We start from the raw sequence: 65358 nt of genomic DNA, 5'->3' as shown, positions 1-65358 counted from the left end.
GGCCGCGCCCCCGGGGAGCGCGAGGGCTTTCCCGCCCCTTTGCCGAGGGCTTTCGCGGGTGGGGGGGAGAAAAAAGAAGGAAAAAGTCTCCAAAACTCCGTCACCCCACATCCCTCACACACTGCGATACGAGTGTATAACTAGCATAACTGTTGTTCCGCAGGCAGGCAGGTTTGCCCTCCTCCCCCGCCCCCCAAATTATTGTTGTTTTACGCCCCTTCCCCCCTCTTCTAAAGCAAAACTTGCTATCTGGGCAGGCAGCTGCAACTCGGCAGGAGGCAGCTCCCGGCTGTGCGCTTGTTGCGCCTCACAGACATGACTGAGAATTTTGCGTTGATTTGAGGCCAGGACCTTTGTTGCGTCAATATAAAATCAGAGCGTCTGGAAATGCTTTGCTTGAGACATACGCAAAGACATATATGCCCCTCGTGTTTGCCAGGACTGTTTAGTTCGGATGACAGAAAAAGCCATCAGTGTTCTTGTCCGAAAAGAAAGATAAAAGCAGGCACACACACAAAATCAGAATCCTTCCCCCTGCCCCCCCCCAAACCCAAGCATGTCCCAAAGGTCTATTTTAATGTGTGGCTATTTGGACAACAGTTTGTAATATACCCTCAAATTAATATTGATTAGTGTCTTTGTAAATTAGCAAGTATCATATTGATGTGCTTCCTATGTGAACTATGAACATCTTGTTTAATAGATGCTTTATTTCACCACTGATACAATATATAACCATATTGTTATAAAACAAGCACCTTATAAAAGAGGTCAAACTGTTTGAACTTCCCTGTGGAAGAGATTTTTTAAAAACAAAATACGAAAGAGCACTTCTTTAAGATGTCAGGTTACCTTAATTTTCTTTTTCCTTTCCTTTCCTTTCCTTTCCTTTCCTTTCCTTTCCTTTCCTTTCCTTTCCTTTCCTTTCCTTTTCCTTTTCCTTTTCCTTTTCCTTTTCCTTTTCCTTTTCCTTTTCCTTTTTTCTTTTCCCTTCCCTTCCCTTTTCCCTTTTCCCTTTTCCCTTTTCCCTTTTCTTTTCCCTTTTCTTTTCTTTTCTTTCAAATGATCCAACATTTCAAAACTTAGTTTTTTAAAAATCTTCCTGTAAACAAAGTTTTCCAAATCCTACTGTAAACAGTCTGAAAGTAATGAAAATAAGTTCTTTGCTGAAATGGAGCAGGATTCAGAAAGTAAACTACATAATGTACCCTGTACATTCATGAATTTACGGTTTGCTAATCTGATGGCCTGATTCTTATCTCCCACAGCCTTTGCATCAGTATGGTGGCATGCAAATCAATGGCATTACTCTTGAATTGCAAAGATAAAAATGATATGTCTGTGTTAAAACCACCCTCAAATCTTCAGGGTTACCAGATTTGGTAGACTAATCTGTTTTGAGGAAATAMACAAATTTCTCTATAAATAAACAAAAAAGCTTGTACATCTAAGAGTATCTAAATTGTAGTTTCATTCTGTGGGACAGATCCTCTATCTTCATTTTAATGCAATTGTTCTCTCCTGCCCTGTGCTGTCCACAGTTTGGGTCAGATTCAAAGCCTATTTTGAACCCCTTACTGTTTGAGTCAAGCCATTTAGACTAGTCTTTGCTAGTTTTGTCCTTCCTTCCTTCCATCCTTCCTTCTTCATCCTTTCTTTTTCTTTTTCTTTTTCTTTTTCTTTTTCTTTTTCTTTATCTTTATCTTTATCTTTATCTTTATCTTTTCCTTTTCCTTTTCCTTTTCCTTTTTCTTTTTCTTTTCCTTTTTCTTTTCCTTTTTCTTTTTCTTTCTTTTCTTTCTCTCTGTCTCTCTCTCTGTCTCTTCTCTTTCTCCAGCTAGACATTTTCAATGGTTTTAACTCTCTGTTAAATTCTTCTGCTAAGCAGTTGCCAGCTTTCTCTATCAAGGAATCTTGATAGTGCAGTCCAGCAAGGTGAGGATACTGGTGAGGACAAAAGAAGAGGGCATGCAGTYTCTTGCTGGACAGGCATTCAATTGCCACTCCATTTCTTCTGTGTTTCCTGCTGGGTGTAGGGGCTGAGGAGCAGAAGTTTTTTACATGTGGCTGTACAGAGCATTGCCTTAGATAGGTGGAATCACGATTATCCATTTCATAAAATTAGAAATTGGAGAATGGATCTCATGTTAATACATTTGAAAGTAAACTGGTGATGCTAAAATTATTGTACTCTGTAGTTTTTCTTGACACTTTAGAAACTTATGAGGTCTGCTACATGATGCTGTCTTTGTCAGGAAGGGTGAAAACATTGTAAACAAAACCCTAGTGCCATCATGCAACACACCCGTGTCTTCCAAGGATCACACTGTCAGCTAGATTTTAAGAGCTTCAGGCAAATAGGTTAGCGAAGTCACAGCTTTTCAGCCTGTAAGGTAAGATCTTAATTTTAATGGTAGTTCTTTGCAGCTTTTGCTGTTGAATGTTTGCTGAGGCTAATCACAGGGGAGATAAAATGAAACAGGTCATTAAACAGGACAACAGTGGGTGGCTTAAGGAGCAAGAGACTTGTTCTCTGTTTATATAAGCCGTCTTTTGCCTTCGATAAAAGGTGGTGCTTATCACCACCTGCTCTAAAAGTCAATATGGAAAGGAACAGCAAAACAAAAAACAAATTTGTTTACAGGTATGCTGTGTTTTAGGGATGAAACATACAAGCCCAGTTTATTTATACCATCAATTTTAATAGTAAAATATCTCTTTATAATAAAGTCTCCAGGATGTCTTAGAGGTCAAACAGTAGTTAGAATATGGTCCTGCAAAATAGGAATCTCACTGAAGCTGTATCCAAACGGGAGCATGTATAGTCAGGCCCTTCTTCGGTTGGAGTGCTGTCCAAGATGAATATGACTCACTGTTGTAGTAACTGTTGGCCCAACCCAGACATTGCTCAGAGCTCCCAGTTCACTGAGGGGGCTTTAAATCAGGTGGATCTGGACCCTGGATCATATAAAAAGCTTAGCCATACTGGGCCAAGTGCTCAGATGATATCATCATTGGTTCTCCTATACACAAATTACGCTGGAAGAATATCTTGGGAAGTAGCCAGAAGTACCTAGGTGCACACAGGTTTTTTATTTCCTTAATCTCTTGACAGTGGCAGACAGATTTGTGCAGTACAGTAAAAGTTTGGTTGATATTTAACCTGGAGTTACATCATACCAGACTCTGGATGAGTAGGGATTGAAAAAATAAAAGTTTGATGGAGGACAGCCAGTTCTGTCGAGTTTATATTTCATGATGTAACAAAATAGCCTTTTTAATGAGGAAACTATTTCTGATAATAAAGCACTTTTTTCCTATATGTTAGAAAATTGCAACACCATATATAATGAGAAGAAAGTCTTTGCATTGTTTATACCAAGCAGCTTTAGACTGTGGCCTCTGACGAGTGCACTCGAACAGATGAGGTTTTAATAATCTAGGTCCCGAATGAATCCCACAGTCTCACCGAAGTAAATAGGCCTTGCATAAATAATTGCTGTAAATGGACTTTCCCTTGGAAGCAAGGGCTACAGAAGTGGGAACTTAGTCCTCTCTTCAAAGGTTGCAGGAATATTAAAAGAGTTCCAGATACACGAGAACACAGGGTGTGGTAGGCAGGAGTCCAGCCTTACCTGCTTTCAAGTAGTTACCTCACAAATGCCGATATTCTTTGTCATAAGCTTCGAGGAAGCAATCATATTTGTTTATTCAAACCAACACCCAGAGGAGGGTGAGGCACCTGGAGCTGGATATTCATTGGCCATGTTTTGGTGTCACGTTGCGTGACTTCTGCTCGGGCAGGCTAATGCTAAACTTCTGAGGTAGGTCCACCAGAAGGAATGAAGATACTCTAGAATGGAGGAAATACTACACATGAGCAAGGTCAGGTAGACAAAAAGAGGTCATTAATAGTCATCACCAAGGCGACTGTTACTCATATCCAACAACAAAATAAAACCTGATGCTTGCTTATGGGGTGGGAGAAGGATTGTTATTCAAATTTTGGGTCACATCAATGTCACAACTTTTATTGGGGCAGGAAAAGGTGTGTAAGTAGTTCAGCCCAAAACAGGCTTTCCCTCAGTTTAAGATATATCCAGGTATAGGTATATATATGTATATATACATGTACATAAAAAAACTGTGAAAGTTTTAAATGTCCATCAAAAGGCACCTTGCACTCACAATTGTCATCTCAGGAGCAGCAGTAATGCATTTCTCTGCACTGGTGCATTTTTCTGCAATGCACCAGTGCAATGCATTTGTCTGCGCCCAAAGGCCTGAGAAGATGGGAACATAAACACCAAGGTGGAGTTTCAGTGAGAAACAGTGTTTTCTTCTAAAGTGGTTGCTCCACTTTCCTGAGCTCCTTGTCATGGGTTAGAAGAAGAGAGAGGAGGAAAAAAAAAAAAAGACATTGGGCAACACAGATTGGTGTTTTGTTGGCTTTGTGTAGTGGGAGAAGGGAGACTACTGCACTGGCCATTTGGCAGCTTTCTCCAAGAATCAGATGAATCAGAAGTGAAGGCACACCGAGAAGGCCCAGTTCTGCAGTGTGATCATGGCAATTGGTACTAATGCACCACACTGGCTTCAGAGGTATTATTCGTTGCACAGAGGGAACCCAGAAACATACATAATGTATTATTATCTTTTCCTTGCTGCTCTGCCCACATACATACATGATTTCATTACCCATAAGCCATTGGGAAAGATTGGAGATACCAGCTGTATAGTCCAGCTTTTGCCTTAAAAATACATTGAACCATGAACTTCACCTACGGGGTCAAGATTAATATAAATGCCTTAAAGGTTATCTATCTGAGCATTACAGTGGTAACTATACTGATTTATATAAGCCTCTAAGCAACACTTAAGTCCATTTGTAGAATTTGGGGCAACACCCAGGAGTATACAGCTGTCCCAGCAACCTCCAAATGCAGAGGTTTAACCTTTTACACAATTGCAAGCTACATAACATTTTTCTGCAGAAGCATCGGTCACTGTACTATGGCTTTAAATCTACTGACAATACTTTTTGTGGTCTCCTTAGCAAAACAAACCTAATGAAGAAACAGTCCAAAGATTCCCCAGGGTTCATGAACCACAGATTGAAAAACTACTGCAATAAGCTGTGTTCCCACTGTATCAACAGAAGAGTCCTTTGGCGGGCATGCAATTCATTATTTGTACCAGTTTTACAAATAAAATAAACATCACAACGCTAGTCAATGCAGCAGTCTAAATTAAAGCTTTTATTTTTTTCCTGGAACAATGCAAAACAAATCAAAGCAAAACAAAACAAAACTCACTCTGGGATTGTGCCAAAAATCTCATATGGATACATCAGGCCCAAGCATTGGGCATTACATCACTTTACATCTAGAGCAGAAAGCAAACTAAATTTCTAGGAGCAGTTGGGTCTGACACATAAGGAAACAGTGGAATAACAACATCCTATGAATCATGCTCATCCTTTGCTGTTTTGACATGTTACAGGAGGAAATGTGAGAACTGCCTAGGGGAATTTCTAGCTTCTTCAGTCCTCTTCCCTTCTAATATCAGAGAGGCATCATAACACAAAGCTTTAGTATAGGGATTGCTTTTGCTGTGAAATTGAACGTTACCATTTTATTGCAATGCCATTTCGAGACACCATCACTTTGGAACCATTTTCATTTTTACTTCTTGCTGAGTTGGACACACGCACAAGCACCAATAGTTTTATATTGTTAAAAATCCCAGCCTGTGGGGTGTGTTGAGAGAATGGCATACAGGGTCCACAGCAGAGCCAGCAGGTGAAACAAATCTAACACACAAGCTGGAGAAAATCTGTAACAGCAGTTTTCATTTTGGGCCATACTAAGAGAGAAATGTTACCTGAAGATCTCCCTTTTTCCTAAAGATGCAAAAACCCAGCAGAAAAACCTGGGTGCATCAGCATAGCCCAAACAGTCTCAAAATACTGAATTAGCATTCAGAAGACCTTAGTTAAGTGTTCAGGCCTTGTGAGACCTTCAGAAAAAGCACTTCAGATCTGTGTGCACTTTATCTACATCTGTAAAGTGAATTAAACAGGGCCTCACAATTATAAACTTTTCAAATAAAATAGTGAAAGTTAAGGACATAAATAAAACCTCCATAGGAAAGAAGTGTTTCAAGCAAGCTTTATTCTAGTTATCACAGTTCTTGTTTATAATAAAGAATAATAAAGAATCTGTCAGAGATTATCATGACTTCCAAAACATAATGGAACTTTTCTGCTTCTGTCCAAAAATGGAAGGCAGCAATTCCTTGCATGTTACTGAAAACTGAGCCATCTTTGGGAATCCCAGAACCCCAAGGTCTTTCCTCACATATCCTCATGTATCCTCACCAAAAGCATTAAGTATTTCTCATCCAGGTATACAGCAAGAGATTTTCTTCTTCTTTTTTTTTCTTTTTTTTTAAATATATGTGTATGACATGAGTGCAACTTTTAAAACATGAAGCTGAATTTCCAGTGTTTACCACTTCTAGTAAGTTATACTGAAGTGATAAATTCCATCAATTTCTCAGAAATTTTCTTAGCAACATGCAAAGCRGAGAAATAGCCGAGGTGGCTGGCAGTAGACTAAGATAATCTCAGAAACCATACACTTTTTCATGTAATGCTTATTCTAAAACTCAAAACAGACAAAGCAAAAAAGGTATTGGGAGATCTTGCCCTGAGCACTTAGCACTTATGCTACTTATGTTACCCTTCTACCTCTCTTAGTCCTTTTCTTGATTCCCCTCTTGACAGAGATGCATCAGCAACCCTGCACATCCATAAGCAGTCTTGGCCACATTTGAGTCTTGGCCACATGCAGTTCTGTGCTTTAACATATTGCAAAGAATAGCTGCTTAGCTTTAACTTCAGTTTCTACTTTATCTACTTTATCATGGTCCACGAAACAGTACAATCACATCTGTTTCTAGTATATGAGAAATATTTCTATATAATGAGACTTGGCAAGGTAGGTCATAGGATAAACATATTCTTGCAAATGAATCCTTCAAGCTGTGTACTGGTGTTTCTGTTACTCACCATTTCCAAGACTAAAACACTTGACAAAATATTAGACCCTAACAGCATATGACAAAAATATTCAAACCACCCATACTGTATAACTGGAACTCAGTGACTTTACATCTTATTTCAAGTCTGTAGAGAAAACATACATTTTCTTCTATGACAACTGCAGTTAAAGGGCAGTAACTAGACAGCATGAGTTTTCAGTTAAGATTTAACCTAGCTACTTCTTATTTTGCTACTGAAAATCGTATCTTCCTTCACACAGCATGCACCACTCCAGTAGTGATYCCAGAAATCAAGCACTCAGAAGTCTGAAAAGCATGGTGAGAATTCATATAATTCTGCTCTTACTGTATATTCTCAATATCATCATTAATTATGTGATTATTTTCACCTACATCTAACCTGTTCCCATTCAATTACTTCTTGCCTCAGCCTCATTTCTGTCATAAATATCTTTAAGTTCCTGCCCACTTCTCAGCTTTCCCATTCCAGTCTTACTCTTCCTGTCCTGTTAGTCCTAAACTCACTGCTGAATATCTAATCCTCCTGCATACCAGGTCCAAGGCCAAGTCCAATAATACCCCATTTTTCCTTCTTCTTCCTCTTGCAGTTGCAACCCAGCCAGCTGTTGTCTTCCCCATTATACCTCCCAACTATTAAGCACCATTATAGAAGATCAGGGACCCCTTCTTCATTTTCCGTCTTGTCTTTTCTTTTTTCTCCAGCTCCTTGTCAGATCAGTTTCCAGAACTTTTTTTCTTTAGAATCTCCTTCACTTTTCTTCTGATAACATTTTTTCCCTTTCGTTTCCACCCACCTGCTTCCCATCCACTCAGTCTCTCCCAGTTCTTAATCCACACCAGACTTCCAGGTTTTTGCTCCTTCTGCAGCATACAGTGCATTTTTGTTTCCACACTTCCTGAAGGTCTGCATGATGAGCTAAGTGAAAATGAAGGAGAGAGTAATTTTCTGCTTTCAAAACTGACAACTGACATTTGGGCCAACTGAAAGCAAGAGTCAGGGCTATCCCACCAGTCAGACACTGACCCATTCGCCACATAATGGTGAATGCACCTTCAATTGCACATAACTGCAAGGAGATAGGAAAAGCCCATCTACTCAGTCATGGGGCATGCTTACATGAGGGAGCATAGGTCACTGAGGATTTTAGGTGTTTAGGGTTGGAGAAAACCTGCTGAGAATGCATGAGCTACCCTTTCCAACAGCAGTCAGGTTTACAAGATTTGTGGAGATATTGTGCGCAAGTTAACTGGAAAGCACAGAGTTRCTAAAAGATGAGAAATGAGGGGAAAAATTAATGCACCTTTCCCAGACTTAAAAAAAAATGGACTCTTTTTTTCTTCTCCTTCCCCCAATTTCTTCTGCCTGGTGAAAAGTGTTGGATTGTTTCTTATATCTTTAGACTGAGTTCCGCACTTCTCTTCTCCCTCTTCCCCACCAGACAAGGAGAAAAAAAGTGCCTTCCTTTATCTCATTTCAGTAGTGGCCATGAAAATCTTCCCTTTTACTGGAAAACAAACTACACAAACTTGCCTGAGGCTGCTGCAGGTGGCATGTGCTGAGCAGGCCAAAAGAGCATTTCAGTGCCATGATCCACTCTCCCTAGCCAGCGTAGAAGACCCATCATACTACCTCCTTGCAGCGTGACTCCGCTTTTAGTGATCCCAATATTATTCCAGGTCTCTGCCTTGCTCCTGGAAATTGCCAGACCATCTAGTGAGCTCCTCATTTTAGTGCTGTGAAACAGTTTGGAGTTTGTAATAGATTTACAGAAACAAAAATCCWACTGTGGCTTTAGAATTCATGGTTTGGCCCTGGAAAGTATTAAGAAAAAGACTTAAATTATGCCTCTGAGATATAGATGATTACTGACACGTTTCCAGTTGATTCGGTCAGTCTTATTAAGTATCAGCCATTTTAACCAAATTTAAGTGTTTGCAGATTGATGTGTATGTTGCAGATAATGTGCAGATATTTGTCCAAGATGGATGGGGGTGAAAAGGAAGGGCTGTATTTTAAGAAAGGGACATCACTGTTATTAGGCACAGGACTGGATCACAGACAATGTGAAGCTACTCAGGRCTTCCCAAATTGCTAAAAGGGTCTCATATGTTCACTGAATTGCTCCTAGAAGGACAGCCATTATTATACCTGTGTGAGATGCCAAAAGACTGGAGTCAGGTTCAAGTAGAGGCCAGTCAGAAACAACTTAACAGGTAAGCTATAAATGCCACACCCTACTTTCCACCTGAAATGGGAGCATCTGTTCATATTATATTGAAATGAAGCATCTTTGCTTGGAAAATGGTAGCAGAATGGTTAAATCCTGCCCAGAGCAAGAGATGAAAAGAGAAAGCATGGGAAACAAGATCATTAATGCAAAGAATGACCACAATAATAACACATACAGTTGTGCTGGTCCAACCAATAAAGACAGTAATGTATGATTCTCTTTATTAGACTGACTCATAAGGACATAAAGAACACATGACTTGCAAAGCTATTCAATTTTTGGTTCAGCTTGGCTGGACAGAGTAGACTATGTGGCTTTGAAAGCCAGTTGTGATGTTTTACTCTGGCACCATAAAGATATCCAGCATTCTTGAAACTTTTGTATGACATGAAGCTGAGTAATGTGAAAGTGCATATTTTCAGTTCCAGCTAAAGCTCAGGGAACAAACTGCTCATTCCTATTTTTGTTGTCCCAGCAGAATAGGTGTATGGTATTCACAGGTTTGTCACATTAAGAAGCAGAAGGTGGGATTGTTCTTGCTCCATAATATCACCAGCATTGTGCTCATTTCTAGATTTCAAACTAAGAAGATTCAAGCTGGCTACTTTTCTGACAATTGAAGCTGGCCAAATATTCAAGGGAAAAATGTCTCCCCATGCCTCCATTCAAAAAAAAAAAAAAAAAATTCACAACTATACCGGACAAAACTTTATCACCAGAGCTTACATGGTCTCAGCCATTAAGGCATATTATTCCCAGCCTATATCAGTTCAACAGAGAGGCTCAGTTTCTAAAGAAAACAATTTCTCTTTGGTTGTTTTTATATGCAGGTACTGTTGAGGTCCACACAGCAAGATTCCTCTTTGCACAGAAAATCTTAGTGCAGAGAAACCAAGAGGATGCAATTTGCCACCCAAATGCTTATTATGACTGTCTAAAATACTTACAGCATTGTTTTCCATCATGCAAACATCYAGGCAACAATCTGTTGAGATTAAACCCCAAACAGACCAGTTCACCGTTGAGTTAGCGTCTCCTCATTCCCTTGCCTCTCCCCTTTACCCCAGGAAACTGCTGATCACTTGCAGTACTACTTTCTTCTCCTGGCTCAGACCTCCCTCCCTAATGCCTAACTGTGGTTCCGTAGGTCTCCATATTTTTGGCTGTTTTTCTGCCTTCAGAACCTCTTATTGCTCTTTCAGGGCCTCTTCTCCTAGATAATACCTGAAGAGCTTAAGAGTTTGCTCCATTTCATGTTTTATTTCATTTACAATGAGTATTAGTGTATTTTTGGCCATCAGCAAGAAACAGTTTTGCAGGTCAAATCTGCAAGAAAAATGTTCTTGTGTCCATCCACTGTTGGGGTGGGGTGGGAGTGGGGGGCAGGGCAGGGGAAGACTCACAAGGGGCAAAATGCTTTTCACGGTACCAGAATTTGTACAGCTTTTAAAGGTGTGTTTACTTTCTTGTCTGTCTCCATAAATTTAAATGCAAGTACAAAAGATTCCCCCCACCCCTTACATTAGAAATACAAGTGAGTGAAGCTTTTTCATTTTTGAGACACGGGATGGATTCTTCTTTGATTAAATCCTCTGGATTCTGATATTATTTAAATTCACTTCAGCGAATATTAGTATTGGCCAGTAAGCTAAAATAGTCTTTTGGTTTTGCAGGATTTCATAATTTGTATTAACCTGTGTGGCTGGCTGCTATACAATTCTACATTCTCTCGGACTTTCAAGATGGTAGTAAAAGCCTTCTGTCTTCTGAACTAGGAAAGCAGTAATCTAACTGAGAGCACATTACTAGCTCTTCTGCCAGCTCTGAGTTTTGCAAAGAAGTAAGTCCTTCAGGGTGCCCCAGCCAGATTACAGCAATCCAAACCTCCCAGCATGATTCCCAGACAAGGCACAAATCTTCTGGCCTGTCCTTGCAAAGATACTATGGTCATTATTCAAAGTATAATGTTTTTCATCCTCCCCAGGCGGACAGTGGTAGGTCAGGAAGTGCATGCAAAGGAGGTCATGGGTGCTGTCCTACTTTTTATCTTGCTGTTGAAAGATCCACTTTTAACATTTTATTAAAGAGGATCCTCGTGCAACCTCTCCCCTTCTTTCTTTGCTCACCACTTGATGTCAGCTAATCTTTGTTTACTAGATAAAGTGGGCAAAAATGAGATGTTTGTTCACTACAGTAGCAGCTATGCAGACAGGCTTAAGACCTGTCACAAACACAATAAGGTCTACATTTAGCCTTGCAGTGATAGAAGACATAGCATTACAAGATAAATGTCAGTAAAAGTGATGCTGAAGGCTGATCCTATTTATTATAGGAGGTGAACAGTGTTATCAAAGCTGCCAGGTGTAGAAGACTCATTTATTACAGACAGCTTCAATATGTTTGAAAGGAATAAAATAAAGCAAACCCATTCAGTTATTGCCAGGAATGCCTCCACACCATCCCCCAAGACAATTATTTTAAGTGCTGGAAGGAGAGGAAATACCTCATTATTTTAAGTGGCTTGAATTGCCTTCCATCCCTCCCAGTTCTATTGGGAAAATATTAAACATGGAACAAACATAGTGGAATCGATACTTTTCCTGTTGTCAGCTTTTAAGAGTACCTTTGCTAACATTTATGAACAGGGATCAAGGGGAACCACATCACTAGGCTGACTTATTTCCTGCCTCCCTAGGTAAAGAACACCAAAACTCTGGCACATTCCTAACTTGGTTACACACAATTTTCAGCTGAATATTTTCACTTTATACCCTTGTTAAGAGTATACAAACTAACAGCACACACCAGTGCCCACTGAAGTCAACCAAAATACTCTTCTTTGTCAGTGGAACTCTTTGGTTTGGTGCGACATGCAGATTTATTGCAACTGTATTAAATATGCATTGCACATCCAGCTTCATTTCAAGCCTTAGCTCAGTGGCTGTGTGCCAGCATCCAACCACAAAGTTCAGCCAGCCTCAACTGTAGATCTGTCCCAATGGCCCCATCACCCTAGTGTTGCCTGTTGGTCTGAAACTCAGGCTTTGATTGATTCCTAGACCCAAGAGTCAGTCCTAATCCTGCCTTAGCTATTTGTTTTGTACCCAGGACTGACAGCCTTATTTGCCCTGAACCCAAACCCACCCAAGATGTAGATTTATCCTGTGGAGTTCTACAGCTGCCAACCCAAATTCTGCTAATCTAAATTCTGGTTGTCAAGTCGGCAGATCAGTCCTTACTGGTTTGAACCCTAATCTCATAATAAACCAGTGACTCCTGGCAGTCCCTATGGCCTCTCTCCTTTTAATACTTTCTTTAATATCGGTTTGATCTAATATTCTCCTCTTATACAGCCAAGCCTAACCCAGACTAGCAAGCCTTTGCCAGACATTATCCATAACCAAGTGTACACTTTCCTATGTAAATTTCTTTACCTCAGCTAGTGACACTTGCATGACCTAGACCTAGAATTGTCTAATTAACACAAGCCATGTAGCAACAAACTGGGCAGCTCCTACAAAATCTAAATGTAACTCCAGCTGATCCCCTCCTGCTGGCTTGAATTCTAGTCCAAGGCCTGGCCCAGATATATAAGAAGCCCAATAGCTCCTGACAGCAGCAGTCCCCTAGCACGGACTGTAGCATAAGTCATGTCTGATGTTTCCTGGCCATAATTAAACTTGCTTGCCTCAGGAAAAGAGTAAGATCATAGCCTGAGTGGGTGACTAAGCCTAAGGATCAGGTTTAGGTTCGGTTTCAGGGTAGGGCTAATTGCAGCCCACTGATTGTAAGCACTGCAGATCTAAATTTTGCAAGGTGGCCCTGGATGGGTCCATGATAGTCCTAAATACAGTCTGACATCTGCCAGAACAATCCTCAAGCCTACCTTTAATTCCTTTTTTCATTAACCCTAAACACCACTCTCGGTGATCTAGTGTTTCCTGGCACTAGCCTTCCCCTAGCTGATCAGTGTGCTCTCTCTTACGCTTGGTCTTCTGGCAGCATCGGTCCATCAACATGATGTCTGAAAGCACCAGTTTTAAACAGCTATAGTTGAAGGATGTGCCAGCCCAAATTCTAGCCCTTGAGTTAAGAGTTTGTTTAAATTCTCTTTCAGCTTCATGAAAAGGGATCCAGAATGAGGTAATGAATGAGCTAATCAGTCTGGAGCACAGAGGTGTCCAGGAACATCTCTATGAGCTGTCTGTACATACAGAAAGACTTTTCACTCAGGCATTCCTCATTTCATGATAAATTCATTCAAAAATCTGAAACATTACTGAAGAATCCCTTCACTTAAAAATATATATAGTGTTTTCAAGTCAATAGTCATCTAAGTATTTGGTTTGCTGGACCACAAAGTGTTATTCTGAAGCTCTATTTTATTTTTAAAACACAGTCTTCTGCCTACAAATTCTTTTTGCTGAAGTAAGTATAAGTCCAGAAGGAAATACAATACTTCATTGACTGGTTTTATGGGGTCAAAGATATCCTTTCAGACCCTTGTACTTATGAAGGAAGTAAGGCTGCAGTCAAAATGCAGTCATAATCTCTCCCTTTCCCTAACATCTTGGTTTCACTCCTCAGGCATCAAAGGAGTCATCTATATACACACAGTGTATAATGTACCTGTCTGTCAGGGACTATCAGTAGGGTATCCCCAACATAGGTTTAAGTGAAAATTGAAACATCTGGTTGTAGACAATAAAAATTTCCCATTTTCTCTTCCAGACTGTGCATACTTAGGCCAGCAACATGAATTCCTTTATTTAAGAGCTATTGGACTCTGCTTGCTTCTGTGGGGTGGAAACACAAGGTTAAGTTAATTGAGAAACCAGAACTTGTGCCTAGAAGTGCCTGAGCACAGGAGCTGAAGTCAAACTGCTTGTTAAAAGTGGCACGTAAAATACGCTACAGAGAGGCTTGGAGAGCTGGAATGAAGAAAGGACAGGCTCAAAGTATTGGCCTTTACAAAACGGAATATGTAATATAAATAAAACAAAGCCGTTCCCCGGGCATCAGAGAGTGCGAATTTGGAGCGAGTTCACATCCCGCAGTAATGCTCCGAAATATTGCCATCTTGTGGCAAGCCGGGGACAAGGCGTCGGCGCTGGCCCTGGTCTTGGGCCCCTTCAGCACCAGCAGGAGGCCAGGAGGCACCACCGCTTGGGTGCTGGTAAATCAAAAGCCCCAACCCAAAACGTAGCCGGGGCAGCAAGAGCTACTCTAACTGCGAAGTCCAGTTTCTAGTGAAGATCGTAAACAGACAGTGTCAGACCGTTTTTCTTCTGACGTTTTAGAAGAGGCTATTTTCTGAAGGAAAGGACTACCAGGAGAGGCTGTTACAGTTTGGGTTTGGAGCTTTTGGGAAACTTGTTCATGCAAAACACATAGCAGTCAAACAATAAACAAGTCTCTTTGCTGTCCTAAAATGAAGGCTGTGTTAGAGTTATAGAAAAATAGCTACTTGAACAGAAAGGCAGGTATAGGAGTGGAGGTACAGCTGTGTAAATACAGGCAAATGTTTCCATGATGGAATACTCATTCTTCTTTTTTAAACTTTTTCCCCAAACTTGATTAAAGCAAGCAGAAATAATTTGACATTTAGCTATCCTTTTTGCTCATTCCCTCCCCTCCTCGATCTTTTTTTTTTTTTAGCAAGCAATCAATTATCCTATTTAAATGGAATTTTTCAAGTTAAAATATACCTGTAGATAAAAATATTTTTTTCCAAAAGACAAAATTTTCCATCAAATAAGTGAAGTTCATCCATGTCAACAGGGCCTGTTTTCAGCAAGGCATGATGCCAGCCATCACAATGCCTTTGAAAACTCATATTGTGAACAGACGTTATATACAAAAATGAATTTATCCTTGAATGAATCACCAACAGCTACTGTCTTCCTCTCTCCCTTGCTCGTTGAGTGCTCCTGAGCTGTTCAACTCTACAAGGGTTTATTGAGGCATAGCCAGTATCTCGTCATAACTTTCCAAACTATAGGCTGATGTCATAACTGAAGAGCAAACTCACCTCTTAACTGTGGTCTGATATATTAGCCTCAGTGCTACCGGGCTACATCTGATATGACAGTTGAGCGAGGAGGCAGAGCAAGAGGGATCTTGTCACATCAAGGAAGACAAATCACTGGGACACCAAACAATCTTGGTGCACTCACATAATTCGAGCAAATATCAGCGGAAAATTTTGTTGTGAGCCTTGATTTTCCTTGTCATTAGGGAATCAGGCAGCCTCAGCAGGGAGTGCCTGCTTGTTTTACTGGGGCTGCTGCTCCGGGGGGACTCCAGGATGCAAATGCAACCCATGAAAATGACACAGGATATGACCTTGAGATGTCAAGCTTCATGATATTCACGCTAGATATCCCCCAGGATTACCTAGAACAGTGTTTGAACTTTGCTTTCCGTGCCAYCACCATTCATTGACCCGCATTTTATCTTCCCATCTTCCGTAACCAAGAGGACAGGCTTTATAGTTCTTACCATTTCACTAACATCTAAAGGGTAAGAGTCATAATTAACATTTATGGCTATTTGCCTCTGGTTCAGAAACAGTTACTGAGGTCATTTTGTGCAGAAACAGTGCTTAGTGTCTATGATAAAACTAAAATGTGAAATACTCTAGTCTTCACCCCTAAATCTTCACTCCCTTAAAAGACATTTTTAAGAACCCATTAAAGATAGTTCTAACAGGCCTCAGACTGATGGCAGAACATGTGGAAAAGGTTTTTGGAAATGGAAAGACCATCAATGAAATAGTGTTCCTGGCTCTTTTCTGTAGTTCAGAGCCTAATTTAACTTGTTTCCAAAACTTTGTTGATTAGCAATTACCAGACAGTTGCCAYGCTCTCTGCTGCAACGTAACTAAGAATGGGTAACAGGTCTCCCAAGCTGGGAGACAGCRATCCCTTTTGCTCACCCTCGCAGAGAGCATTGCAGTGGGAAAGACAGTGGCAGCAATGCTGCGACGTGGCCTGCAGGGAGCCTCAGGGAGCACTGGGGGTGCTCTGGGTTACCTCCAGCACCCTCYGTGCCCAGTTCGGGGGAAAGCCCAGGCTGGGGCTGCCTCTGAGTGGTGGTCTCCAGCTGAGAAAATTATAACAGGCCACCCTGATGTCAGTCTGATCAACATCAACATCACTTATCTGAATTCCTACTGGAAGAAGGGATGCTCTTTCTCGAAGGCCTTGCTGCTGCACCTACTGATTTATTTTCCAAGGCCAGCAGAAAAAAAGCATCAGAAGTTGTAAATAGACAAATTCAAATCATAAATTGCTAATAACTGTGTTTGGCAGACCCACATTTTCTTCTTGCTTGTAGATGCAGGGACAAAAAAAAGAAAATATTGCAATTCTTTTTTCTGCCTCTGTTAAAAAAGGTTACAAAATCAGATTTACCTTCCCCACTAGATCAGGTTTACTTGCTGTACTGGAACAGTAATTGCAGAAACRAGAAGGAATATGATACAGCTGAGCATGTATTATTTCTGTTAAGGATTGTTTTTAAAATAGTGAGCCAGGGACGATTTAAATAGGAAAGGAAAATAGAATCCTCTTGGAGTAGGAAATTGAGGGACACGGGTTAAAATAACTTATTAGAAAGCTTTATTTAGAACTTGAAATGCTTTTCAGTTGGCAAGTAGAGCAGATTTCAGTTCTGTGTTAGCAAGCAGCCGGAGCTGTTCTCGGAGGTGCCACCCCGTGGCCAGCCATAAACCCGGGTGTGGCGGAAAGTGCCTTTATCCTGCACTCCCGAGATGGGTGTGTGTGCACACAGCACAAGGGAATTTAATTGCAAGCGATCCTGAAGCCTTGGCACAAATAAAAATTCAATTGTTAGAGAGAGGTAAAATGCAAATTTCACCTTATTTCAAAGCTGAGAGTTTTGCTTCATCCTCACATTAAACGTAATCGATCAGTAGGTGTTAGCAAGAGTGACATTTTGTGTCATATAAACAAATAAGCAGTACTGATGATCCCTTATCTCTCAAAGCCCAGCTGAAATCAGCACCTTTACTTTTGATTAATGCATTACATAATCGTCCAGTCACCTGGTACTATTTCACTTTATCTTGTTCTTTGTCTTTATCTATGCTGCTCATACTGAGAATCGTTCCTATTTATTGATTCGTGGAAAGTGTTACAGAGAGACTAAATTCCGCTTGGAGGCCTTAGGTACTGTGATATTGTTTAGAGTTTTTTTCAGATATATGATCTGGTGGTCTAGAGAGAAATATTGTTTTTCCTGCAAACTTCAAGCATTATAGCCTGAGACCATTTCAGCTACAACACAACCTTCATCTTCTAAACAAGCATTTTCTCTGCCTCCCCTTTTCTCCCTCTAGGTTTTTCTGTTGGAAAAATTTTCTTCAGCACAAAGCCTTTTGTCTGTATCAGTAGTTTCTCTCAACCTTTCTGAACTGATGCAAAATAAAATTTAACACCAATAGTAAACAGAGAGGTGGTCTGGACAACTTAAAAACYTCTTAAGCAGTCTTTCTATAACAAGTTCAGCCTTATATTAAGCCTCATTTAATTTCATGATATTTCAGAGAGCTGCTATGCAGTTTCCTGTTTTGTCCCCATGCTATTGAATAGGAGCACTGATAGGAGGAGGATATAGGTACTATTTCCTGAAGAGATTTTACTAAAAAAAAATGTGTAAAATCCAAAATCCATGCTTGCCTATTTGCCAAGGGTCTTACACTCAGTATGTGCCCACAAACCTAGTTTACTGGAGTAATCTACTATTTAGATTCTCTCCCTCACCCCAACATTTGAGGGGTAAAGGTGCAAAAGAGATGCATGTAGTTGGAACTGGCAGTGGATTACCTTAGATCCTGYAGACATCAAGGGTGGGTTTTTCAGGACAGGACAAAACAACCCACAAAATGCTGAATATTTGGAAATCTACACAGAAATCAATGCAAGATTTATTTTAGTTACATTTCAACAATGAATCTCATTTTGGGAGTCATTCTAATTATATGTCAACATAAAGYCATTATTAATCAGTATTGCTTACCCCTTCCATACCTAGGAAAGGCAACACTTTAGAAGTTAGAAATGTTTCTCTAGGTTACAGAAGTGGTTTATCTCTGTGTTCAAAGCAGGCRTTTGTGCAAATTATGATTTTATTACCATTAAAAGGAAGTTAACTGGACTCACTAGTCTCCCACCAATTTCCGAGTTCTTCATTCTGTCTTTGAAAGTCTTTCCTTTATTTCATGTAGGAATACCAATTCATAAGTGAACTTTTATTTCACTAAATCATGCTCCTTTATTGTAGGTAAACAGCTTACACAACCCTTTAAACTTCAAGAATATATATTTATTGAACAAGCTTTGCTACATTGTATGACTAACTGCCTTTTTTGGTAGGATAAGGTTTTCTACAATAAACTAACTTGTGGAGCTTTTTAAATCCTTACCAGAAAATTTTCATGTAGGAGTAGAAATTCATGTTCCTGGAGATGTAAGGAGAGAGTACTGTAGTGCATCTGTAGGTAAATGGTACTGTAGTGCAATTCTACCTTTCCCACCTTTCTTAAAATCTGGAAGTTCATAAGTTATTTCTACATTTTCCTTACGCTTGTCTGTATGTTCTCCTGCAGTATGGTTAATGACTCTCCACGCATTGCTGTYCTGTGTATCGACATCTCGTGAAAGAACTGAGTAAGCCTGATTCAGACCTTGTAAATTTGCCAGTAAAACTCCCTCCAGTCCTTGTACTTCTTTCTGTTCTGTATCATCATCTCCTCTCTTGTTAGCTCCCCACCCAATTTACAGTCCCTGTTCTGATTCCTATCTTTTCAGGCTTACACACCTGGCATTTTATCAAGAGCTTCAGGGTCAAGACAATTTCTAAATAAAATCTTTAAATTATCTTATCAAATAAAGCTATCAAGCTAGCTGTCATGATCTACCTCTGATAAATCCATGCTGTGTTTGATTGCAATTGTTCTTTTGTGGTTTATTCCGGAGACTGTCATGCTGTTGAGTCTAAATTAATTGTCTTGTAGTTGTATAGATCATTTTTTACTTTCCTTTCCCTTCTCCATAAAATATTGCTGCTCTCRATTACACGATACTTTGACTGACCTGAAAAATTATTCAGCCCTCTAACAGTTGGACTTACAGTTTCCTACCTAATTTTTAAAGTTCTGGGACAGAAATCACCTGCTTTTTTGATACAGGTAAATTTTTAGCTTCTGCCTCAAAAGGCAAACTCTATACTCTCATTCCAATAATGCGTTATCTCTTTCCATCCAGGATAAGCATAGTTCATCCTACTGAAAATGGAGGATGACTATCTCTGACTCAGAAAAACATGCTAAACTTGACTCTGCATTTATTGCATTTTCATTTATATGGTCAAAGAACCTTTGTCAATATTTCCTTTTCAAGGTCAAACACAAAATGGTTTTGGCAATTCTCACTTTATTGCTAAATTTCTGGACCATATTTTCTTTTTTTTTCTGTTTYTGAAGACCTTAAAACCTTTATTTGTTTAGTACTGTTTGGAGAGGGTCTGAATTACTGCCTCCTTATTTGAATTTTGTGGTCTACTCATCTGTTTCTTAGAAGGAAAATAGATCAGAACAGTTCCTRATTTCAAAAGCCAAAGCTTAGATAATGTTAGAGAACTAAGAAGGTAAGTAAACTTAAAAGCTCAGTAGCATCCTCAGTTGTAGAGGAGACATAGAAGGCCTAGAAAATTGCTATTTATGATACAGTCACTGCCAACTAAGTCAAGACAATAACAATATGGCATTTTATTAGGCCAATAAGTATTGGAGGAAGAAAAAAAATTCTATCACCTATTGCATCCATGGGTTTCCAGGCTCTTAGCATCATTATCTATGTTTATTCAGTAATTTACAAGTTTTACATAAATTATACAGTTCTATTTATGGCAGAGTTTCTGTCTGACAATATCACAGAGGTCGCTGCTTATACACAAATCTGAGTTTCCTTTCAGTTTTTCCTTAATGGTGCACTTTGCTTCCTGTGTCACAGCTGTTTTCTGCATACATCTGAAGGTCTTCGGTTCAACATGAAGTTAGCTCTATCCTCTCTCTCATATTTCCAGCTCTCCTTTAGAGCTGCCTGTATTACAGCCCTTATAGGAATAAACCTTCTCACAGCTTCTGTATCTGGGAGTCTGCAGTTACTGTATTCTCCAGTTTTTTACTTTCCCTCTTTTCTTGGTGACTTCTGTTCCCTGTCCTTGCCTCCACATAACAAGAAAAGGCCTATAGTCATCACACACTCTGTTTTCTGGTGTAGCTTTATTCTGCTTAATTTTCTCATGGGCAGGAGGTTTGACATTTCAKGCCTAAATGATTTTTTTCCCCTTCAGATTAGCTCAGGAACAAACATCAACCAGCTTCAGTGAAAGGCAGGAAGTTTTTCACCACATCAAGTAGGTGAGTAGTCAAGTGAGCTCAGAATGAGCACATCAAGTGAGCTCAGAGTGGTTCTGCAAAAAGTGACCAAAGAAAGAAGAACTTCTTAGACGCTTATCAAGGATGGGTCACAAACACAGTTCTCTGCTTTCCTTTCCCCCCTAATTCCTGTACCTGCTTTTCCTTTTCTTTTTAAGTCTTTATCAAAATCTACCTTGCCTCCTTCATTTATGTGTGGCAGCTGTAACTGGCAGGCAGGTCCCCTCCTTTCCTGAGCTACAAGACTTATGGGCTGCTCAGAGCAGGAGCAGACCTTTTGCTTTCAGGATTAAAACACTCTTTTAATGGCTAAAATCCTCTTTGCAAGATCTGATTTTGCCATCCCATTTTCTTTCTGCTCTCAAGCTTCTATACATCTTCTTATCCACAGAAGTCAAAGCACTTTACAAAGGAAGCTCTATTATCTCTATTTTATAAATGAATAAAATGAGTCACAGAGGTGAAAATATATTGGCTAAGGACATTCAGCAGGTCAGCAGCAGAGCTAAGAATAAAATCCRGGTCTCCTGACCCCAATCCAAAGTACACTGGATCACCCTGCTTTAATCCATTGAAATCACTAAAGTGGATGATTTGTTAGGTTACTACTCAGTACAAGCAAGAATGGCAGAAACAGGCATTTAAGTTGAAATMCAAGCTGCTGCTTATGTACCTGCCATACTAATTAGTTAGGCTATAAATAAATCCAAGAGTGCAACCTGAAAGTCCTTTGTTTAATTTACTTTTGTGCCCTACGTATCACAGGTGAAAGTTTTCTGGCTAAATAGAATTTATGTGTTTTAAGTTTTACTGCTGCTTGTGCTCCATCCTGGATAAGCTGGCTGCTGAGTCCCTGTCTTCCTGTTTACATCAGTCTCAATGCATAAATTATGAATCTCCTTGCAAATGACCAAATGTGTTTTGAGCATGCCTAGGACTATCTGAAACTGCCAGGGGGAGCACAGCACGAGGAAGGCATGGCTGGGAGGACAACATGGGCAGCTCTTGCTTTTTCTTAGCGGTGTCCAGAAGAGCTGCCTCAGGCTGAAGGAGCTGAGTACAAATTACTTGCGGTTTCTGTTAAAGCTGCAGTCAGACAGAAAGAGGCAGGAAGTATCTCGGCTTTGTAGTCTGACAAGTGGACCAGGGAGGACACAGCGTGGGTCCAGTGGTCTGGCCCAAGGAACATTCCTGCGTGTCAGCTAATGGCTGCTAATTTGCAGTCAGCAAGGAAGGAGACCAGGTGATTGATTGGTATCCAGTTATGAGGAGAGAGAAAGGAGGTGACACTTTCAGCCAGAGGTCCTCATGCCCTAGCTAAGTCTATAAAGGAAGGTTTCATATTATTGCTCTCCTACTGGCTCATTAATCTTGAGATTTGGGCAGCACGGATTTAACTGCAGTTGCATATGACTATTTTCCTGGGTCTGTGTTACAGCCTGATGCCTAGGGCCTTCTCTCAAAGTGCAAGAGATATTGGTATAAATTCCCTCAGGAGCAGAAAAGGGAGTTGAGGTCTCTTGTTGCTGGGGGGAACAGAGGGAAGAACCAAACAAAAAAAAGAAAGAAAAAAAAGAAAAGTTAGCTGCTGCCAGCAGTCCTTTCAAAGAGATGTGCCCTTCAGGCAGCTGTGTTTGAATGCACAGATGAAGTGTCCAGATGCAAGAGTGGGTTCTCAGTGGTGAATCGCAGTTCACAGAGACACCTAAAAGCACTGATGAGATCAAAACTGTGTTCTGTCAGCAAAGTAGGATTTCAAAGACATCGTTCTCCTCAGCATTCCCTTGTAGCTCCCTGCCTGGCACGCTGGCTGTTTTGAAACACATCTCCAGTCAGCCAGCTTAGATGTCTGACTTATATTTTGGATTCTGCTTCTGAATCAGGGCAGCTAACCTTTAAGAGCTTTGCTGCTCAGTGGCACAACAACTTTGTCCGATTTTAGTTTTGACCTTATTTTTTCAGAAGCATACTTTCAAAGAGAATGCTAGAGTATAAAGGCTAGGTAAAGTCAAAAGTCTTTGGCTGTCAGTAAGTTACTAATTTTTACCAGATTTTGCAGGAATATGAATGAGTAATGCTTGGAGGTGAGCCCTGAAGAACTAATGAAATTCTATTAAAATCAACACAGAATTAGCATTTCAGAAGGTGATTTATTGGTATCTAGGTGTGGTGAGAGAAAAGGTGAAGCCTGAAGTAAATATATCAAGACAGCTGACAGTTTATTCTCTTTATTTTAAAGCGGATGGATGACCACCATTTATAAAATTTAGCAAAATAAACAGTTTCAGTCAGATGCAAAAAAGTGCTATCTCTTCAAACAACAGACTGGCTTGGCGTTGGTATGCTATCATAATCATCTGAATAGTGTTGGTACTGGTCAGTGAGAAGAGGCTGATGCAGCTCATCTTTATTTTTCTTGACACGTACAATACATGCAGCAGCAGCAAAAATTATTGCAACGAGAACCAATGCGGTCACTACTGCGATAGTTATCATCTCTGTGACATGGAGAGTCCGACCTATAGGAGAGAAAACATGAGGAAAACTTATTAAAAGTAAACATCAAGTCTGCAGTAAAACAGTGAAGGGACAAATCAAAGCTCGATATCTGTCATTATTCAGGGAGTCATGAAGTAGAGCTAGCTGAAATTTTTGGTTGATAATATTTGTTCCAAAATAGGAGAAAATTTCAGTCTCTGTTGTTACAGTACGGAAGATGCCCAGACCTTTCTTATGCTATCTGGTTTGTGAGGGATTTGCATTCTCTCTAATGACTTAATTAAGAAATATGATACAGGAATAAGGATCTGGTGCAAAGTTTAGATCCATACGAAAACTTCTCCAAAATTTGAAGTGGGTATTGGGAGCTTCATGGAGGAACAGAATGAATCTGTACTAACTACCAAATATAAATGATTTGGAAAGCCAGCCAAGAAGAGAGAAAAAGACCTAAACAAAGGTATCAAATTTTGTTAGTGTAATTTGAACTAACTTTGCTAGATGAAATATAAGGCTAAAAGGAAAAAAGCATGATGAGAAAACAAGAAAGATCTAGGTCTGACAATTTACCTGGCCACTCAACTTCATAGCTGTATCCCAGGTTTTCTGGTGCAGTAACAAACATTTCATTATTGGTAACTGGAGGCCAAAAAGGCACCATATTATACTGCCGGTTATGTCCAATAGGGGCATTCTCCAGTGGGTATGTTGAGATACCTAAATTGGAAAGTCAAATCACACTTCTGTAAATAAATAAAATCAAAATCATTTGCACTTTTTTAGATTTCTTTTCCAACAGTGAGTTAGGGTTTTGAGTACCTCCATTTTTATGTTTCTAACCTACTCAGAAAGGATCTTTCAAAAATCCTTCAAAGGGAAGGATTGGTTCTCCAGTGTGGAAAAATCCAGAATGGAGGGCTCAGCTCTTCCTGAAAGCTAGACTCACTAATGATACCTTTGTTTTTCAAAAAAAAAAAAAAAAAAAGCACAAGTAAATTTTAAAAATTTTGGCCTGTGTTGGACTTTTTTATATAGAAAAGGATAAATACATATATGGAGAACTCTGTAAACTTTTTTGTAATTGTCTGGCTTTGTGCATTTACAGCAGTGATTAAGACTTCTCTCATGCTGTTCAGGAGGGTAGCTGATATGAACTCCAATGGAAGCTTTTTGCAATTTTATGGTGAATCAGAAGAAAATCAGCTGAAGCAAAAGAAAAAATCCATTTTGGTAAGATGACGCAAAAGCTTGTGACAGATCACGTAAATACCACAGGGAGATACAATTGCTTCTCTGATGGTTTGTGTGGGAAAGTCCATGCGGCAGGTTGTGGAAACTATGCAAAGAAGTTGTGCAACAACAACTGCTATCTGGAGGAGGAGAAGGGGTGGGCTGAATTGTCCTAAGAAAAACACAATCTCTGCTTTGTGCAGACCAGTGCAAAGACTTCTCTCCCTATGCCATTTTCCCTCCCTCCCCCCTTTTCTTCCTTCTTTCCTTCCTTCTTTCCTTCCTCCCTTCTTTTCAAAGTCAGAAAGGCAAGGACAGAAACACAGACTGTCCTTTGAATGGGGGTGGAAATGGAGAATGACAGTAGTAAAACACAGAGGTGGTCTGAATGAGTCGTGAAGATGTGCATTTAATCTCATTAGACAAGAAGAAACATAGATATTTAATCTGCACAGTAACTGAACAACCATGAAGTATTTGGAGCTCCCACAGTTACTCTGCATGTGTTCTACAAGAGACAATGAATCTGAAGATCTTGTTTTCTTTAATTATACGTGGCGCCCCCAGCTGAGTCCCTTCACAGACAGCTACTTGGAAATGGATGTCAGTTTATGTGGGGTGAGAAAGGGAGGTTGCTTGTTATTACTCAGTCTTTAGTAACTTTACTAACTTTCAAAATTCCAGTCTTCCCTCCTAACCTTAGGGGCATCTTGCTGTCCCACAAGAAGTAGTTGAGTTCTTGTGGCTGCAAACACCAAGAGCTGCCCATCTTTCCTCAGTCGATGAGCACGTCTTACCAGCAGAGTGCCTTCTCAGCCACTCGTCAAAAAGAGCATCTGTAAATGTGTGCAGGAGGACAAAAATGGGATCATTTGGTGATAAATGAGTTTGCCCTCCTGTCCCGTTCAGAAATAGATGGGCCAAGTTGTGAAGACCGCGAACTGCTGGGTCGTATTTCCCTGAAGGATCACTGTAGCCTGTATAGGCAAAGAAAGAGGAACACAGAAAAATCACAGTGAAGATTTTATTTAGAAACTGCAATCCCAGCTGGATATTTTGTTCCCTGAAAGTCTGTCATGTTGTTCTGTTGCCTTGCTTAACATAACTGAGTAGCTAGTTCTCTGCCTACTGGCATTTGAGAGATGTGGCTGCTATTTCCCTAGCACACATAATTTTCAGATTAAAAAAGCTTTTACAGAAGAATGATAAGAATATGAAGTGCAAGGCTGCTGCGATCTGACACAATGCTGGCCAAAATATACTACCTTATAACATGAAAGTGAAGGTGTATATTTAGGATATATATCTCTCCAAACATAACTGAAATAGCTGCCTGCATTTTCTAACTGCTATGTTGCCGTCTATCCTTATGGGCCAGCTGTTATGTTTCCACACATCTTCTCCATTTTTACTGCCAACACGCTTCAGAAAGCTTCATATGCCCTGCTTTCTCATTGCACATTACCTCCATAACTCTGCTAGCACCCACCAGCTGGAAATCCTAATGTAAGGAGGTCATGATCTGAAGCATCATGAAAAGTTCTCCTGTTTTCAAGCTCTGGTCAAACTTTTCAGAGAGGCGTCCATACAGTAAGGTGGCTAAAGCTAAAGGTAAACCCATAATACCTACATACTGATAGCCCATTTGTCAAAGGTGCTAAGCATCCAAAATTTTCATATATACTTAAAGGTTGGTCCAGATTCTTGATTTTGTTCTCCAAGAGAAAGAAAATGGAGCAGATCATCCTCTGTAGTATGACTGATGCTACTTCAGAAGGGCCAGTGGATCTACAGGAGGTCTGATGGGGATCTGTCATTTGGTAATCTTTTCTTATGGGTCCTAGTCTTGCCTGGAAATAAGCCTGGAGTATTTAAATGCAGGATACTGGCTGAACACTGTGGATCCAATCTTCAGGTTGATTTCTGTATTTGGATATGTATGTTCAGATGCCAGTGACTGAAAAATTCATTTTAAATGTGTAGAGCTTAGAGAGGAGGAATAGAGTTATATGATCCAGTAGAGAAGAACTGACATGCTTAGTGGTAAATCTAGTACACAGAGCTCAACTACTACTTCAGTACAATTTCAGTGAGCACTGCCTATGTTTACTTTTTTTTTTTCTTTTTTTCGCTTTAATCTTCATACAAGATTAAATGCAATGAATACTTGTTTACCTTGCTTAAGAATGATGACACATCTGCATTATTCCACAGGCAAGGGCTATTTGTTCTCAACAACAGCAACCTATTACTGTATTCAGGGCCTGATCTTAGCTGCACCAAGTTTCTACTTAGTATGCCACTGACAGAATTTTGAGACTTTTATGTATTTTAGAAACAGACATAAACTATAAATATAGTGTAATTCACACAAATTAGGAAAGCCTATTTCTGCTTAATACTAAGCTAACAAGAACAATGCATTCTTAGTGTCCAGTAGATTGTCTCCAGTTCATACTTCTCAACAAAAAAAAGGCTAGCCTGCTCCCCTGGCTTATTTGGAGTTGTGTCCAGGTACTTTTGTTTGCCATGCCTACCTTCCACTGTGTTACGGAAACTGTCTGTTGAATTGGAATAGAAAGGAGGAGTGTCAAATACACCAACTTCCAAACACAGAGCAACATCCTCAGGCTCTGGGAGACGCTGTACCATAGGCCGGGCAACATTTCCAGCAGGATTTCTTCGGATGGGACCACCCTCAGTGCCTGAGAAGAGAGAAAACAATGGTGATGCAAACAATAGGCCACAGAAGGCATCCTTCTAATGACTTAATGATGAAGGAAACCCCCTCACAGATAACACTTAAACTGAAAGAACAGGTCGGTCCTTGTGTCAGGGAAAGAATCAGAATCTTGGTAGTGTCTTGTGTGCTGGATCCACTGAAGCAATGATTTAAAAAAGCATCTAGATGCTTCTCACTGAGGCTTGAGATTCTGCCTCATGTAAGTGCTTTGGGAAATTTTGCTGTAGTTCTTCAGCGTGGCAGTTTGATGAGACCTAGGACAAAAATTTTGGTGTAGCTCAGGAAAGAAATATAGGAATATAGTTGATTATGTAGGCAGCTAACTCAATACTGTGCTTTTTCCCCTATCTCCATGGAGATGCTGATTTAAAAATTGACAGTGATGAATATATGAGAATCTTCTTGGGAATTTTAGTTCTTATAGCCGAGGTACCTTTGCGAGGATTCAGTCCTCTTCATATTCAAAACCTTCTCCTCATAGTTAACACAGCTGGTTTTATATCTTCTCCTTTTTGGAGCAGTTATCATGAAGGTGATAAATGGAGTAGTTGAAAGAAAACTTAAACTTCAGTTAAGAACTGACATTACCAGATTTAAATATTTATAGCACAAGAGGTGTATAGATACTGCATAAAAAGGAAAGTCTAAGTGTTTAACTCTTCCTCTGACACAAGCTTCTGATCAGATATTTAACTGCATGGTGCCTCAGCGCAAGACAGATCAAAGTTTCTTCTGTTTGAGAAGACCATTGTATGAAATTTGGGTCAGGAATATTCAAAAACCACTTCAACACTTTTTGGCTTGAATTACAGTGTTCTAATGTACTATACTTATTTATTATTAGAAAAAATTTCTCCCTAAATATCAGTAAGCAGTCATACTTACTGTTACAGATGGTTCCCAATGTTTCATATTCTTCTATGTTTTCACACAGCACTCGCCACTGAGAGAAGATGGAGTTCTGACTGATAAGAGAGATGTCAAAATTGCTTCTAGCTCCCATCAAGTCATCTGAGCAGATATCACAGATATTTTGCCCGGTTGCAAAGTTCCAGTAGGGCAGTCCAAAAGTGGGGTCCTGCAGCATATTCTAAACCACATAAACATGGTGTTAGTATAGCTCTTCCCCAGACAAGTTTAATATTTACTCCTGAAGTGATTTTCAAAAACAGTTAAATACATCTTATTAAGTGTCAGACAGAGTCCTGCTTCACAGAGGGGAGGAAATCTATGGAAAATCTATGGAATCCATGAAAAAAAACTTTCTGTATTTTTTCATTTTGATGCGTTTGACCATTCAACAGAACTGAGAGTCAGACTGTTGAACTGAGCCATGGACTCCCCTCATTAATAAGACCACCTACAGTATGTCTTCCATGAAGCCATATCATGATTAGTAAGAAACATCACTTAATACTGATATCCAGTTTTTCCAATTTTTTTTTCTATTGCCAGTCAACATCAGCAGCATTTGTAGCACACAGAATAATTAAGTAAGCCAGTTGCTGAGTGACTGACCAGATGGAATGATAAAGAAAAAGAAAATTGGCCCTTCAAATTGTCGTTATTGGTTGTAATTGAAGAATTCTGGAGTATCCTCTGATTTGCAATATTTATAAACCAGGATTTGCTGGCCAACCAAATTAGTTGACTAATGATCTAGTTCACTAATATAAACAGGAATATTTATTAAACTACAAAGAGCTAGAACTCCTCAGGGCTTCTACATAAAGAAATATTACTGACGTCTGTGGAAATTTTGGTTTTGAAGGGAATTTGCCCTGCCTGAGCCTGATTTAGTGCCATTGAAGGTAATGGAAATACTCCAAGTTATTTCAAGGAATATTTAATTGCAGTCTTCCAAACTTACTCTCTCTGCTTTAAGAATGACAGTCGATAAAGTAATCCATTCCTTTTACGATTAGATCCACATAAGGAAAGGGGGTTGGGGGAGAAGAACTACTGGTTTATAGAATAAAATTTCACAAATCACTAATTTTTCTGATCAGTTACACTAATTATACAAACCAAATGTGATTCTGAATCCACAAACCACATCTGTATTACTTTTCTTTAGAATTTGTGATGCTTTGATTGATCTAACTCAGAGTCAGGGCCTCAATATTAAAAATACCACTAGCAATAATTTGTATTGGTCCAATTAAATGTTTTCTGTGAAAATGTCTAGAATTCGTACCAAGTTTTAAAGCTGACTTAGATAAGGTTTATGTTTTAAATTACTCTGATTAAAATGTTATTTTTATCATCTCTATATTAATGACTGCCTAAGACTTAAACTCACTCTACTAAGTTTATTATAGCTAATGAGCTATTGAAATTGAATAAGAATTATTTCAACATGTAGAAAGAGCTGAAATATTTTTTCTCTATTGGGTTATGGGGACAAAAGGTATTTTAACTCTACAAAGCACAGCATGAACACATGGCTCAACATTAATGCAAACTTTACCTGCATGTCTCTTTCCAGCTGCAACAGATGGTACCTATGCCAAGTAACGAAAGCTGGTCCCTCATGAGAGAAATCAACTCCTCCAAAACTCTGTTGCCCTGTTCCAAGGAAAGTCTTCCTCACAGAATAGTAATGGGACCACACAAAGTAGTTATAAATGGAGACGTTCTCAAACTGTGGTGTGTTGCCATCTGGTCCAAATATTTCCTCACGTCTCCTCGTGGCTATCACAATGTCAGGGTGGATTGTCACCTTGGCCTGGTGTAAGGCATTCACAAAACGCCTCCTTTCTTCTGCGCTCAGGTCCAAAAGATTTCTCCTGACTGCGAGGATACAGAAGAAGTTAACAAAGCAGTAGATGCTCCAGTCTGATCTCATAAGACTGGTGTATTTATTCCTATTAATTCTGAGTGAGTCTCTTCTTCTTCAGGCATGCCTCCAGTTTTTACTGGGACAATTCACAGAGTACTGAGTATGAACAGAAAATGTCATTTATTATCAGAAAGGCTGGGCAGGGTAAAAACAATACCCAACACCCTGAGTGTTTTTAATGCTCAGTATTTTTATAGATTATCCTTCTTTACTTTCAGAAAAATAACCCAAAAGGACAGTTCTTTGTCACAGAAACCTCGCAGAAGTTTGTGCAGAATACTTAATGTTTCTTGTGGTAACGCTTTAAGAAGAAAAGAATACAATATGACAGTTTAGTGAAGACATTTTCTAAAATACACTGCCCATGCTTGAATCTTTGTGTGGAAATGGTGAACTCACCAGTGAATTGTGAATTTCATGTTGTACAACATCTTTCCTGAAAGTCATTACCTGCTCTTGTTAACAGTAGCCACATCTTAACTCCTTTTTATGAGTAAAGCACAAAAGAGCTTTAAAATATCATTATCCACAATTTACAGATGGAGAAAGTGATGAACAAGGATGGAAACTGACTTGTTGAAATACCAGTATGCCTGGAAGAAGAACAGAGTCCATGGCACCTCAGTCTCAGTCCAGTACTCTGTCACCTGGACTGAGAAGATTTCAAGCTAAATTTAGGCTAAGCCACAGATAAAAGCTCTCACAGCTCTTCTTCAGCATGCACTCATTTTCATTACCAAAAACACTGTCAAACCTATAATCTCCCAAATGAGTGATGGATACTGTTGATATGAGAAGCAACACGTCTCTAGTATGAATTAGCATGAAGAATACAAGCAAATTATATTTCACTATATAAAGCAAAGTTAATAGAATGGGTGACATTTTGGCTTCACTGAGGTTTATAGAAATACTTCCCCAAAGCCTGAATTTCACCCAGGAATTCTGTATCTTGATTTGCATGATTTTCTTTGTTGCAGGACTTAACTGATAATGCCAACTGTGGTCCCTGTGGGTTTGTTGTTGTTAATGTTGTTTTAAGTTGTGCACTGAAAATAGCCATCTGATTTTGACTTGCATAGACATCTTAAACTTTTCATTTTTCAAAATATTTGTTCAACAACAAGAACCATGACACTGGAACTATTATTCAAGTTAGGTGTGAATTTAAAAGGGTTGCAGACACCAAACTACATTTTACAGCTATTTTATTTGTATATACCAACAGTAATCCAATAATTATTTTTAAAGTCTAAGCAGCTGGGGTCGGCTTTATGGATGGGCAGTGGAGGCGACCTACTTGTGGAAATGTAAGGCAAAATAAGAAGCTAATTTCCCATATTTAAACTCACGTTGTCATGCATGATGAATCTAATTTCCTTAGCATTTTAGTGAGTAGTTAGGAATTTAATAAGTGAGAACAGTAAAAAGCACTCTTGTGTGCTGCAGGAAATTGGCTAAAGCTGTTTTTTGCCTACCCTCAGATTTACTTTACTAACCTTGTGTGTGTTCAAATTTCTTTCTTAGTTATTTTTCAGAGTTCTCATTGTTAATGAGAATAGGCCAGATCAGCAGAGGGTGAAACCTGACATAGCTGATACAATTCATGAGCAATACTTTCTGCTTTCTAGTCTGCTTCTGAGAGCTCAGAGGATGAATAAAGTGTCAAGGTCTTTCCCCATACCCTAGATAAGTGGGGTTTTAGGAATTAATGTAGAGATGTGGAATTGTTAAGCCTTACTTTACTAACCCTTGCTGGAACATGTACTTAGCATTACTCATCTGGTGAAAATAATGACAGTGCTGATTTTTGTTTCTGCAGGAGGCACTGCATGTTCATACGAGATACCTGTTGCTTCTCATGCCAAAACAGTCCCTCATTCATTTAGGGGATTATGGATTTTATACACTTTCAAAAACACATTTAAACTTTCCCTAATAAAAACTGATGTCTTATTAATCCAAATGACTTTGGCTTAAGAACAAGGATATAATCTCAAACCTGCTTGTCTTTTTCAATTTACTGACAACATTCAGTATTTTTATTGGTCCTGCAGATACTTCATGACCGTTTCAAATATTTCTAGATATTTGTATACTGGTATTCTGGATTAAAGTGAAACTGGAGAGCTCTCAGAAAGGCCCAGGGATCCCTGTACTGATTCATCTGTATAGCTCATGAGTTAAGGCTTTTGAAGGCATTGACAACAACCAGGCAAGTAAGAATTTACAAGACCAGGTGCATAGGTTGGAAGTGTATTAAGGGATTTTGAATCTAAAGAACTGCTCTCATGCTTAAAGTGTTTATAAGCTGTTTATCATGGTATCTAGGTATACATTCTCACATATACTCACAAGCGCACATTTATGTCTATATAAATCATTTTACTCATAAATAATTCCAAAGAATATAGACTTTTAAACTTGCATATATCCTGTTCTTCAGTGGACTTGGTCCCAAAGCTGCTGACTACAGGCTCTTCTCCTCCCTTTTATTTGGTGGTAAATGTAGGTGGTTGGTACACAAACTAAACAGCTCAGCTAATAACGTTAGTGACCCTTATTGCAATGTATGTTTCCCCCAAAAAAACATAAGGGACATTTTATCTTTCAAAGAAAACAAACATTCTGCCAAGAGTCAATTTTCATGTCATATTTTCAATGTTCTTACCTATATTGGTTGGTTGGCTGCAGGTAGGTCCACTCCAGCCGGGGCGACATGAGCCGCAGTTGTAGCCGGAGAAGTTACCACTGCAGCGGCAGGTCTGGTTGAAGAAGCTCAGGGGCCACTGCTCGCGGTCGTCCCGCCCGTCGTGTGTGTACTGGGGGCCGTGGGGCCGCAAGTCAGCCGTCACCGGCACGCACTGGCCTCTCCCCGTGGACACACCGCACCGGTCCGTGCCTGGCCCAAACACCGGGAAATAGTCTGGGCAGCACATGCCGCTCCTCAGGGCCTCGACCGTGGCGCACTGGCGGGGGAACTGGGCTCCGGTGGGGCTCGGGAACAGTGGCAAGAGGAGGAGCAGCAGCATGGGCAACTGCATAGTCACCGCTCCCGGGAGCCAGGGCCGTCGGAGATCCAAGGGTCAGCACACCACGTCTCCCGCCTCGGTACAGGCAGCAACTCTGGCTAGCCTTAGGGAGAAAGAGAGAGGGAGAGGAATAACAGCAAGTGATACAAACCACCACACCACCCCTTCCATCCCACTTCTTTTCTTTCATGATCTAACTAGAAGAGCAAGCAACTCTGATGACAGACTCCCATGTTCTTCCCTTCTTTCATCATCAGGGTAGTAACCACCTGCAGCTGTACCTATTCATCGACCTCTAAGTACTTCCCAGATGTTCATTCCCGTTGTACGGCTGCCAGGCAGGTTTACTTCACTATCACAAAACAGTAAAACCTGTCTAAGGCACCAGAATTTCAGCCTAAGTTTTTCTTCAGTTCATGCCTTTCTTTTCTGCTTTTATCTACCATGTCTTGTTCTGTATTTAGCATTTCCTCCTCTGTGTCCCCTTGCTGTTCTTAATGCCAGCTCAACTGAAAAGTTAAACTACAAATCCTCATGAACTGCACCTCTTTGCTATTTCTGGTACCTCTGCTCTGCGAAGATCCTGTTCTATCTCTGCATGTTCTACAGCTCTGCTTACCCCCAAATAAGCAGTGCTAATTTCTTTCCTGTTTCAGTCTGCTTACTAATCCTCGTTCTACCAACACAGTATGTCTTGGCCTCACCCTCCGTCTCCTGCTAATCCCCTTTCTACTTCAGTGCATTTCCCTGGACTTTAAGTACTCCAACAGCACATGATTTCTTTCATGCTTATCTCCTTGTGATTTTACAAGTTTTAGCAAAGGTCAGAGACAAGTACTTGAATTCAAAACAGAAAAGCTGTGAAGGTTTTTTTTTTTATTATTTGCAAAGAAAGATTCATTTGAAAACAGACAAAGAACACTGGGGAAGTTCACATTTAGCAGACTTTTTTAATACTTCAAATGGTATTCCAAGAGTAGGCCAAATTAACAAGCAAAGATATGTTATTCAGAAAATGAAATGCTCCAGTCTTAAACTTACATCTTTTTGCTTAACTATTTGTTTTGATAAACAAATAAAAGACAACAATCATATTGGATTGTCCTGAAATGCTAAATTCCGAGCCAGTGTTGTGAAGGGTAATGAAATGAAAAAAATAGAAAAAAAAGTCTCTGGGTTGAACAAAATGCTTCTCTATTCTTTCCAGGAACCGATATCACTGAGTAAAACTGACCTTATTCAAGTACTTGTTCTCCTTCAGATTCCCATATTTGTCAGCAAGAATGGCTTTCAGCAAGAAGAGGATGTTTTGCCAAGAAAGCCCAAAACCTCTTAACTGTCACCAAGACAACACATTAACACTATTTCTGGGAAATTTTGCACATATCAGTTGGGACACATGGAACATAAATTTGCTATTATCACATCAGAAGGCAAACCAGAGCTATTAAAGAATCTCTTGAGATTTCATCTGAAACCAACTCCCACTTCAAAGAACAGTACAGGTTTGAACTATGAATATTCAGCATAGCACAGCAAAATCATAATAAGCTTATGAGGGATAAATCCTGCTCCTTAGACAAAGCACCAGTTAAAAAGAAAAAAAAAAAAAAGCAAACAGAAATATTCCTTGGGATTGCCTGGCACCAGAAAACTTTGCCTCGTAATGGCAGACATACTGTGAGCCTTTCTCCATTACCACCACTTGAGGATTTTGTTCAGTGGACTCCTAGAGCTTTGTAGCTGAACATTATTTCCATTCTGTGCCCCCGGCTGTTCCCTTGGAGATCCTGCTGGAAATCTTGTTGCACAGTTTGGGGGTATGCAATCCCTTTGATAGACTTTCTTCTGATATTCCTACCCTTAGAGCCTCCTGGTACCCTACTGTGCTGGAAAGGATTTGACTTTGGAGATTATCTGACTGGGATGCATCTGTGTTTCACCAGCTGTGTTTAGTAAGGGCTTGTCTGCATAAGCAAGGTTATAAGGAAAAAGTCAGCGTGTGAATCTCTAGCTCATTAATTTCCTGAGCAGACTAAGAGCTCTACAAAGAAAGTTAGTTAACATGCTAGATGTCCACTACTAGACTGCATGATTTTCCTTACGTAGACATTTCTTCTTGATGGTGCTAATAATAAGCAGGCCTCCAGGCAGTTTCAGCAACTGCCTATTGCCAAACCTACTGGAGAATGTTATGAAAATATAGGTAGTTCTGTTTGTGTTTGAATGGCGATGAAAGCTGATGAGCTAATTATGTCCTATCTCATTCTATTAACTATGCAGTCTACCGTTAGTTCTCTAGGAGCTACCTTATCCCATTTACTGAGTGGCCAAGTCTTACAAATTCTTTTAACTACGATGCCCTCTGACAGTTACCTTATTTCCCAATCTTAAGACACATGGAGCCCTAGCAAAATTAGATTTTGCAAGCCTAAGTTGCACAGGAAGTTTTTTAGTGTCATTGCTGTTATGTGTGCATCACCTCTGCTGTGATAATGCTTTTAAGGACACTCCAGCTGTAAACGCTCATGAAAACTGAATACTGGAGTGGTCAAATGGATGAATTTTGCAATGGATGAAATGGCAATTTGGAAGCATGAGCATTTGAAATGCAAATACAACTGTGCTTGTCAACACAGTCTTGAAATTCTGAGAGTTTGGAAACCAGTGGCCAAATCTTCAGCTTTGCTTCAATGATCCATGATTTACATCATCTGTGGATCTAAGTTAGCTCTTAAATATCTTAGCTTCTTTTTTTTTGTTGGCTTTTGCTAGTTGTTTTTGGTTTTGTTTTTTTCTTCTAAATACAAAATAGGCCAGTTTACACAGGCAGCTTTGAATTATTTTGGATTTCATTTAGTTTTCTTTTCCTTCCCAGTAGAAGGAAATCATGCTGCTTTTGTTAAAAAATGAACTAAGTGTCACTTATGTGAAAAGTAAGGACACTGGAAATGAGTTAGGACCAGCCTTCTGCTTCCTGTAACTAAACACCTCCCTCAGAATGTAAATGTTTAGGAAAACTGGGTCTGTGTATGAATCCAGTTGTTACATGTGATCTTTCTTTGTAAAAAACAATTTATCAGAGCACATTCAATCCTGAACTATGTCAGAATCTAAAAGTGAAAACATCTTTTTCCTGAATGAAACTATACACATTATATAATAAAATAAAAATAGTCAGTTTTAATTTATTAGATTCCAAAAATACTAAAAAAAGTATAAAAAGCCTTTTTTTTTTTTTCATTTGCATTGGGAAAAATTATCATGACAGATAGCTGGATATAAAATTGATGTTTCTTTTCTCTGAACATAATATATAGTTTCAGTGTTTAATAAAGAGACTGGCATTATTTTTAACAATAATAATTCACTTTTGCTTTGCTCTACTAGCTACTACATTTAAGCTGTATTTCATTAAAAGTCAATTAAAAGAAGGTTTGTAGAAAGTACAGTCAAGTTGTCAGGAGAAGAATACTGAAAAAAGATAATTCTGCTGATTACCTTTTAAACTATACTAGCATTTTTCATGAAGAGGAATTTTCAGAGATGGCAGGTGAGTTAGATTTTGCCGCTGGATCATATTTGTCCTGCAGGACCTTTACCTCAGCTTAAATTCCTGTATTTTTGAGATGTGTCATTACCTGTGACATATATTCTGGAAAGCATGAAAAGGCATTTTTATTTTTCCTTACTAAATGAAGCTTTCGTGTTCAGAGTTAAACAAACAAGCTTATTTCACACCCACACTCCACACCTCCCAAAGAAGAAAGCAATCGAGACTGCAAAACTTCCCCCAAAGGTTGTTAGAAGGCAGACACRTAGGGACAGCCCCTCCAAGAAACCCAACATACCCCTCCTCTTGATACCTTCCTTGGCAAACCTGTGAGTACCACCGATGCTCTGGCAGCCTCCCGAGCGCGTCCACCCTCCTGGCGCTCTGCGGGATGACTGATGGTGTTTGGAGGGCGAGCTGAGGTCCTCAGTGGGCTGAGTTAAGGTGTTTAGAGGGCTGAGATGCAGCACTTGGTGGCTCCTTCATGGATAAAGGTGCCGAGGCCAGGGCTGCCCCCCATCCCAGGGTGGCTGATTTTCGCGACGGCTCTCACCGCAGCTCTGCCTGAGCCACATTGCAGCCACACCACAGYTGTGCCTGGGCCCGGCTCATGCCACCCGGATCCTCATCCTCGCACAGACCCGGGACACGGCTTCCCGGCCTGGCTGGGCCCCACCTGGCCCCGATGGACTTGCTGGGCCATCACTGTGCCTAACAGGAGTGGGACTACAAGGAGTGGAGTGTCATAAGCAAGAGCAGGCCACGGGATAAAAAATCCATTTTTTTGATGTAAAATTTTATTTTGTTAAGTTAAAGAAATCTAAAATTTTGTGTGAAATGATCTAGGCTATCTTGGAGCCACTTGACCATATGTCATGTCTGAAAACGACCATGTTTAATGACAAAACTGTTGCACAAAAAATGAAACAACTTTTTTATAAACAATCCCACTTTCGAGTTTCCAAAGAAGCAGGGCATTGATATGTGCACAGATATTGATGGCATAGATAAGGTTGTAACAGCACTAACAGCACATTTTCAAATGACTCTTATGCATTTATAAATAAATATCTAGGTCCTGGCTTTGACAGTCCAAATATTTTAAAGTTTGTTTCTCTCTTTCTTCCTTCTTTTTTTTTTTCCTCAGCTTCCACTTTTTAATTTGATACTTTTGAAGAAATATCTCTTCATGTGTGAGAACCAAGAAGGAAATATGATGCCTGACTATTCAAACTACAGAGCAAAGTTTTCCCACAGTTCATGTCGGTTATTATCCATTGATGAATGTGTACCAAACCAAAATTAAGGACTTCATTGTCACACACTCCCATATCATTAGGAAGAAACTACCAGCATATAATAGCAGTACTGGTTCCTATGGTTTGGGTTAGCTCCATTTTTATATTCTGGAGTTTGTTGCAAAAACCTGTCCTGGGGCCTTGCGGCATTCCTTATCGCCTGTCCTTCCAAGGTTCCTAAATAGTATTGTTCCTCTGCCAAACTATGTCACATTTCAGGTCTTTCTGGCCACTCTTTCTTGGTCCCCACTGAACCCTGCTGAGCTAGTTCCAGATCTAAGCAGGATATGATTCACCACACATTAACACCAGAGTAAAACCACGTGTGACTGCAGTGCTCAGTTAGCCACCTGCACTGAATGCAGTGGTTCTGCATCACCTAGACCCAGAGCCAATTTTATCAGTTGTTTATAAATCACAGTACCAAGCATGATTAAAATCAGGCTTTGATCTTTATTTCTCTTTTTGTCCTTTTTTGAATAAATTGTGTCTCTTCCTCAGGTCTTGTCTTCATCTGCATTTCTTTCAAACACCTACCTTCATCTTTCTTGCTCTTTTAACATTCTTGTTTTTCTAGCTATTGAACTAATGACACACATATAGAGTCATTAAAGATAGTCAAGATGATGTTTCAGTACATAAAATTTCATCACATTGGCTTTATTCAACTGCTTGAATTGCATATTTCCAGAACTTTGAACTAGAACATTTTTAAGAAGAATTACGAGAGAAACAGAAGCAGTTGTCTAGACTTTAGGTGCCAAAGTCCAAGTGAGCAGAATCACAGAATGAGACAGTCACTCCGGCCAGAAGGCACCTGACCTCATCTGTCCAACCCTCCTGCTCAGAGCAGGGTTGACACTGAGTTTAGACCAGGTTGCTCAGGCTTTGATCCAGAGGGGTCTTGGAAACCTCCAAGGATGGAGACAGAACAACCTCTCTGGGCCTAGCTTCGCTGCTGGGCTATCCTCATGGTGATTTTGTTTTTTTCTTATGCTAAGTCAGTATCTCTCCTGCTTCAGTTTATAACCACTGTCCCTTATCTGCTTGCTGCCTCCAGCCCCTGGCCTCGGCCTGCGGCACTGCTGGGCTATGCCAGGCTCTGCCAGACTGAGTAGGGCTTGCCCCCAGTCCTTGCCATATCTCACTGAGGTTCTGCGGGCTCCTTCCTCCTCCTGTCCAATCCCCTGAATGGCAGCTCTGTCCTCTAGTGCATCGGCCAGTCCTCCCATTGGGTCTCGTCTGAAAATGAAGTTCGTTTGGTCTGCTCATTCACGCCACTGAATAGAGATGTTAAACAGGATAGGTCCTGGAGTAGACCCCTCTGGTACTCCACTTATTACCAGCCTCCAGGCAGAGTATGATCTGATAAGCATGACTCTCTGAGCCCAGCCATCAACTGTTCTTTCACCCATCTAGTTTTTTACCCATCCAAACACTCATATCTGAACATTGATATAAAGATGCTTTGAAAACTATGTCAAAAGCCTTGCTTATGTCAAAGTAGAAAACATTCACTGCTCTTTCCTTATCCACAGATCTAGTCATTTTATTATAGAAAAAATCCAATGGGTCAGCTGCTGTCATGTAGGAAAAAAAGGAACATCAGACGACATGACACTGCTAAGCTCAGTTTATTAAGTGGACCAAGTGAGGGATGGTTTGTGCCAGGAAAAGTTTTAAAAACACACACACACGCACGCACACACGCACACACGCACGCATGCACGCATGCACAGAGTTAGTAAACTGAGACCTGCCCCAGGTACCATGCCAGTGAGCTGGCACAGTCAAGCCCAGAGGAAGAGGCACTCTCTCCAGCCACTCTTTGTGTTGGGCACTGGCTGGGGGCTAGGCACCAATGTGTTAATGGTTGCACCTCAGGTCCTCTGCTTCTAGGTAGTGTCAGATGTCCACATATCAGTGACCTCTCCCCTCCCCAATCTCTATTGCTGAGAGGTTTTATAGCCAGATGTCAGCATAGGTTGCCAGTCAGACCAGTCAACAATGATATCATGCTATACCTTTCCAGCAGTTTCAGGTGTTGATCTGTCACTTGTTGATCCAAGGCTCATCACACTCCATTCTTGCTTACATTGTCCTGTCAGCCTTGGCTTGTTATGCTAAATTACTCACTCTCGTTCAGGGCGAAGTCATGATGCTTTCATGACACCTATGTTTTATCCTTGACAAACCCATGCTAACTGTTCCCAATCATCTTCATGTGCTGGCAAATGGCTCCCAACAGGACTTGCTGTCTAATTCTCCTGCGGACCAAAGAAAGGATTTTATTTCTCTGCGTAATCCTTCTTGAATATAGATTGCCTTTTCTTCAGTGATTGGAAACCTCCCCTGATGTCCATGACCTTTCCAAGATGAAAGACTACAGTCTTGCAATGATGTCAGCCCACTCTTTCAGGACTCCTGGATGGAGCCTGTTGAGTTGCATATATTAATAGGGGGTCAAGATTTCTCAAAAGATCCCAGATTCAATCCTCTTGCAGTGTTAGAGTTCATCTCATCCTTGAACAATGTCTCTAGACACAGAGGCCTAAGAGACCTTGTCAGGGAAGACTGAGGCAAAGAAGGCATTGAGTATCTCTGTCTTCTTGGTGTTCATTGTCATTAATTTGCCCACCCCAGCCTTTTAATGCTAGTGTGAGGACAGAAGACCTTCTTGTTGCCTTTGATGTTCCTTGCCACTTTCAAACCTAGTCGACCTTGGTTTTCCTAAAACTGTCCCTGCATGCCCAGATGATAGGTGCCACACAGGCAAGCATGGGACTTAGGATGGTGCAGCCCATAGAAGAGGGGTTTGCTCTGGGGTTCTCCCCAAGAATTAAGGAACTCCAGGTGCCCCACGGCCAGAGTCACCACACAGTGGGGTTACTCTAGCCCTCCAATAACCCCATAAGTGCTGAGTGAACCTAGTCAGCAAAATAAAAGTGACACCACAGACTCACCCTGTAAGCATCTCTGTACTGTGGAATTTTGCACTGGGTTATTTGTTGCCCATCCATATTGTTACCTATTGACTATGCATACTGTTATCAGCTGACCACACTGTTGAGCATCCTGTTGACCATCTTGTTGGTATCCATACTGTTATCAGCTGAGGCCATCTGTTCTGTTGTGTAACTGTGGTCTGGCATTGATCAATCAGATAAGGAACTAAGCCCGGGATGGATAAAAGCAAGTAAGCCACATGCCTCTGGTGTGGACACGAACTCACCATCAGCTGGCCTGAGAACCTGACAACTCACCCATCAGCGGGGATGTCCCTGATGCCAACTGCTAAGGAGAACCTGAATCATCTTGGTGCAGCTTGAGTGTGGTGAGAATAATCCAGGGAAAACTATACTGGAGGGGTGGCCCATAGAGAAAGGAAAGGGTGAGAACAGTCATTGTACAGTGCATCCAAGAACAGTCATTGTATCGTGCATCTGTGGCTTAACCATAGAGCTCTGATATGTGTATTCTATTTGTAGTTCTGTTATATTTTTGGTTCTTTACTATACTTTTTAGCTTCGTTATACTTGTAGATTGTCTGGTGTTAATTGTTTCGTGTTGTCCAGTGTCCGTCATATGTGTAGAACTGCTTAGCTCTAATAAATTCCTATACTTGACAAATGATGATCTCTTGAGCTCAGTGCAACTAACACCAGAATCCGAAAGAATCCCAGATGCCCCTGTAGTGGCGCGTCACACCACACAAGGCTTTTATATTCCTCCTTTGTTATCTGCCCCTGATTCAACCTCCTGCATATGCTTTTTTGCATTGGAGCCACTATGAATTTCCTGTTTAGCCATGCTGGTCTCTTGATATCCCTATCCTTTTTCCATCCAGATGGACTGCTCTTGTGCCTGGAAGATGCTGTTGTTAAAGACCTGCTGGCTTCTTTGTACTTCAGAGCTGCTTCCCATGGAATCCCCTATACCAGCTTTGGGTAAGTTGAAATCTGCTCACTTGAAGCCCAGGATCTGTATGCTGCTACTCACTTCCCTCAGGATCTTGAACTCCACTATTTCATGATCAGTACAACCATTGATTATACGTCCACAGCCAGTTGTCCCTTCTCAGTGAATAGCAGATCCAGTTGTGCATCAGCTCTGTTTGGCACAGCCAGTACTTCTGCCAAAGTTATCCCAGACATTTGTCAGAAATCTTTTTGACTGCTATATCTCACAATGCTGTCATGACAGCATATGTCAGGGAGGTTAAAGACTGCCATGAAAACCAGGGTTTGTGAAACAGAGACTTCCTCTGGTGGGATAGGCTTCCTCATCCTGACTGGGTGGATGCACTCTCATGATGGTGTCACCCTTAYGGGTCTGATCCTGACTCAGAAGCTCCATGGATCTGTCATCCATCCCTTTGAAGAACATACCTTTGAACTCTTTCTTCATATACAGGGCACCCCCCTCCTCTTTTTCTTCCTTGCCTGTATTTTACAAACAGCCTATATCCAAACATCAGAGAACTCCGGTCATGAGAGCTGTCCCATCACATCTCAGTTGTTTCAATGGTGACATAGCTCTGTGAGCTCATGCCAAACTCTAGCTCCTCTTGCTTGTCTCCCAGGCTGTGTGCATTTTTATACAGGTACTTGAGGTAAGCCTCCTTTCAACCTATTTTTTTTTTCTTTTCCAAGGACTGTTTTGCTCTCACAGCTGTTTCCTATGCGCTTATTTCCTTTGATCTCTACTTCTTCAATTAACTACAAGCAGCTTTCATCAATCCCCAAGTACCTAGTTTAAAGCCCTCCTCCCGAGGCTGGAAAGCTTGTTTGTTGATAAAAGATGCTCTTACTCCATCTTGTCAATGAGATCCCTCCTCTTGGCAGTACCATCTTTCCTAAAGAGGGTTCCATGACATAAAGCCAAAGTGCTGCCTGTTACCTTTTAGCCAGTTGTTAACTAACAGGATGAACCCACTCCCACCCAAGTATTTCCTTTCCATCTGTAGAATCAAGGCAAGCACTACCTGGGATCCCAATGGTGGCTATAATATCTCACCTCTGGAGGTTTCTTTCACATCCAGAGTTTTGTGGTGACTCGTTGTTTAACTCAGGTCTCCCTTGAGAGTACCACTGGTGCCCACATGGATGTGTAACCAGGGATCTGAGAACCAGGCAAACCTTGGTAGTCTTGCTGCAACATCCCAGATTTGGTATGACCTGGCAATCAGTCAGTAACCTATGGCAACATACCTGGTCAGCAGATAGGAACCCCCTTCCCTGCAGAAGGGAATCTCCAATACTATCACCTCMAGCTTCCTCTTGGTGCCTAGGAGCATCTGCCTCTGAAGCCAGCTGTGGCAGTTTGTTCCCCTTCCCTGACTGTTAGGGCACTATACTAATTATGTAAACTAAGATTTTAAGGCAAAGAAGAAATATATCTCATGCTACCCAGCATCACAATCTTTCAACCTTTCTGGTCTTGGGAGTCTCCAATCACCACTTGGTCAAGTGTAGCCTTTTTAATAAATAAGAAACATCCTCCCTCCCTCTCCTCTCCAGTGATTAGGTTCATAGATTTTACTGCAAAAGCTAAGTAGGTCCTGAAGACTCTGCTGTCATTTGCATTCAGATATGATATCATCTTGGCAAGATGAAAATTGTCTTATGTGTCTGAGATACACAAATCAGGCAATTTACATCAACGTTTCTCGAAGAATAGCACTGAATGTAGCTCATGGCCAAATAGCCACAGTCACTTTCTGTCTGAAGTAAGGTTAGATTTGGAATAGAAGATATTGCTCAAAAGAAATGCTGATCTTTTCTACAGCAGCCTACTGATAAAATCTCTTAAATGTACTTTCAAAGTAGCCGGAAAGTTTGAATGGAGCTGCAGTATACACATCTATTTGTTTAGAGCATGAGAACACACTATTCATTCATTAGCTTCATTCCCAAACACGTGAAAAGGCATATGATTATAATGATATTGTTTCACATATTTTTGTTGCTGTGAAACAGTACCTTAAAAAATCATCAAAGGTCAGTATCAGGAAATAGATGTTTATCAACCCATCTCATACAGGATATATAGTGGCAGAAGTTTTTCTACTCAGGTGAACCATCTTTTCACACTGCTTCAGTTCCAGTAGGCTTGTTTAGTACTGTATATGTGAATAAACATATTTCATATTGAGGTTTAGACTATGTCTTCATGTGTTATCTGGTGCATCCTAACAGTACAAAGCAAGGCTAATATAAAGAAAAGCAGAATTCTTCTGATTTCTGTTTCCTGAAAAGCAGCGAAATAGATGTGGAAAAAAAAGAGAGAGAGAGCAGCCAACCATGTTTTTATGTTTCTAGCATACAATAAGCAATAAACAGTCAAAACAATTGTCTCAGGGTATCAATAGGCAGTTGTAGAGACTACACCAGTTATACAGATTTCAAGAAGTGGTGCTGGAGTTTTATTAGCAGAACATGTGAATGCAGAGCTGGAGTTTTATTAGCAGAACATGTGAATGCAGAAGAGCATGAATTTATAATCCAGTTGATGAAATGACATGGCAACAAACACAGCACTGTCATTAGTTGACATTATGCAGATAAATTTATGTTTACCATTGGAAACATAACCAATGGGAAATTCCTTAATGCAAATCTGTTACTCAGTTGAGCATCTGCAGTGGAGCTGATACAAAATGGTCTTACTGATATTTAACATCCAAAATGTAAAAATACATAATCATAAGCACCACATAAAAATCTAATTTCTCCCTGCTGCACTGTTCCAGACTTCAAGCTTTAGCAAATTACTTCCAACTAGAAGTGGGGAGTGCCACTATAAACATTTATACCTTAGTGGTCTGTAAAATATCCAATTTTCTGTAGTATTAAAGACAGTGGGCCAGTCTCAAATAAGATAAATCAACTAGCTCCATTGGTTCCAATAAGAGGTAGAATTGCAATGGGCCCAAGGGAGCTTTGGCAATTTACATAGATGGCTTGGCTCATTTGTCCAGGTTAACCTTTTGAATAGTTCTCATTTAAATAATAGGTTCAATTGCTGAAGAGACTACCAACAAAATAATATTTACTGTTGCAAAAAACCACAGTGACTTCCAGTCCTATTATATATCACCATATTTATATTCTCTTTTTCTGCTAGAGAATTTAAAGTCAAACAAAAGGGTGACACCAAATTCTGTTTAGTGCTGCCTTACAGAACTGGAAATATCATTGTGAAGAAATAAAATAAAAGGACTGTTTTGCATATTTGGGATTATATCTGAGGTTTCGATGCAATTTGAATTATTCAATGTGCTCCCTGTGGCTTTGTTGCATCAGATTTTGGAAATTCCACTTGTTTTAAGATGCACCTCGACATGTAGAGCAATCATTTCTTTTACTGGAAAATTATGTAGTTATTGTACTATATTTATGGTCTGTAAGACTGAAACCTGCATTTGTGATAGGTAATTAAAATAGCATTAACCAGTCATCTGGGTAATAATTTTCTCATCTTCATCCAGTAGACTGAATGATGTTTTTCTCAGATTTCCACTAACTGTTCTGCTTTTCAAGTAAGGCTTGTTCTGTCTTCATTGATGGAAACTCATGTTAGGTTTAGTGGGAGCAAGACCAGCTATAAAATCATAAGTAGGTAAAATAAAAAAGAAAAAAGACAAGATTTTTCTTTGAAGTCTTGGATAGCCTGATTAAATTAAAAAAAAAAAGAAAAAGATATAAAATCAAGTACCTTCTCATTTTAGACTAATTGATATTGCTTTTACTTACAGTACTGAATTTGCATAATTTGTCCCACATAGGCTATAAAGAGTTTAAAGTAGATGAAGTAATTTCAGTCCTATCTACTTCATAAAATGTGTTAAATACTGTTTCATTGAACTAAATGAGAGTTTTGGCTACTGTATTTAAATGTGTGTTATAATAATGATAATTTCTGGACATATTTCCCAAATTCTCTCTTATTTCTCATTCTCAAACAATGTTAATGATCCTAAGTATGGTTTGAAAGATGAAATTGCCTTGCAGTGACTTCTGCAAAGCAAAGAAGTTCAGAAAATTTGGTCTATGTGGTTCAAGAGTTCACCTTCAGCAGAGAAACTTGTATAAGTGATTGGAGTCTTTATTACTTTCACCAAACACAGTCTACAGTGCCTAGAGAGAGATCTGCAGTTTCAAAACGATGCAATAGAGGTGACAAATGACTGCCTACAGAGGAATGAGTGAGACCTGAAAGAGTGCAGCAGATAGGTATAAAATGAAAATAAGTAGCAGTTGTCTTAGAGTTTGAAATAGCTCCAAAATAACACACATCACCATTGCCTCTTGAGGCTATATGCAAGATTTGAGAGCAGTATTTCAGAGAAACAGTTGACTGACAAAGGCATAAGATTGGCTAGAGCTTCCAGAATGTAGAGAAAAGCATTTTCTTCTCCTCAATTTACAGAAAGAGTCATACAATGAGCCTGGAGTCATGAATTTTATTTGTAAGTGTCTGTTGATGAAAGCTGACTTTTTTAGCAGCCTAAGAAGAAAGAAGTAAACCCTTTTATAGACCCAGGAACAAACTTGGTATCAAAGCTGGCTTTATGCTGTGAGAGTATACAGAGAACATGTTTTCACTGGCATACCACAGCAGCAGCCAGGCAACGCCAACCCCTAAACTTTTTTGGAGTGATAATAAAGGAAATTTTCTAACACAATCTCATATGGTCACTGAATTCAGAAAGGTGACAGATCAGGCCGTGGGGGTCGCTGTACGCAGAGAGCGAGGAATTGAGTTAACTGGAGGAATTGAGGTGGCCATCACTGACAGCACCATGCACCTGCCACCCCGTTGCCTGCTGCACTTTACTCACCACGTCAGCTTGTTTAGCCAGCTCCTCCTCACCTCCCCGTGCTGTGAGGAGCTGCTTATCACAAGGGCTACAGCTATATGTTTTGTTAGTATTGCACTTGCCTTTGGGGCATGATCCTGGACTCCTGAAGTAAATGTTTTGCTACTGACTCAAAACAACAACAACAGCAATTCCATAATCCAAACAAACCATAAATAAATAAATAAACAAAACCCAGCTGATTCTGTTGATTTATTTACGTGTTCCTCTTTCCTGCCCTTGCAGACTGAATCATCTTCAGGGACGAAGACAGTGTTTGTCTAACACATTTTGTCCATTATAAAACACCATGAAATTGAAGGCACAAGAGGCCAGATCATCATTTGGAGTAAACTGTCGTAGCCCCAACAAATTACATTGTTCAGAATGTGGCCACTGATGTCCAAGGAGCTACAGTGATTTATGTTTAGTAAGGATCTAGTCCTGTGTGCTCAAAATAACTGCACATATTTTTTTCTTTGCTGAAATGATTTTTATTGTCTACTTGAAAAGTAATCTTAAAATGTTATGAGGTGAAAGATCTGTTAGGTAACAGTTACTGTCATTTCACATTTTATGCCAGGCCTTGAAAATGCTGTCAGAAGATTCATTTTTTTCACAAATACGTATTACTCTATTGATAACCACACAGCATCTGTTCTGCAACAAATAATTACTGCACTGAGAAATAATGACCGGTAAGTAAGTTTTCCAGATAAAATATTTTGTGGATAATTATTTTACCAAGGTAATACATTATTACTTTGTAAATTATCTTTGAAGAACAGTTGCTGACTTACGTACAGACTAGGTGGGAAACAAAAAGCTCTGTGTAAAGAAAGCCTACTATTTACAGAGAAGACACAACCAACTGATAATTACTGGCTACAGGGCTCAATGCTTCTTGGAGTCCACTGAAATTAATGGCCATCTTTCCTTTGCTGAACTGTGGACCAGGTCTGTCATGAATGACAAAAAATTTTAATAGCAGCCACAGGTTTGCTCTAAGAAAGAGAATGTTAAATCCCCCTCCCCACCAAAACTTTATGAGTTAGCTAAATAACTTCAGTGAAAACTCTTAATTTTTATCTGTTTGGTGGATGAAGATTTTTGTGCTCTAAGTTAACTTTGTGATATTTTTTGTCATGCCAGCAGCTTCAGCAGTGTTTTCAATTGATGAGTCAGAAGCTGATCATGGCACATGGGAAATCAAGACTAAAAGGCACAACTGAAATGCTTCCTGATTAGAGAGAAAGAGAAAAAAAAAAAGAGAGATGACTGTTATTCTTTTTAAAAAGCATGTATGTCTGAAAAAAAATATTATTGTGCATTTTTATAGGTATCTCAGATTAGATCTCACAACTTAGTCAAAATGACTTTCCGAGCATGCAAGGATGGGGTTAGGAAAATTAAAGCCCATCTGAAGCTGAATCTGGTAAGAGACGTGAAGAGCAAGAAGAGTACATAAGCAGCAAACGGAAGATGAGGAAAAATGTGGACCCATTGCTAAGTGGGGCAAAAGGACACCCAAAAGTGGGTTACAAAGGACATGAAAAAGGCAGAAGTTCTGAATGCCTTCTTCATCTCAGACTTTACTAGTAAGACTGGCCATCAGGAATACCAGGCCCCTGAGATCAGAGGGGAAGTCTGGACACAGGAAGACTTACCTTCAGTGGGGGAAGATCAGGTTAGGGAACACATGGGCAAAGGGACATGCACAAGTTCATGGGCCCCAATGGGATGCAGCCATGAGTACTGAGGGAGCTGGCTGATGTCATTGCAAACCCACTCTTGATCATCTTTGAAAGGTTGTGGCAATCAGGGGAGGTTCCTGAGGGCTGGAAGACAGCAAATGCCACTCCTTTCTTCAGGAAGGGCAAGAAAGATGATCTGGGGTCATTCAGCCTCACCTCAATCCCTGAGAGGGCAATGGAGCAATCAAGCCTGGATACTATTTCCAGACATGTGAGGGACAAGAAGGTGGCTGGGAGTAGTCAGCATGCATTTAGGAAAGGGAAATGTTGCTTAATCAGCCTGAAAGCCTTCTGAGTTGATTGGCCTGGTGGATGAGCAGAGAGCAGTGGATGCCTACCTTGACTTTAGGAAGGCTTTTGACACAGTCTCCCATAACAGCCTTGAAGACAGGCTGATGAAGTACTGGCTAGAGAAGTGGTCAGTGAGGTGGACTGAAAGCATGCTGTACTGCCATGCTCAGAGAGTTGCGGTCAGTGGCATAAAGTCTGGCTGGAGGCCAGGCACTAGTGTCCCCCTGTGGTCGATAGTGGGGCCAATACTGTTTAACATCTTCATTAATGACCTGGGAGATGGGAAACAAATGCACCTTCAGCAAGTTTGAAACACAGCCGGGAGGACTGGCTGCCTTTGAGAGGGCCCTCGACAGGCTGGAGAAATGGGCCGACAGGAGCTCCGCAAAGGTCAGCAAAGGGAAGGGCCAAGCAAAGGGAAGGCCAACGGTATCCAGGGCAGCATTAGGCAGAGCATTGCCGGAAGGTGGAGGAAGGTGATCCTTCACCTCTGCTCAGCACTGGTGAGGCCACACCTGGAGTGCTGGCTCCGGTGCTGGGCTCCCTGGTACAAGAACAGCATAGACGTACTGGCGTGAGTCTGGTGAAGGGCCACACTGATGAGGAAGGGCCTGGAGCAATCTCTCATGTGAGAAAAGGCTGAGGGAGCTGGGGCTGTTTAGCTTGGAGAGGAGAAAGCTCAGGGGGATCTTACCCATGTGTATAAACACCTGATGGGGGTAGTAAAGAAGGTGGAGCCAGACCCTCCTCCGTGGTGCCCAGTGACAGGACAAGAGGCAGCGGGCACAAACTGAAACACAGGAAATTCCACTTCAACATAAGAAAACGCTTCTTCACTGTGAGGGTGGCTGAGTGCTGGGAGAGGTTGCCCAGAGCAGTTGTGGAGCGTCCATCCTTGGAGACAGTCACAGCCTGAACAAACATGGTCCTGAGCAACCTGTTGCAGCTGACCCTGCTTGAGCACTGGGTGTGACCAGATGATGTCCAGAGGTGCCTGCCTGCCTCAGTGRTTCTGATTCTGTGTTTAAAGCTTAACATTATGACCAATACAGATTAAGCAGCAGGCTTGAGATTCCTAACATTTATCTGTAGATATCCTAAGCTAATTACTGTAGACTCCTTTTGCAGTCCACTGAAACAAGCTTTCCTTTCAGAAAGCAAAGTATTACATTCTAAAATAAAAATATAAAACAGGTCAGATGAATCATGTCTTGACAGCACCTATTTCCCAACATTTTCTACAAAGGTAGCCAAAGAAAAGTAATGTAGATGTAGAAAGGTAAAGTTAGCTGATGTGAATCCAACCTTGAGCTCCTGGCTACTAATCTTATTCAACAAATCCTATTGAAATTATTTATATTGAACATTTGACATAACTTTTTATGTGTAAAAGTTTTATTATTTCAACTTGACACTACAAAGATCAAAAAGAGGTGTCTCTTCAAGATATTTAAAATATTTTCCTTCAAGTTATTCATAAGAATCAATTAGTGTGTTACTTTGAATAAAACCATATCATAGTTATTATATTTTTGAGGAGGCTGCACACCCAGAAATACTCTTAGCATTTTTGTAAAAAGTAAAATATCAGGTCCCTTTACTATCAGGCACTATGGTGGTATATGTAAGATTAGCATCACATCAACAATGTGATTGTTTAGGTTATCATTTGCAAATCAATCCTTAAATGAGGTTTGTTTGTAAATGTGCTTTGCAAGGCCCTAAAATGTACTTTTTGAAGAACATAGTGATGAATAATAGAAAAATATGATGATTTTTTAATTAAGAATCTTTATTTTCTCTCCAAAGACATTTATTGCTATGCGAGTGATTGATAATGCCAATGATTTGCATTTAAAAATATATACTCTAAAACATAGAAATATGGAGGTTTTTATGAGCAATATATGAGCCACTGTAGTTTGTACTGCCTTATTTTAGACATAGTTGGCAGTCTATATTTGGAAAGTATGCTGGAATTTACCCAAGAATTCCAAACTAGGTTAGTTATTTTGCAGGTATTAGACATGCTGGGTATGATTTACCAAGGCTTTTCCAAGTGTTCCTAAATAGCAGACCCTTGTATTAATTTATGTTGGGACTACAGTGTGAACTGTGATGCCCAGAAGGGCCCTCTGTCTCGAATGTTAGATGATGACAAACATCTAATAATACAGAAAGCTGCCTGGAGGCACCAAAAAGAAGGAACAACTAGACACAAGAGGTTTCAGAAAGCAGGCATGTTTGTAGGATGAGTTTGAGGTGTTATAGTCATTCTGTTCGCACACAGTCTTGTCAGGCTACTGTCCTGGGTTGGGATCTTGCTACAGGGCATGGACCAAAACAAGCCCTTACCTGGGACTGACCCTGCTGCAACAGGCTTCCTTGGGGGACAGAGACCCAATTTTCTATGACAAATTCCTGTTTTGAGTTTGCAAATTCAGTAAAGGTAGAGATGATTTATTCATAACAAGATAAAAAATATACATACTCTAAACCAGAAAGAAATCCCTTTGAACATTTCCCAGATTTGTTCCAAGTCATACGAAACACATCACAAACTAGGAATATTTGAATTAAAAGAAAAAAAAAGAGGAACCACTTTGGGCTTTTCCCCACACTTCTAACATAAGCAATACTTTTATCATCTTCTACACATTATATAGAAGTAGTATCTTGGACAAAAGTACTGTCATTCATGAGACTTGTATCATTAAAGACTTTCTCAGACTGTTCTTTTCAGCATGTCTAAATTTTGGGGGGAAGCAATGATATGGCAGATTCATATTTTATACAGCTGTGAAATTCTAGGAAAGTTATTTCTGTTTTATACAACATGAAGTAAGATTAGATTCATATGTCCCTGGTCCAAAGCAATTACACCTTAAAAAACAGTTCAAGCAAGGACTGCCTTTACCAATTTAATTCATTATCACTGTGGAAAATACATATAATTCTCAATAATTAAATGCCAGGAATTATGGCTATGCATCTGAAAGAAATGAAATATGTATCATCACCTGAGTTTCAGTTAAAGCACATTAAAATAAGGAAAAGATTAGAGGTAGATAAAGAGAAAAGAGACTCAAATAGTAGACTTAATATTTATATTTTTAAAAAATATCAAGTGGCAGTGAGTGGTGTGAATAGCAAGAAAATAAAAAAAAATACTGTCAGGGTAGCAAAATCTTATGAGGACATTTAAAATAAGTATAAAGAGTGTATTGGGGTAACATATAGTTTATTAAAGCAGCATGATAAAGTCAACACTGTTAGGTTAATGTTGGTACAGATTAAGAACCTTGAGGCAAATCTAATTTGAGTGAGAGATGAAACTTGTCCTTCACTGGTCCTCGTATCAGCAGAAAGAGAAAAATAACATAATACTACCTCTACTTAGTCCTCCATACAGTGTCCCACATTGTGTTATGCAGCAAAGCCTACAGCTGGAAAACAAATCTGAATAATAAACTAATATACTCACACCCTCCTTCACAATCTGTTATTGATGCAAACACTTAGGAAAGTGAGCAAGCAGACAAGTGAGCTATGTCTATTTTCAAATCCAGGTGTAAGCTGGCTTTGTCTTGGACAAGAGAAAGGCATCAGCTTAGCTGCATCAAAGGCTTCTTTGCATCCAGCTTGCCCACCCGCTGCGCAAGTGATATCTTCTCCTAGCCACTGTGACTCATAGAGGTGAGAGTAGAAGAAGAGAGAAGTTATTTAAAGAACCCACTGGCATCCGCACACATCTCAATTTCTTTCAATTAAACTGCAAGGAATGAGAAGAAAAGGGGTAGAACAATTACTCTGGTTTACATTGGAACAATTGGTTTGACTATTTCCACCAAACAGGAGGAGAATAAACTTCAGAAATGAATAAGATTTCCCTGATTTAAAGTAAGACAAAAACCATTTGATTTTTCTCTAACAACACATATAGAGTCTATATAAATTACATCTGACTAATACTAAATAGCAACAATGTAATCCAAGCTAAAATTCTTGGTAAATACTCAATATTTTGTTTTAAAGAATTTACAATATATTTGAATTGGAGAAGAGCAGCAGGGGCTGTGTATAATGGCTTTAAGCTCTGTCTTACTCTCCATGAAGAATTTAAGACAGTTTTAAAATTAAAATTGCTGATTCCTCCCCTACTTTTTTTTCTTCCCCTATTTTATGTAAATATCCCATTAGATCTTGAACTCCTGAACACCAGCAGAAATTATATGTGTTCACTGTAGAAATTAAATGTTTAGAGTTTTTTTGGGAGGGTCATGTGATGGCAGGAGTAGGAGATTGGAATTCTTACAGGTATTAAGACAAATATGGGCAGGCCTTGACACCAGTCATGAGTTCATCTCATGGAAGAGGTTTATTACAGAACACCAAACAGGAAACATGTGAAATAGACTTCTTCACTAAAAAGAAGGAAAGTTAAGCACTGAAAAACTTATACTTTTATGAAAGGGCATTTGAAACAAAGATCTTTGTTTCATGTTCTATGATAAGATCTGACATTTTTTCCATAAAAGAAGCTTCTATAGTAATCATCAACACTAAAGTCATCTCAGGGACAGAAAACAAGTACTGATTTCCACATGATAAAATCAAACCTTGCTAAATTACGATTGCAGGTTGCTTGTTTGTTGGGGGTGCTTTAATTCACTTCAGTCCATAATTACACTACTCTTCCCTGAAAGATACTAAGAGCCCAATTTTTACAGACACTGGGCACGCCGAACTCAAACTTTTCTTCAATTAGGAGCTTGGCTTGCTCTGTCATTCTAAAGCAATATTTGAATAAAGCTGTGGTGCATAATGCAACATATTATGGACACAGAAGCTGTGTTTATTTTAGACAGGAATCAAAGCAATGAATGAAAGTGCTCCCAGCCATAAAATATAAATAGTTCTATTCAGATCCCAGGTGAAATGGGGCTGCTTAGAACTATTTTTGCAATGTATTCAGGAATCATATTATAAGATGTCAAATGTATAAATGCCATAATCAGCTTTCAAAAACAGTCTTCCTTCAAAGCAATAAGGAAAAATGAAAGGAAGAATAATTCCATTGTTGTTTACAGTGCAATAAACATTCCCATAAATATGGGAATATAAAAAACTGCATTTTATTTGATCTGTGAATATGAAAGTTTTCAGAGGAGGTGTAATGAGATTACTCTTAAATGAGAAACTGAGCACTTGCAGTGGATTACTATCAATATATTATTCCTCTAATTTTACCATGCTGGATTTGTCATTGTGTCCAAGAATACTTCAAGATCATGGGTTCAATAGGAAACAGAGTAATGGACTGTGCTCATCCTACTCAAGGACAACATCCCTCATAGAAACAAGCAATTGGATTTCTTGTCAGGAATACCAGAAGTAAAAATACATTTCTTTTCTTATGAGACCTCCTGTGCAATGGAGAGATAAAAATCAGTCAGAAAATAGCCCAAAACAAAAAGATGTTGGACATTTATGCAAATCAGCAATTTTTGCACAGACAAGTGAGACTATATAAACAAAGAATACCTATGTGACTATGAACCTGAAGGGTCAGCACTAATATCTCTCAATATTCATAAAACAAATAGAAACATAACTGGAATACATTTTCCAAATCAGATGGAAAACATTAACTTACCTTTTTACAAATATAATATAACTGTAATTAAAAGTTACACAAATTATAAAATATCATGTGGATTTTGTTCTTTTTCCAGTACAGGTGTTTATAGAATTGAAACAATGTTCTTGTATTCCTGTACTGCGAGGGCTGAATTCATTGTACAACTAGGATTTTGCCTTCTCTCCCCCCCTCAGAAAAAACATTTTAATTGTGTTATTGGTGAATATATCCCAGTTTATCCTTGCATCAAGGTAACTTCCTACTCAAACTCTTCCTGCATCTAAAGCTGTGACAACCCAGTGAAGACAAATGTATTACATAAGTGGACATGGAGGGCAGCGCTGTGTCCAACAGTTCAAAGATTCCAGTCTGAATTTTTGTTTGGGTATCAACATGAATAATTCTTTAACCTTTACAGGTGAAAACAATCTAATCTTTAGATTTTTAGCACTTTGAAGTTTTAGTGCAAATTTATACATGTCATGTAGGGATGCAGTATATTCATGTGCAAGTATAGAATATTAGACTTTACAAATTTACTGTAGGAATTTTAGAAGTGGCCAAATTACAACATAATCTACTAATTAATCAATTATAGTTTTTTGGAATGAGACTTAGCCATGTAAGTTTTCTTTGATTAAGCTCTCTTCTTGCATGAGACCACTTGTTCCTTTAAGCTATGTAATCAGAAAAAAAMCCCAAAAAACAGCCCACAACAATTTTTGATTTTATAATTTAACTGCATACTCTGAACACAGGCCAAAATTGTCAAGTAACATATATAATATACAAATAGATAGCTTTCATCTAATAATGAGGTCAGGATTTTTTTTACAGTATTCTGTCAAACACTTTCTGAAACGCTCACACAAGGGTCTCACACAAATGCAAGGGTCTGATCACTCCCTATTCTCCCATTGTATAGATATTTAAGCATATCACTTACTTGGATTAATAAATGGATTATTTCTAACTGGTCTGTGTGTTTCCCCAGTTCCAGGTCTTTAGGCAGACTTCTTCATATAAATCATCCCACTGCTCCTCAGACTTTTATGTTTGCTTTGGGTTTAGCTCTGTTTGAACAAGTTTTTGTGCTAGAGTTGTTTTCTTTACCTGAAGAAATAGGTTCTTAAAGAGAAAGAGAAGTAAATTTTAAACAGCCAAAAAGAAAAAAAACCCTGAATTTTCATTTTTTTACTATTTCATATTTGCCTTATGAAATGCTATTTCAACAATAGCTAGTTCAAAAGCACTGTAATAATGTGCTCTGTCGTATGTAGTTACAATAGATAATATTCTTTACATTATGGTCAAGCATCCTATGAAGTCAAGTGAAGAATCAATAAATGGCCCCTGTATTTCTTTTGATGTGTGGTTACTAAAAAATTTGCTTAGCGATCATGAATTCATCTTAACTTAGCAGTTAGGTATTTTTTCTTTACACCATCTATATTGGTTTCTCTCTTAAAATCCTCTGAATGCTGTTACAGTATCTGTGGCTGAAAATATTGTTCCACACTCCTATCTGTGTGGCAAAAAAGAAGATGGATTCTTTACATCTCATGCATTACAGTCAACACAGTGCATTTCATTTAAACAAAACTTTATACTCACTAAGAGAAAATGAAAATCCATATCATGTGCTTCTGATTTCATTTCAAGGGAGTAATCCTTGCTGTTAAAATAATAATTATTGAAAATCCAACACACCGATGCGCACATGCAGGACAAGAAAGGAGACCTGCTGTTACAGTACCATATAGCTGCCAGATTTTTCATGTGACTTGCAAGTGAAGGGATCCTTCTTCCAAGCTGTACCTCTTTTTCTGATTCACTCTTCTAAATCCTATGTGATTCTTAGGAAAACTTAAGACCAGTGACCTGAGTGCATTATTCTAATTATGCAATCATTCAGTAATTTTTCTGAGTAAAAAAGACAACTTTATTCAAAGACTAATACATACCTTTTCACTCTTTGTTGTGGTACTGCCATGGTTTTCCAGAAAACTAAATGATTTAGATCCAATTTCATAACCAGCTGAAGACTACCTAGTACCATGCTGCTGCTTACAAGAGCAGTTCTGATCCCACACACTACCTCTACTTGCATGTCCCTCCTTTGTAATGTCCCTGTTTCACAAGATCACAGGAGAGTTCAGGCTGGCAGGGACCTTGGGATCTCCCTAGTCCACTTCCTCCCCAAAGTAGGCCCAGCTGTGGGGACAGATTAGGTCTCTCAGAGCTTTACCCCATCAAGACTTGATAACCCCTCCAGTGTATCAACAGGTCCCTGCAGTATGCAGTAGTCTGTAATCTTTATAAGCAAAATATTTCCTGAGCAGCTTTTTAATATTAGTGCTTTGGTGGGAGCTCTCCTTGCTCTTGGCATTCCTCAGATCCAGCTGGGTGTTTTAGTATCATCCCTACATGCCCAATAAATGTTTTTATATTTTGACTTTGTTGCCTGCCCCTGCCTCCACCTCCTGTATACTGCCTTTTTTTTTTTTTTTCAGCCGGCATTTCACAATGTGTACCCTGAATAGTCAAGTTGGTCTGCTGCTATGCCTAGATGTGTACCTGTCCTGTGCTTGGAGGAGGCTGTTCTTACAGAATTGCCAGTTACCTTGAGCCACTTGAGCTTTCAGAGCTGCCTCTCATGGGATCCCCTGTTCCAGATCCTTGGGTAAGTTGAAATCTGACCACTTGAAGCCCAGGCTCGGTACTCTGCTACCTGCCTCCCTCACACCCTTCAGGAGTTTGAACTCCACTACACCATCGTCACTACTGCCAGTGCAACCACTGATTGTCACACCCACAACCGCTTCTCCCTTCTCACAGGCCCAGCTGTGCATCACCCCTGGTTGGCCCACCCAGTAGCTGTATCATGTGGTCATCCCCAACACCCTCCAGAAATCATCTTGACTGCTCGCAGCCCACTCTGCTGCCCTGACAGCAGATGTCAGGGAGGTTGGAGTCACCCATGAGAATGAAGGTTTGTAACACATTGCCTTCCTCCCGTGGGTTAAAGCACGCTTTGTCCACTTCCTCACTCTGCCTGGGGGGACACACTCCCACCATGGGGTCACCTTGACTGGCCTGGTCCTCTGACCTGGACCCACAGGCTCCCACATGGCCTGTCGCCCAGCCCATAGAGCAGCCCCACRCATCCRAGCTGCTCCTTCACATTGAGGGCAGCCTCTCTCCTCATCTTCCACACCTGCCTCTCTTGGAGATCTTGTGCCCTCTTGTCCATCACTCGCTCTGGTTGTGCAAGCCTAAAATGTCTTAAAAAGTCTCCATTATTCCAACAACCTCATAGTCTGGTGCCCGGAGCTCCAGTCCCACCTCCTTGTTTCCCAGGCTGTGTGCATTTGTGTACATGCCCTTGAGGCAGGTCCTCTTCACCTTGTTTCATGATTACTGAGGTCTCTTGCTCCCATGCACCCTTTGCTTTCCACCCCGTGCACCAATTACTTTTTCATTTGACTGTGGTTTGTATTCTCCCTCCTCCATTGTTACTCGTTTAAAACTCTCGTTACGAGGTCAGCCTGCCTCTTGGCAAAGGTGCTCTTACTCCGCTTTGCAGGTGGATCACATCTCTCCCCAGCACTTCTTGATCCTCAGAGAGGTACCTGTGGTCATAAAAGCCATATCCCTGAAAAAAGGAATAATCCAAAGGTGGATGAAATGCTACATAACAGGAACAGGTCACTGATACTGGTTTGCTGTGGAAACTAGGAGCAATTGCATTTTAATGAAGCTGATATTCTGTTAAGGGCAGAAATGGCACTGAAGATACCTTAAATATTTAACTTTGCTCTGGATACAGCTTTGTATGAAAAAGGCTGATGGTGATACAAGAAAGAAATGAGAGGAATGTTAGGGGGGTAGATAATACTGGCTGACAACATAATATTGAAAAAGCTATTCTTAAATATTTTTCTTGGTACTACTGCCAAATTTCATAAAGAATGTTGAAACACTAAGAAACAGTTGTATAAAAGCTATGAGAATGGCCTGGAAAAGAATGTGTGTTTTATTATGGCAAACTAAACAGCTTTTATTAGTCAGTTTTTCATGGGACCAATTTATTGGGAGGTGATTATAATGTAAAATCAGCTACACAGGCTCCTTAATCTAGTACAGGAAGACGTATATGGCCCTATGGCTGAAATTTCAAGATAAGTTTGAATTAGAAATAAAACACACAGATGTCATTAATACTAACCGCCTCCTCAAATGTTTTCTTAATTATACACGATAAATTCTTCAGCACTCAGCGTCCTTAATAATCCTTAATGTTTCTAAGAGATACCCTCAATTTCAGCCACAGAGGGGGTAGGATTTATTGAATAAAATACATTGTCTGTATTATTTAAGAACCTTCTATATGACCATAGACTTATGGCCACATAGACATTCTGTCCTTAACATCTATGAATCTGTAAACCTTGCACCTGTGTGTTCTTCTAAGTTTTGAAGTTGCACTAATGTAAGCTGTCTTATGCATTAGTACGATTTTCTCCAAAAGACTGCAACAGTAATGCTGATGGAGGGAGAGGAGGGAACAAAAAAAATCACATTTAAAATCACCTCTAAATTTGGCCCAGTCAGTCTGTAAATTCTATCTGCTGTTGTATACCATGTTAAAATCGTGTCTGTATCTCTTCTTTTTATTATGTTAATGAGCATTTTATAGACAAGAGAAAACATTCTATTAAACACTGAAACAGTGGGAGTCAAAGAAAATAAAACAGTAGGGCTGGAGGCACAAAATTTATCTTGGGATCTGAATTTTGAGGATCCTAAAATTTTGTGCATTCAGGTGTAAAAGATGTTGGAGGTAAGAAAAACATAACTTTGTTCACTGATCTAAAAAACAGACAAACAAACAAACAAAAAAACTATCAATTCATTGTGCTTTCTTTAAGCTATAGAAAGTGCTTGATGAATAGCATCCGAAATATTGCTTGCTCCCATTTACTTCAGTCATTTATATATGGAGATGGTGTCCATCATTCAGGTCTCTCTTTCTTTCTGATTGAAAGAGCCCTGGAAATTTTCCTGACAAAATTCCATTGGAATTAATGTGTCCCAGTGAACTGTTTCCACCTCAACAAAACAGTAATTTTTTAACACAAATGACTATTGTTAAATGTGCTCCAAGTCAGGTGTAGCCATGGGTGTACATCACCTCTGGAAAATAAGTTCACAGTCCTCTACATGGAAAAGCACAGGTTAAAGAAAAAAAGAAGTGATCTGTCGTGACATTTGTCAAATAGAAAAGCTCCTATCGAAGGCTGTGATGCTGAAGATACATAGCTCTGCTTTATTGAAAAAAAGATTCTTGCCAATGTACAGCAACTCGTATTTCAGTTGTCTAGAAAGAAAAAAATAAAACTGATAATAAGAAAGGAAAAGAGACAGACAAGAACTTTGGCAAGAGAAGCTGGAGCTGGTGAGCAGCAGTGAAAGGTCTCTGCTGATGATACCGGCAACCCAGTTTTGCTGGGTGACTGATCAAGTGACACAAAGTAATACAGAATCACTCTGTGAAAATATATCATGAGTTGCTGTGTGAATAAAGGACATACTGTGCTTGTCTCATATGATATGAAGATCATCAGCTTAAGATTTTAGATGTTCCACTTCTATAAAAAAACTGTAAGTGAATAAATAATAATGGTTTACACAATAAAGATATTCTGCAGCAGAAAACAAGCAGTTATGTAGAAAGTTAAAAGGAAAGCCAGATAACCTTTATTACTTGGCCTAGTGCGATCTCACAAGACTTAAAAGGATTATGAACTCTATTTAGGTATAAAATAATTTCCTGACTATTTTTCTTCTTMTTATTATTTAAGTAGTGGATTTTATATAATGAAAATTGCTTACATCACATTGTTAATGCATGTAGATCTTGACATAACCATAATTTATTTAAATTATAGTTCTGTTCTTAATAGGAATCTTTGGAAAAAGATCACTAGATTGTTAGGAAGTGGAAACAGTTTTTAACATAGAATGTCTAACTTGAAAGTATGCTTGTTTTTTATGCCAAATATTGATAAGTAAATTAAAGAAGAACAAAAGCTTGGATTGTATATAAACTCTTGTGCCCTTCAGTGTAAAGGTATAGGTCAAAACATAATTGATAGGAGTTAGGAAGTGAATGTGAAACATTACCCCATCACTTTTTCTGAAGCATTGCTTTCCTATGAGAGGTACTTATGCGTGCACAGGTGCCACTGAGTGTGACACTGTGTTTTTGCTCTTTTCAGTCCTTTATTTCTGTGTGGCTCATTCACAGAAGTAAATTACCAACAGTGGATGTACACTGGAACTTCTGCCCTTGTGAGTGCCGTTTGCACACAGAATTTGTTACCTGTGGGAGCTGCTTTACCTCAAGAAGGCAGGAAAGGAAGGAAAGGAAACAAGGGAAGTAAGGGAGGGACAGAAGAAATACAGGGAGGGAGGAAAAGAGGAAAGAAGGGTGGAAGGGAGGGAGGGAGGAAGAAAGAAATTACACTGCTATTTTTTATTGTGCCAGTCCTCTTTTTAAGTCTTCATTGTGATTAATATATTTTCCTAAAACCATACACTACAGAGAGTGCTTCAGTGTTTGGACCACTGCTTAATATTCTGGCTTTTGTATGTTGATTTTTTAATTATTATTTATTAGCATGGCTATTGTTTTTTTTTCCTAACAATGTTCCTTTTCTCTTTTTAAGGCGGCATTGCATGCAAGGAGAAGTCTACACGAGAGACTAAGCTCCTTAGGGTTTTGAGTTTTACAAGAGATTTGCAAATGAGATTTTGAACTGGTACTTTGTTTCTTGGCATTTAAGTCTATAGACTAAAAGAGTATAAAATAAATAGTCTTCAAATAAGTCCACTAAACATTCTCAGCTGATTACCTCCTCAGGTAAAGAAGAGGGTACCAAAGACTGTGCATTTCTTGCTCAACTCTGATTTAGTTGATTTGCAAATCAGTAATTGGAGATGAAAAGGGGTGAGGCCCTTATGTATGAGTCATCCTCTGGGAGGGAATTAAGGAGTGGAAAAATCTGTGTAATAAAAAAACTACATACAGAGGACATATTACAGGACTCTTCCAAGCTGTTTGCAAACCAGCAGGGCCCAGTTCTACAAACATTACTCACAGAAGATAATGTCTGTATACCTTAATCATGATCACCACCAAATAAAGAGTACTCAGTGGAAGAAAGTAGCAGTAAGGATGGTGCAAGTCTTACCCCAACATGGAGTTGAAGCAGATACCCACATGTGGGAAGCTTCCCAGGTCTCACAGTCCAGGCAGCACCAACATGACTAAAACTTTCAGGATCAAGGCAGTAAACATCTATATCATACTCCACCCTGCAGCAGTAAGACGTGTCACTCAGAGAGTGCTGTACTGAAAAGTCTGGCAGAGTAATGTTGTTCCCAGGTCAATGTATTTCAGAGAAAAAGGACTAATGTTAAAACCTCAGCAGTCACCTCTTCAAAGAGGAATCTAGTATTTTTTTTAATGGTTCTCATTTATTCTTTCACAACTTCTAGAGCCTGCTTAGTTCAGTGCCTTTGAAACCCTCTAAAGGAAAGGGTATCAAGAAGTTACAAATGGTCCCTTGATACTGCAGCAGCAGCCAGTGTGACTGCCAGTGCCTTCTCAAGCAGCTGCAAACACCAAAGCAGCATATGCCAGCTGGTTAGCAATAAGCTTGTCTGGGAGCCATCTCCTTCTCTCCACCGCCTGAGATACAGGCCAAAGCTCTCCCCTTTTCTTCTTTTCCCTATGTGTAAATTTTGAAACCTTCCTCTTTGTCACACTAAGACACTGGGTTCCCGTCTAACTAAAGCACACATTAGGCTGTGCACATGGTATTTGGAATACCAGACCTCTTGCTTGCACTATTAGCCTGAAAAACATTGCTGTAAAAGCAAAATAAGTATTTTCCTGTAGCACTTAAAGGGGATAATGATATCAGAACTCTGAATATCTTCTAAAATCAGGGGTCTGATCTTACCATCTCTTTCTCCCTTGCTCCCCCTTAGTGCTGGCATCTCTTAGGTGAGGCACTGGTAGCCAGTCCCCACCAGTGGATGGGACAGGGTGGTGGTGACAGAATGCAGAAGGAGGGTGACCTCTACTGGGTCAGCAGCTTCTGGCCAGATCCTGAGTGGTGGAGTAATCAACTTCAAAAAGAAGATAAGAACTTGGAGTCCTTTAACCCTTTCCACCATATAGAAACTCTTCTTCTATCAGTATCTTCTATCAACATCTCATAAAATTTTGTATTTTGACTCTCCACCTTTTAACGGAGAATTAGCTCCTTGACATGTAAAATTATTATATTGAATCTGTGGAGTGTGCAGATTTCTGGAAACAAAACAGCATCTTTGATGTGCAGCACAGAGTACTTATTCATTCTAAAGATTTCACTTCTATCTAAAATTACAGAATGAATTTAAATGGAAAGGCAGCTACAGACAGATTACACATTGTTTAAAAATAAATAGTTCAGGGTGTGCATCATTTTGCTGCTATATTTAGTCTGCCCTTAATTTACACTATTACAGAAATGAAATACATATTTCTGAGGCATGATATTAGAACTGAGAAGACATGTACTTAAAAAATGTTGATATTGAAATGCATATATGCGCTAATTCTGACTCAGACTATGGGGTATCACACATGCACTAGACATCTGAAGTCCTGATGAAACAGTCTGAAACATATGTATGTCTTGAGCTAAGCATATTCCAATCCAGTTCTTCAAGAGACACAAAACATGTTTCAGGAACAATAAGAATGCCTAACAAATAAACTTGAAGAGCTCAATTCATATCAAAGACAAAAACACAAACACCCACAGATCTGATCTAATCACTGAGTGTAAATTCTCGGTGGAGAAAATACTGGATATTGAACAGTTCTTTCATTTAATGGAGATAATCTGAACCAGACAAGTTGCTTTTGAAAAGAAGATATCTATTCTTCCAAGACCAAGATCTTCTTGGAAAATGCATTTTATCAAATGCCAAACAAAAGGTCTGATGCATGGGAAACCATAAAAAATCAGAAAGTGTTAAATGGACAAAAGGTCCATTAGGACCTGCAGAAAATATGGCTAATTCATGACTTAAACAAAAATTTAACAAAACGCTGAAAACTCAAAAGTTCTAAAATGTCTAGGTGAGGAATCAAGTGAGAAAACAGGACTTTTGTCCCACTCTTTGACAGTCCTACTTCTTCAATGGCTCTTGCCTCTATCATTCCTCTTTTACTTAGTGCTGCTCAAAAAGGGTTATTGCCACTAAAACATTTTGGATTAAATACATGTACAGGCAGTATATCTCAAACTGATACAAAACCACAGGTTTAGCAGAAGTGAAACTATAGAAAATTATGTGTTAAAATAGAATTATTCACCTCTTCAGGTACTCCTTTCCTATCTGCCCCTGAGATAACTCCCAGACTGTCAGGCTCACACCATAACTAGAGGATTTAGAAATACGTAAGGTGAGGAAGCAGTGCCTTGAATGGGGAGGCTCAAAAGGAGGGGAGAGTATTTGGTAAGGTATGTGCAGTGAGAGTGCTGGATGTTTTCAGCAAGAGTGAAAGTCAGGCATCTGAGGGTCTCTGAGGTTTGTTCAAATCCTAGATTTCACGCCAGTCCTAGGGAGAGAGGGAAGAGAGGGAAGAGACCTTTGTTTTTTTTCTCTAGTAGTTCCAATGGCAGAAGGACTTGGAGGCTTGTAATACAGGGGTCTAAAAGAGGACTGTCAAAATTAAAAATGCGTGAACTCTAGGGAGAGGCATGGCATCTGGGTGTCAAAACTGAGGCGTCACAAACTGGTGATCATCGGCAGTGTTGGGAGGGAAAGCAGGGAAGTACTGTTTCAGGGTAGCTGAGATAGGACACAGGTTCAACAAGGTGCATAGGAAAGGCTGAAGCAACGTTGACTGAGGACAGAGGGGTGGGCCTGAACAGGAGAATGTTGAGGAGAAGGCTTAGACAGGAATGATGAAACAGGACAATACAAGGGGAAAAAATGAAGCAGGAAAGTCTGAAGTGACAGTTTCAGGAGCAGGAGACTGAGGCTGAGCATATCACTGCTAGGAAGACTCCTGAGCTGTGAACTGAGGTGACTTACAGGGGGCAAAGAAAGCTGAGGAAAGTGTGCAAGAGGTGGTTAAAGAGGGGAGTGCGGAGGGAACCTTTGAGCAGGGGAATGTAAGAAGTGCCAGAGATGAGGCTGAGTCAGGCAAGGACAATGGGAACAAGAGAGACCTCAAGGAATGATGAAACAAGGTGAAGAGGACCTGCCTCAAGGGCATGTACACAAATGCACACAGCCTGGGAAACAAGGAGGTGGGACTGGAGCTCCGGGCACCAGACTATGAGGTTGTTGGAATAATGGAGACTTTTTAAGACATTTTAGGCTTGCACAACCAGAGCGAGTGATGGACAAGAGGGCACAAGATCTCCAAGAGAGGCAGGTGTGGAAGATGAGGAGAGAGGCTGCCCTCAATGTGAAGGAGCAGCTTGGATGYGTGGGGCTGCTCTATGGGCTGGGCGACAGGCCATGTGGGAGCCTGTGGGTCCAGGTCAGAGGACCAGGCCAGTCAAGGTGACCCCATGGTGGGAGTGTGTCCCCCCAGGCAGAGTGAGGAAGTGGACAAAGCGTGCTTTAACCCACGGGAGGAAGGCAATGTGTTACAAACCTTCATTCTCATGGGTGACTCCAACCTCCCTGACATCTGCTGTCAGGGCAGCAGAGTGGGCTGCGAGCAGTCAAGATGATTTCTGGAGGGTGTTGGGGA

At 39.9% G+C, this 65358-nt stretch overlaps 1 protein-coding gene across 1 annotated transcript; it reads right to left on the bottom strand.

The window, feature by feature from the left end:
- Positions 1 to 23084: 23084 nt before the first annotated feature.
- On the bottom strand, positions 23085 to 33139 carry TYRP1 (tyrosinase related protein 1). The gene is made up of 7 exons (XM_026083574.1): positions 32767 to 33139; positions 29724 to 30046; positions 28139 to 28343; positions 27048 to 27215; positions 25308 to 25487; positions 23851 to 23997; positions 23085 to 23300 (listed from the first exon to the last, which is right to left on the bottom strand). Exons 1-7 carry the CDS (start codon positions 33137 to 33139, stop codon positions 23095 to 23097), a joined length of 1602 nt encoding a protein of 533 aa, XP_025939359.1. The 3' UTR covers positions 23085 to 23094.
- Positions 33140 to 65358: the final 32219 nt, after the last annotated feature.

This window comes from Apteryx rowi, unplaced genomic scaffold (assembly GCF_003343035.1).
Source record: "Apteryx rowi isolate R43461 unplaced genomic scaffold, aptRow1 scaffold_61, whole genome shotgun sequence".
NCBI lineage: Eukaryota > Metazoa > Chordata > Aves > Apterygiformes > Apterygidae > Apteryx > Apteryx rowi.
This window is presented reverse-complemented; position numbering and strand designations above follow the sequence as displayed.

What these genes read in the sequence shown, in the direction of transcription:
- TYRP1 (XM_026083574.1), bottom strand. Translation starts at nt 33,139, where the DNA reads ATGCAGTTGCCCATGCTGCTGCTCCTCCTCTTGCCACTGTTCCCGAGC. An exon ending in CAGCCAACCAACCAATATAG is followed by an intron (nt 30,047 to 32,766) that starts GTAAGAACATTG and finishes GTATCCTCGCAG; the next exon opens with TCAGGAGAAATCTTTTGGAC. An exon ending in AGCTGGAAAGAGACATGCAG is followed by an intron (nt 28,344 to 29,723) that starts GTAAAGTTTGCA and finishes TATGTGGTTTAG; the next exon opens with AATATGCTGCAGGACCCCAC.